Source organism: Glycine max, chromosome 4 (assembly GCF_000004515.6).
Source record: "Glycine max cultivar Williams 82 chromosome 4, Glycine_max_v4.0, whole genome shotgun sequence".
Lineage (NCBI taxonomy): Eukaryota > Viridiplantae > Streptophyta > Magnoliopsida > Fabales > Fabaceae > Glycine > Glycine max.
The window spans coordinates 5572228-5643957 of record NC_016091.4 but is presented as its reverse complement, the minus strand read 5'-3'; the positions used below and the strand labels follow the sequence as shown (position 1 = coordinate 5643957).

Sequence of the window (71730 nt, the reverse complement as noted above, 5' to 3'; positions counted from 1 at the left end):
TTGGAGGTGAGGAGGATTTGGATCATGACGAGGCGGGTGGCCTCGAAGGCGACGGCGCCGAGCTGGAGGAGGACGCCCCAGGCGTCGAAGCGGGCCTCGCCGTAGGCGGCGACGCCGACGCCGAGGGAGATGGAGAGCATATTAAGCATGGTGTCGTTTTTGTAGGATTCTTTTCGGAGCATGACGCCGATGGAGTAAACAGCGACAGGCATGAGGGCCTTGAGCATCTGGATGAAGGAGACGGAGAGGTAGATGTAGGCGGAGTTGGAGAGCCAGAGGGAGAGGGAGTAGAGGGCGCCGATGGGGACGACGGAGGAGAGGTAGACGTCGCGGGACATGGAGACGGGCTCGACGAGGCGGAAGACGCGGACGAGGAGGAGGGCCAGGGTGGCGCAGAAGGACATGTGGATCATGGTGAGGGAGATGGGGAAGGGCCAGTTGTACATCTTCTTGTCCAGGATGTACTTGTTGTAGACGATGACGGTGAAGCTCAGGAAGATCCATATTGCCACGTAGCTGTAGGAGAGAACGATCTTCTTCACCACGCCGTCGCTCAGAGATCCACCTTTTCCCATTCTCACAGATCAGAATTTCGGATGCACTGCCTCAGCCACAGAACAACTTACTCTCACGGAAACAGATCAAATATTATACGCTCCTATAATTATTATATCATTATGTAATTTCCCATTTTTTAAACAGAAATAATCGGTAGTAGCTATTGTATTTTGTAAATTGAATATGTATATGTATATGTATTATCTTATTTTATTTTTGTTTAAGGTATTCTTCGGTTAACAGTGAAACATTTATTGTTTTTTCTAACACACAAAAAACCATTATTTCATCATGAATAATGAATAAGAAAAATTAATTTCTTACAATAGAAAGATTTACCTACCAGAGAAGGTAAATGTCAAATTCATCTCTCAAAAACGTGTGAGATATTAATAAATTGGTTTTTAAAAAATAAAAAATTTTAAATTTAATTTCTGAATATATAAAAGGTATGGTAAATTATTTTTTTAAATAATTTAATAATAAATTGATACTAAATTTTGTAATTCAATGTTAAATTTATTTTTAAAAAATAAAATTTATTGTGAAATTAGTTATTAAATATTACAATTTAATGATAAAAGATCTTACAATTTTAACAAAGTACTCATTTAGCACACTTTTTAGGCATTTGTAACTTAAATTTGTATATTTCATTTTTTTTTTACTAATTTATGACGATATGACAAAATCAAAATTAAGTATTTATTCTTTACTTCAAGAGAATGATTCCTTCGCGTGATGTTCTTTTATTATCTACGGATTATGAATGCCACAATAATATGTTGACTAGGTGAATACTGTGTTGAAGATATGATAAGATGAGAGGATAACATGCTAGGATACTTTTATTGGTTAATTTAAATTAAAATTAATTTTTCTAATATTTTTTATTTTAATTCTCTTATTGATTAAGAGAAATAAATCTATTTCAAGTTGGATTAAAAAATAAATAAAATTTAAACAAAAATTATTTTCACTTGTAATTGAACTCAATTGGATTTTTCTAACATATATGTATATACTTGTGAAAAATATAAAATGAAAAATCATGATGTGGATAAGGATTATTTTTTTTAGTTATACCGAAAGATATGAATTTGGAATTTGTTTTTTAGTTTGCTTTTATAAAAGATACAAGTTTTATTCGTTTGATTTGTGAAGATAAGGAAAAAGATAAGGATTATGGCAATCCTAATTGTGATATTATTATAGAAAAGATATGATAAATTTGGTAGTCGAATTTCATTCTAATAATGACATATGAAAGCGAATCATAATTTTCTCAATAAGATGGTATATTTACGTAAAAAATATTTACTAATAATTAATAAATAAATAATTTGAGTGATAATGAGTTCAATTTTCGTTAAATAAGATTTTAAATTTAAGTCTTATGAATGAAAAAAAAATTAAAAAAATAATATTTTATTAAAAGTGATCAGTTATATCCTCTAATAAAAATTAATTATCAATATATTTTATGAATGCACACGCACCAATAATTTAATGAGCCAAAAGATACTCAAAAAATATTCTTTTGGTCTCTATGCATGTAATTTTAATCCGTTGTAATCTTTATAATATCATTTTAATCTCTTTTTATCATAGCAATCCGTTGTAATCTTTATAATATCATTTTAATCTCTTTTTATCATAGCAGTGAGAATTAAATGGGTTAAAAATATATTAAATGTGAGCATTAAAAGGAAGGAGATGATTTTAAATATAGAGATTTCAAAAAAATGTTTTTTTACAGGAAAAAAGTTTATATAATTATAAAAATTAAATAAGTGATTAAAACCTTTATTCTATTCTTATAAGTGAAAATTAATTTTTATTTATTTATTTATGCAATATGGTAATATGTACTCTTGTGCTTTAGATTATATGTCATTTTAGAAGAAAAAAAATTTAAAATAGATATCATTTTATAAAATTAATATTGCATTAAATATTTTTTCAAAACTATCTTTAATCAATATTTATTGAAAGCAGTGTAGGATAAGAATACAAGAGTAATTAATTAGACAAATAAAAGGTATATTATAAAGTTATCTTAATATTTTATTTGAAATTTAACAAATTAATTATATTTTTTTAATTTTTATGTCAAAATCTTAAATATCATATTACGTCAGTCTGTTTAAAATTATAAAAAAAATAAGATAAACACTTTTTAAAAAATTACATTTTTAATAAACAGATAAGATTTATTTTTAAAATTAAAAAAATATTTTTTAAGTAAAGATGATTTAGACAAATACACTAAAAAATAAAATAAAAATTATTTTATTAAAATAAATAATTTTTTCAACAAATAAAATTAAATAATCTGACCCATGATATGAAATGGAAGAAGTATACGGGAAAAGATAGTTATGGTGCAAAATAAAAGCTAAAGTCAATTCCAAAAGCCAAACTAAGTCAACACCAAACCCATATTTCGTAGGTTTGTGATGTGTCATTTTAGTGTTAGGAAAACCCACTACAGCGACATTTAAAGTCGTTTATCGAGTGCGATATGGGACACGACCATGGATGTTGAATCTCAATATTTTAGGAAGAAAAATATACTTATTAATAAGACTAAAAGACAATGGATTGAAAAACTGAAATTCACTTCTCATAATCCTCGCACCAGGCCAGAAATATCTTTATTATGGTGCGATTTTTTTTTATTAATATGGTAGTAATGCATGTGTTGTTTATTACACGGATTTTGTTTTTGTTTGAATAGTTACAAATCTCTTTTACACATTTTTCTTACAAATTGCACACTTCAATGAGATTTTTTTTTTAATGTCAACGTGATTTAATTGTGTGGCTGTGGCTAGGCTAAATCTGGTGGGCCTCCGCAAACCGTGAAAAACCATGAGATAACCGAGACGGCGCAGTTGGTCACTGAAGGGAAGGGAATAGAACTGTCATTTACAAAACTACAGATATTCTTAATTCTTCATTAAAGTGTTTTAATGCTCTAACTATAGTTAAATTGATAATAATAAATTATTACTTTAATTTTTAATATAATATATTAAATAATATTAAACAGAAGATAATATAATATTTACAAAATTTTCTTAAATTAACAACCACTACACATTATATGAGTGAAATTAATATTTTATTCAATAAATTGTAAGATATTCATAACTTTTAACCCGAGAAAAGAAAACAACAAAAAATTTTCACAAGATTGATTCTTGTAATTAAATGGATTAAGTTGATTTATATTCCTAGCTAAAATGATTTGACCGGTTAGTTCAGTCCACTTCTTACAGTATCATGTCCAAACATGGCAATAAGGTGAGTTAAGATTGTCTTTTGTCCTTTCACACTCACCTTATCCTCAAGAACACGGTGAGTTCTGGAACAATGAAAATAATAAATTATATATTAAATATGTTTTAATTTATATGATATATAATAGTAATAAATAATCAAAATCTTAAAAATTAGAAATTCAACTACAAAAATATATCTTTTAATATTATTTCATTATTATTTAAATTATTTAATTACTATAATATTTATTTATATTTTTAATAATTATAGAAAAAAAGCGTGAGAAGAAAAAGGCCTAACCATGCACATATATAATTTTATGATTATTGTAGGATGGGTTGAGAGACAGGTTCAGATAGTTACATCCCAAATTTGTTCCCACACTTATTTTTATAAAAAAAAAAAATCGGAATCAAATAAAACGATTTTTTTTTTTTTTTGCATATGAAAATTAGACTTTGGACAATAGAACTTGAAACTTTTGTCGAAGTTCAAATATTGTTAACAATGGATAGTTATAGGGGTTCATTGCAAGTCACAATGTATTCCGTTCAAGGTATAGGTAAGTTAGAGCACAGTCAGAATCCAAAAACGAAAAGAAAGAATTATTTTACATATCTATCCATGGCAATATTTTTGTGAAGACTATATTTGGATTTATCTAATTAAAAAATTTAAATTTTTATTTGATCGTATCATACCCAAAATCTTTCCTTAATAATTGTTTGCGTCTTAGGGTTTTCTTTAATCAATGAAATGATTGAAATCTTCATTTTTTATAGCAATTGTTGTTAGTGCATATAATCAAGAAGTGAGCTTGAAACTTATCTTAAATATTGGACAGATGAACAAGAGGTTCCTATTCTACAAAAAAAAAAAAAAAAAGTTGGACTGAACCAATTATTTATTGATTAATTGTATTATTATCTTTAAATTTTGTATAAAATAATTTGGTGGGTATCCATAGGTGTCGGTAGCAACTAGCAACGCATACGCGGGCACAGCTGAATTTTTAAATATTTATGGCGTGTACATAATGGCATAAGCTATTAAACAACTCGCTCAATATATTAGTTAATTTCAAGTTTGAACAAATGATAAAAAGCAATCTATAATATTTGTATAACAGTAAGTCTCTTTATTTTGTTCATCACAGTAATTATTTTATCCTATTTTCATTATATAAATATAAAATATGATACAAATGCAAATTCTCAAGGAAAAAACTGCAAAGTAGCTAACTTAAACTAATGAACCAAAACATAATGAGGTGTAAAAGCACGGGATATGATATGACAAGAATGCACAAACAAACTCAAGTCGTCCAAGTCATAAGTTTGTGGAAAGCCATTGTTGACTGAATGATTTTGTCATCAAAACCCTCAAAGATGGCGAACGTGTTGGCCATTTCGAGTTCTTTGGCGCAAATATTGAGTTCAACTCAAGTGTGACACGTAGCTTCTTAATTGCACTCATTAATTGCAAATTTGCAATGCATCATCATTTACCTCCCTTTAATACCGTTTGGATATAATTTTCTTTCGAATTTACATGTTGGATAAATTATTATTTATTTTAAGATAAGTCATAGTATTATTACTTATGCATCTTTTTTTTATTATTTTTAACTAAAATTATAATAATTATTTTTATTTTTAATTTAACTTTAAAGTTGTAAAGTTTTTTTTTTATATTTATGACTTTGAAGTCGTAAATTTTTTATTTTTTTATATTTACGACCTTAAATTTGTAAATATTTTTCTTCTACATTAATTTTTTTAACCAGATTTTGAAAACTTGCAAAGAGGATCTTTAGTGCTTTTGCATGCAAATGCAAGGCAAGAGCAAGTGCCATTTGATTCCATTGAGGTTCCTTAGATAGAGAAGAAAGGGAGCCGAGCAAGGGCAGCACCTAATGTTTAACTTTTCCCTATCCAGGTCAACCTGTTAACATAGTTGCCAGGGTGATGCCAAGTGACATAGTTTAGACACCTGCACTGTTAAATAACACTTTCCCCCCTAATAACGTGTCTTGGGGTCACAAGGAATCACAGTTCTCAATAACTTATTTCCATAGCTAGGTAAATTTCGAGTAATTAGTCCTTGGCTAAATAGGGATTTTCATCTTTCAATATATATAATATTAATAAATTTGTTCCTGGAAAATAAAATTCAGTTTTTAATTTTTGAAATAAAAAAAATATAATAAATTTATTCATCTGTTAATTTCTGTTCATTATTATTAATAAAAAATCTTATATAACACAAAAGGACAAAAATGTCACAAAAATTATTGTCAATATTTCGTTATTATACTTATTAATCAATATTATGCTTATTATTATGTTTGTTCTAACTTATACCTATTTTCATGTTTTTTAAAGTGTTTATTGTAATTTTATGCTTACAACGATAAAAAAAAAAGAAAAAAAGATTAAAATTAGATTATATTTTATCCTTAAATGAAATGAAATGTGAAGTATGACAAATTAGTCCAATAAAAACTTATTGACATTTTAGTCTAATCTATTCAATAATCATGTTGACAATCATTTTTGTGATATTTTCGTCCATTTATATTACATAAATTTTTATATTAAAAATAATGGACGAAAATTAACGGATAGATGTTACTCTTTTTTTTACTTTTGAAAACTAAAATTTAAATTTTTATTTTTTAAAACAAATTTATCATTCTTCTGCACATTTATGAACATTTATGAAAAGAAATGATTATTTAGCCTCATTTATCTATCAACTAAACTTTGTGATAGTGGGCATCTTTATGCGGATTGTGGAGAGATCAACGTTAATTAGTTTAAGCAATGAGAAATTAAATTTTACCTTGTATACTTAATTTCAATTTTGTTTTATAAATAAAAAAAATAGATCTTAAAACTTAAAAGTATTTTATTTCATGTAATTAGATTAAGTTTAATTCAGATATAAAATGATTACATTGAGGTTCTTAGATTAGAAAAAGATAAAAATTCTTATTTTTATAAGCAAAATTTCAATTTTATTAAAAATGTTTGAGTTAAGCAGAACTCGAGTTCCCAACCTACAAAACATAGTTCGTACATCATAAAAAAAGATTAAAAAAAAGACATTGAACAATAATAGACAACTATTATGATTTATGAATGTATTTCCTTATTTTCAATTTTACGCATAAAATTATATTCTTATTTAAATATAAATAATATTTTTTATATTTCTAAATATCGCACACACTATAGAAACGGTAAAGAAATGTCATAAAGAAGAGGAAGAGATAGCTTGTGAAGGAAAATTAAGAGAATGCTTGATTACAGAGAATTTTGAATTATTATTAAAAAAAAAAAGAATACAAAAACAGAATATAAAGTATACACTCTATAACTAACCACCTCTAACTAACTATAACACAAATTTATTAGGATGACACTACTAACTAAAACTTGGTTAAAACTTGGTTAGGATGGTTAATACAGACAATGGTTCTCTAGTTTTATCATTATATGTTTATAAACTACATACTATACAATTTTTTAATCACACAATACAATATTATAAAAAATGAATTTAGAGTAGTAACAATACTAAGAAAGCTCTAAACGAAGAATGAGATCTCATCTGTTCAACCTGTCCAAGTTCGAATACGAATCAATTGCTTATGTAATTTTCCGCCATTCATTGCTTTATATCTTCTAACAGTTAAATGCTTTATAACACTTTTTAATACTATATATATATATATATATATATATATATATATATTCATAAATATATTAAAGTATAAATCATTAATTTTCTCATCCATAACTAAAATCACTCATTTAATTCTATCTTCTAAAATAAATTGCTTACTCTAAAGAGCGAAATCCTGGTTCAATAACTATATGTAGATTGGCACACGGGAGACAATAGCGACAAAGAAATTAGAAAGCTTGGCAATTAAGAATATCCACAAGAAGATGCTTAGAATGTCTATTCATGGATTCGGAGGATAATTCTAACAGTGTGATTCATATTCACATTTGAATTTTGACATATTATAATATACATTTTGGATTTTGTGATTCGATTGTAATTATTTTATTTGTAATATAGTGGCAAACTATCTGCTCAACTTTGTTAGAACTACTACTACTCATATGACCTCATGGGGTTTAGATTGTTTTATCTTTTTAATTCCGAAGCTAGAGAATAACAAATTCGAATAATCCTCAAAAACAATGCTAAGTTGCTATATAATGTGAAATGCACACACTAACAATTTGTTTAGGAAGCACGAAAACCAAGGATAAAAAATATGATAAGTTTTTTTATGGGCAAAAACAAAAAGATGTTACATTTAAACTTAAATTCTATTTTTTTATATAAAATTGACAAAAAATATTCTTATTAATTCTTATAGATTTTGTCTCAATACAGAAATCTCCATTTATTTGTAAAACATTACACTAAATTTCTACTTTATATAAATACACTACAACTAAATTCCTCTGTTATAGTAAGAATTTAAAATTAATTAATTTTTAAAAGAAAAAAGATTTAGAATAAAATTATAGTGACATAAAAATAAATAATAAAATCATATCCTTCCATCTTCAAAATAAATAATATAATTTATTTTTTGATAAAAAAAAAAGTAATAGAAACTTATTCAAAAGTATAAGATGGAATAAGAATTTATTTTTTAATAATTAAATGTTAAAAGTTAAAATCATATTTTATTGATTTAATATCAATAATTTGCATGATTAAGTTTTTATTGAATAATTTATTATAATAATTTTAAAATAATCCTTGTTATTGAGGACTCGGGGCTTGTGAAAAAATCACATAATAGGACAATCGGAAGAGATCTGCAAAATAAAAAACAACGTAACTTAGTATAAAGTTTTTTGTTAAAGAATTACTTTATAATTCATCTCTCCTTTCCTTGGTGTATCATAATTCATCTATCCGGACACTCCATCTCAGACTGGTTTAATAGAGTGAATGAAAATCAAATAAAATTAAAAAAAAATGAAAAATCTTGTTAACTAATATTTTTAGGTTATTGATTAAGGAATTAAAAAAAATATTTATTATAAAAATCATAAAAAAATCTATAGAAATAGTCATGGACATTTTGTATTCTCTTAATTTTTTAATCAATATCTTTATATTTACCTTAAATTAAAGTAGTGTGACAGAAATATAACACCAGCATATTTTTTTTTTAAAAAAAAAAATTTACCTGTTTCTTCACAATCAAATCCATCGTGAAGTCTGAATTATTACAAGACTTTCTAATGTAAAGTGCTGTTGGACTGTTATATCATATCATGAGTTGGGTCAATCTCACTTGGACGCAGCCCTCGTTAGTCAGAGAAGTGGGAATAGGAAAAAGTTAATGCACTGTTTTTTTTTTCTTTTTCTTTTTAACGTAACATATGCAAATATTTATTAGTTTTATTTTATTGTTAAATAATATGTACGGGAGAATTTAACTTACTATTTTTAATAGGATTTCTCTTACCTGAAATTTTACTTAAAAAAAGAAAAACACAGTTTTTTTGGATGAATGATACTTGAATTTAATGCGCTATATTTAATTACATAAAAATAAATTTCTCCATTGTTAAAACTTAATAATTTTCAATAATTCTTTCTACGTTTTCTTTGTATTTTTTTATTCATTAATGTTATCAATACATATACATATTATGTAAAGTCCGTACACAAAAATATTAAGGCAAAATATGAAGGAAGTTTCTATATATATTCAGATTAATTTAATCTGGACACACATATTATAATGTGCACAATTATGAATTTATAGTAGAGAGACCTTAGATTCTAGTTTTTCTTTATCAGAAACTTAATTTCCTTCCTTATTCTCTGGGGTAGTAATGGCATAAAAGTATCTGGTATATATTTTTGTCTTAAAAAGTCATTCGTTTGAATCTAGACTTCTGAAACCACGTAATATCTTCCTGCAATAGTGCCGTACATCTTTCACAAGATATAGTCTTATAATTATCCTCTAGAATATTTTATGTCTTATAATTATGTAGTAAATTTTGTAAAAGATAATACATTAAAATATTGATCTGTAAAAGATTTATATTACGATTATATGCTGAATATAGTCAAAAATACTAATTGGCAAAAATCTAAAATGGTTCAACTTTTAAAGACAACCTTGAAAATGAATATTAAAAATATTAAGTAGCAACTGCAAATGCAAGATTACGAAGCAACACATAAAAGCTTTCTATGTTTATATGTGTGACTTCATCCATTAAGATAAGATGTAACAAATAATATTATATAATAGTATAAGGGGATTAATTCGATACAAAACTTGGGGTGTATTGAGTCATGCCTTTATTATTCATTGTTTTTCACCTTATATGCATTTTTAATATCAATAAGACAATAATTAATTTAAATTTCTTTAATAATATCTTTAATAATATTAATGTTATGTGATTTACGTGAATTTTTTAGTGGAATTTGCATGTAAAAAAATGAAAAAAAAATTGTAGAATTTTTTTGCTTTAATAATAAGAGATTCACTGGTGATGTTGTTAATTTACTCTTCTATTTTGTTGTATAAGGTACTTATATTACGATTTTGTTTTGCTAATTAAATAATAAGGCCTTCCTCACCTTGAAGTAATGACCAGCATATTTTGGTTTAAAAATGCTGAATCTCACCTCGATCATCCTTTTTCAGGACTATTCTGAGTCAATTCCTTGACTTGGATGCAAATTAAAATTCACTGAACATGTACAAGTTGTAGTTAATAAGCTTGTTCTTGCATTGCTATACACAAGGTAAAACTTATTTCCAAATTTTATTAACAATAATATCTTGGATATTGCTGGCTATCAAAAGCAAATTTTTCCTCTGGATTGAAATATAAGAAGAAAAGATTAACTCATACATATCAAGAAAATTAATCAAGATCATTTCATTTTAATAGTCTCCATAAAAAAAGTTAACTTATTTCTTAAAGTACTATTTACATTAATTGCATAGGAGAGAAAAAGATTGTTAAAAATAAAATTCTAATTAAATGAAAAATATTTTAAAGATATTATCATTAAATAAATAAAAAATTAATTAAAATTTACTTATATTTTAATTCAACATGCATTGATTTTTTTTTTTACTTAGTACTAATTTATTATTTGGACCAATGGTACCGGAAGCAAACGCACGAGCTCAGAAGTTAAGATTTATTTTGGCATGAAAAAATGCGTGATTTTCACAAAATTACATGTCATTTCATCATGTTAGAACTTGATTACTATTCGTGGTGTGACCATGGTTTATTTTACATTTGAAGTTTACACTTTCTAAAAGTCTCATTTATTTATTTCATGTTAACATGGGGATGTAGCTTAGATGGTAGAGCTTAGTTAAAGGATATATGCCTTCATAATGTTTATCCGATTCACGGGAGGCATAAATTATACACGCTAATTCTCTGATAGCGCCATTTCTCATTAGAAGGTTGCTAATAGCATTTTATCAGACATATCTTTTGCTGATACAGCTGTTAAAAAAAAACTTCTGCTGATACAATTTTTCTTATGGAGTCTATCTTGTTGAGCATAATATATACTTAAATTAAGGAATATATAAATACTAATGTCTTCATAATTATGACTGATAATAGTATACCTTTTTTTTTTATCTCTGCTCAACCAACAGAGCAAGATCTAGAATTCTTAGAAGTCAGCTTCTTTTTTTTTGGTTTTTAAATTGCTGCTTGCATTATTATTCTCAAGCATTAAGCATGTCCGGACTTTGGTACGTGAATCATGACTTTTAAGAAGTTACTTTTAGAGAATCTAGAGTAAGCATCATCCTTCTTTGATTCAGGTAGATGCAGTGGTCCACTTGGTTGATGCATGACAAGGAAAGGAAACATTTGTCGAGTCTAAAAGAGTTGGAAGCTGTGTTCAAGTGGCGAACCTAAGACCAGAGTCAGTGGGGACATTTTTTTTTAAATAACATTTATTATCATACATATATGAAAAAAATATAAGGTTAAATATGTTTGAGGTCTTTAATATATATTTAATTTTTATTTTAAGTACATGATAAAATTTTTTATTTTAGATTTTTGGTATATTAAAAGTTTTATTATAAATCTCTACTATTGATATCGGTTGAGTGATGACATGACATTATTTTAATCGATTGGATTCTCACAAGTTATTTAAGCAAAAAATATAAGATAAAATAAAATATCCAACCGAATAAAGCGTAAAAAGAACAAAATATAAAGAAAAACTAGTCAATAAGAGAGAAACGGAAGACAACTAAAAAATTAAAAACAGCAACGTCAAATTATAAAAACTAGGAGATAAAAAAACAATAACACCAATTCAGGGAGTACAAGTGCACACTCAGTGTATGTTGGGTCCGTGCTCTGTTCTCTGGTGAGTCTTTGACTGGTGTCTCTTTCCTTGTCCTTGAAAACAAGATAGGTATTCCAAATGTTGCCTTAGAAGAAGAGTTGCGTGACCAATTTTACAACCGGCAAGGAAAATGTAAATTTGTTAGACTCAAATGTCCGTCCTATGGAGGTTTTCATGTGCAGGATTGTGAAGAAATGGGTTCAAATGGTCCATGTAGTATGACATGACTTGGTATCCTGTTTCTAGACGCTTATTACTATAGTTATGTCGTTGAAGTGTTAAAAATATTTTGTTCTAAATACAAAGAAATTGTTAAAAGAAAAAGGCTCTTCTCCCTTTCTTTCACTAATCCATTATACGTTGTGCAAATGTTAGGTATGTCTGGTGATCGTTTATTTTTGCTCCAGAGAAAGAGGGGACTATAATATATACTTAAGGATTCTTCTCTTTACATCCATGCTAGGAAAAACAAAATTTCATGCTGGCTTTTGGCTTATTAAACAATATTTCACCACTATTTTTAAACATTAGCTTCTCTCTCCTCTCTTTCATATCTTTACACCATTCACCATCGTGTTGTAAATGTAATTAGCAAATTCCCACCATGCACGCATGTAGCTATAGCTGCTAGGCAAAACTGCGGAGTCTATAATTTTATCTATCTAATCGGTATCCCACTAGCTATTGAATTTTGTCCCTTTTTAATCGAATTCTCACCCTTTTTAATAATGTTTAGGTTGCAATTCTTGTGGTGAAAAAGAAAAAGAAAAAAAATATTTTATTTATTAATTTAATAATTGTATTTTTACCTAACATTTGAAACTCTTTCTGAATATAAATTTTAATGTTAAATTCTTAAAATATATTTCTCAAAATTAGTTTATTAGAAATTCATTTTTAATCAAATATCTTTTGTATGCGAATGATGAACTTAGACGTGAGTTACACTATTACAAACTTTGCAGTTGATAGCTCCGTTATAAAAGAGTGAAGTTCTATATAAAAAAAAAACACATCCATGGTATTTTTACCATTTTTTCCTCAAAATTGAATAAGGATAGTTTTGGAAAAGTATCAAATTTTAAGAAATCCTGATTTATTTAATCTTGTAAAATTTTCCCCCGCCCCGAGTTTTAAATCAATAAAAACATTTCATAGATGCTTCTTTAGCCTTTGTATAATAAGAAATACATAATATAATTTTGTTATCTAAAAACAAATAAAAATTCATCAATTCGCTAACATCTTATAACTGCTTCTTTAGCCTTATGCTTTTCCAGCACTCCATTCTTGCTTGGATTTATTTGGCAAACTAAGTGAAGAAGTGCCACTGCTATCAATCAATTATAAGAGGTCAGCGCTTCGCAGTTGTCTTAGCCTACAATGAGATTGATTCTATTGCAAAGAAGTTACAGACAATGCGTACTACTACTACTAGCGACAACCATAATTGAACGCCGGAGTGCCAAGGCTTGTAAATAGAGATCATAGAATAGAACCCATTTAACTATGAATTGATCTAGCTTAGAGTCATTTTTTTTTTCTTCTAATTGGCTGCAAATTGATGGCTTAAATACATTTTTTCATCCCTACATTTTAAGATTTTTTTCATTTTCACCCTTGTATAAATAATACATATTTTGTTTTTCATTTTTAAAGCATTTTCCAAAAACAAATATAAAAAATACTAAATTACAGGAAAAAAATATTTAAGCCAAAATTAATTCATAGCTAAATGAAAGAATAGACTGAGAAGTAAAAACTATGAAATTTAAATCGAAGACCACGTATCGAATTCAACAGAAGTATCAAGTATCAAAGTCGCAGTAAGACTAACTCAAAACATGACGTTCATGAAAACAGCGTAGCTGCCACACAGGATACAGTAAGTGAAACCACATAAATGCATAAGCCATTACACTGCTGCTATCTAATAATACCGATAAATATCCAATGGTAAAATGGCAGTCTGTAGACAGACTCTGGTGTCTATCAGCACCGGTTAATCATCCAGCTGCACCGTTCAAATTACCATGCGTCACTATTACTCATGCCACCAAGCATCTAACATTGCTCCCAAAAAAATCTACGATGGCACTGCACAAAATGTAAAGGAGATGAAGTCAGAAGAATGTTTCGCGTATCAGTAAACTGAATTATATTATAAAAAGAAGAGATAAAAAAACCACTGAGAAGGAAAAGAATCTCACGACAGTAAAAAAAAAACAGAAGATGCAGAAATTGGCATATAGATTCTTTACACAAATTGGTATAGATTTACGACGGCAAAATAGTAAAATTTTAATGGACGAGAAATGTCGGTATTTCATAGTACTAAAAATAAATTATTGTTTTCATATATACATGAAACATACATCACATGCAATTCAGAAATAAATAGTTGCAAAGAAGAACAATGAATCAAGTGCAAACATTGATATAAATTTTTATGCTTAGAAGCCAATTCAAAATAACAATCGTGATGTCACAATAAATATCATAGGAAGCCATTTCAAAACCAGGTTAAGCCTATATGTAACACTCCAAAAAAACTGCTAATTATGCGCTCAACTAATATTATGAGACTCAGCAATAGAAATGCACAAAAATAATTTCTAAACAGTTATTTGATAATTAAATGCATTTTTTAATAAGGACTATAATCAATTTTAATAATGCATCAGTATTCAATCAATTTAAAATTCAATTATATGTCCTAAGCACACAATACAAACATAGAATTTATAGTTCTAATTCAATTTCAATTTTGGAAGAATTGGAAACAAAATTAAAATTCTAAATTATAATTTTCAGTCAACTAATTAAACTCTATATGAACTATAGGTAGAGGTATTAATGGATGAAAAAATACGTACTATAGGTAGAGGTATCAATCTGCTCAGGAAGCTGCTTTATATCCACCTCAAACCTAGACTGAACCTGTGAAATCCATCAAACACAAATTAGAAATGCAAATGGGTATAACATTAAAAAAAAGTTAACAAAATTAATTCCCTACATTGTTGAGAACATCGACATCAGTAGAACAAGAAACAAATGTGATTGCAAGGCCTTTGGTGCCAAATCTTCCAGCTCGACCAACCTGTGCACAATCCCTCCAAAATTAGTCAGCCCACCCTATACTAGGTTTTATTGACAGAAAAAAACTAACTGAGAGGAAACTAATAGCAGACCCTGTGCAAGTATGTGTCTGCGGAATCAGGCATGTCATAGTTTATAACAATGTTGACACGTTCAATATCAATCCCTCTTCCAACCAAATCTGTTGCAACAAGAATCCTTGTATGCCCCTCCTTGAAACCTTTATAGCGCTTTAACCTACAAAATACATAAGTAATGATCATTCGCAAATCACATCACTGCAATATATATAAACGGTGCAATCAGAATAAAAAACAAGTAAGCAGCACCTTGTATGACATTTTAATGGTGATAATTGACAAATTCATCCGGCTACTCCAATAATTCCATTCAGAAAATCACAACTTACAGACTCATCAATCTTTCGTAGTATTACACAAATGTGCTATTTTCTTAATGCATATAAAATCTCATCAAAGAATACACAGGCCCGGGTCCTAACAGAGTCTCCTCCCTCTCTCAATCACTCAAAATACAATCCATACACACTGAATGCAGAAAGTGGCATGTCCTATGCATAAGATTAGGGCAAGGTAACATCAACACTTCTCTGCACACACACGTTACCCTCTTAATGAAAAGAGATGCTGTTCATTGTTACCTTTTATTTAAGGTCCACGGCAAAAAGCAAGACCCATTTCAAGTATCGTTAAAACCACATCATATCCCACATGAAATATACATAATTTTTCCAATAAAAGTTAATATTATTAGATTGGAAGTTTAGACCGAATAACATAACAAAATAAGTCAAGAAAAAAAATTGAATCATCAATAGAAAAAAAGACTGGAAACTGTGTTCCTCATGATCCGTTGACATCTATAAAACAAACCTTTCTTCCTGGGACATGCCAGAGTGAATGCATATAGATGGAAAGTTGCACTCCACAAGTAGTTTGTCCAGCTCAGCTGCTCTGCTAACACTTTTCACGAAGATCACAACTTGATTAAAGTCCAGTGCATCAAGAAGATCATTCAACTTCCGATTCTTTTCCTCCTCTTTCAATTTGATGTAGTGCTGCCATGTCAGTCAACAATGTTAGCCAGCCATACATATCACAAATTATCTTGAAGGAAGGAAACTTTAGTTAAAAAATTGCAAAAAAACCCACCTGCACAAGCCCGTGAAGTGTCAACTTGGCCTCATCATCAACATAAATTTCCATAGGCTGAAAGGAACAAATTTCACAGTAAATCATATTAGGGTCCTTCCTCAAGCTAATGGAATCCACAACGAAATGAATGATGGATGCAGATCCCTTGAACGACAGTTCTTGTCCATCTGTTTTGTCTCCTTGCAGAAACTTTTTTTTAGTCACGCCAAGCAAGTGCCATGACACTTGACACTCACGCCCTAAGAAAAATGGCAGAAACAAACCCAAAATGCCCTCACACCCTTCCCCCTAATTAAAGAAAATGAATACCAAACCTAGCAAAAAGCCCATACCTGACACACACCATGTTATTAGAGATGAAACAAACTTCCAACATCAACCAAAGGAGAACAAAAAAATACATACAGCCACAAACAGGACCAATACTTAAGCATCCCATCCAAAGCTTCTTTCTAGCCCAATCTCTCCAGCCACCAGCCCACCTCACACTCCACCCTACCAGCTGGGTGTTTCAGTAAAAGTATGAATAAAAGGGCACTATACAAGCAAAACCCCAATCAGAAGAAAAAAAATTGATGATACCACAGCATTCTAAATATCTAGATAACTCTCAGAGATTTTGAGCAGTATGAAAAAGAGACTTCTAATTTCAAGTAGTACTGGCCATGAGACATTACATCTTGCATAAATTTCTTGCAGACTGGGCGAATTTCCTTGCTGAGTGTTGCTGAGAACATCATAACTTGCTTATCATGGGGAGTCATCTTGAAAATGTCTTGAACATCTTTCCTCATATCTGCAGAGGCATGATAGGAACAGTTAAAACCATACTATAAAAAAATCAAAAGTAAAATTCAAATCAGTAGTGACTATTTAGCAATGAAACATACCCAATGATTCCAGCATCTTGTCGCATTCATCCAATATGAAATGTCTAACATTCTTTAAAGAAAGGTCCTTATCCCTGGTCAATGCCAGTATTCTTCCCGGTGTTCCAACAACAATATGAGGGCACTCATTTTTCAGCAGATCCTTGTGAACTTTGATGTTGACCCCACCATAAAAGACAGCAACCTTGAGATCTGGCAAGTAGGTGCTAAACCTCTCGAACTCATGGCATATCTGCATGAAAGATGTTGCAAATCTTAAATCAGAACCAACTAGAATACAAATATACATAACTTTAATGTATCAAGTCGCCCATGAGTACCTGGTATGCTAATTCTCTTGTATGACAAAGAACAAGTGCAGAAACTTGGCCAGGAACAGGATCAATCTGCTGCAGAGTCGACAGAACAAAAACAGCAGTCTTTCCCATCCCAGATTTTGCTTGACAAATTACATCCATCCCGAGAATTGCTTGAGGTATGCACTCATGTTGCACTGGTGATGAAGCAAATAAAACAGGGCCCAAGGAACCGAGTGTAAGTAAAATAAACCTTTTTCTGACGCTTTCAAGCGTTACCAAAGCAATTTAGTTCTCCAAAACAAGATTGTGATACAAGTATTACCTGAAAAATAAAAATTAGAAAATCACATAAGGATGATACGATAGACAGACATGTAACATGTATCAAACTCTTCTGTTGAAAGTTGAAACCCCACAAAATCCAAAATTTTCAAAGTATGGTAACGGAAAACAAAGGGCGTCAAACAATTTCACTACAGATGAAAAAACCCAGTAAATATTTCAAAACAATAATTACAATAACCATTACAAATCTAAAATCCTCAAAATCATCACAAACAGCAACCACGGCCAAGAGCAACAACTGCAAATTAAATAAAAGATTCAGATAAATAGATAGTTTGCCTTCAGATGGATGCTCAAATCCCGAGTCCACAATAGCCCGAAGAAGCTCTGGCTTCAGAAGGAAGTCCCTAAATCCCGAACTGTGAATTCCAACATAGCCCCTGCAAGATAAAAACAAAAAAAAATTAGTAACATTACAAAATCGTAGATTTATTATGTCTTGACACAACAACACATCGTGCACATACTTCTTGGTAGCTTCGCCGTTGACTTTAGCTCCGGCGGAGTCGGGGGCCTTGTCGTCTTCCTCCTCGTAATCGAGAAGCTCTTCCTCGTATGCTTCGTCCTTAGTTTCACCCATTGTCTGCAAATCACCGAATCAACTAAATCAGAACATGAAACAAAGTATTATGGAAACAGAGCCGATAAATTGAGCTAGGGTTTTGCCCTAGAGAGAGAATGAGAGGAAGGGAATCTAGGGTTTTGGAAGATGGAAATACCTGCGAGATGAAGGATCGAAAGGAAGGTTACAAGGTAGGCGAAGGGGCTAGGGTTAGGGTTCTGCAAAGTAAATTGTTAGATGAAAAACAATTTGGGGAAAAGAAACTGAGAGAGCGAAACCTCCAGTGGATGAGCGAGTGACGATAGGGTTCAAGGGCACGAGGCCATTTTATAGAAAGCCGCCACCGCCTTGTTTTTTTTCATATTAAATGTTTATAAATTTGTATATTATTATTTGGTAGAATGTATATTTATTGTTTATGGTGTATATTGTAAAGTTTTGTGTTAATTCATTTGATTATGGAAGGATTAAACTTATTTTGTGATTTAATTTTTAGGCCCTTTCTTATAGGTTTAATAATTGGGTTCATCTCTTAAGTTTTTCTTAAGCGTCTATAATTATGAAAAATGATGGTCAAACATGTCGCATAATTAAAAATAATAGAAGAAAAGTCAACATAACATAAAAATACTTAAATTAAGCATCAATACAATGACTAAGCCTCTATCATAAAATGAAGAGATTATACTTGTAATCATAAAAGCAAACAAAAAATAAAAGAAAGCATAACAACTTTAAAAAAAGTTGAAGATGACTCTCAAATATGTCTTCAAGGTGTATGCTAATCAAAGCTAAAATGCTTAGTCCTAAGTGTAAAATGTTATTGAAAAACACAATATGATAAAAAGTTTCGGGCCTAAATTACAATTAAAATGCAAAATGATAAGATAACAATGTCTGGTATCATTTATGAGTGTAATCTTTACTATCAAGAAAATTATGGGCGAGTTAAAAGAAATCTTCCCGTACACAAAATATCATGGTTGTGACCATTTTTGCTAGGCACTACTTTTCTTCTATTCTTCATGTGTCTTTATGCTTCTAGTTTCAATCTTTGAGGTCATTATACTTCTTTCTTCTATGTGGCTAGTTCCACAATGAAATAAAATAATGCAAATACAAGGTTATTGAATCCCAAATGTCAGAAAATGCAATTTTATCTTAAGTAAAATGCTATTCATGAATGATATTATTGACTCCTTTGCAAGCATATCAATTCGTACAAATAGAAATAAAATGATAAGACTAAGTATTGAGTCCACAAAAATTTTGCTTGTACTAAACGTTATATATACCTAATGTTTAAGTAATTTGTGGATCAAATTGAATCTTATTCATTGATTAATTATAAATATGAATTAATGTAAATTAACTACAAAGCAAGGAACATGAAAGAGTAAGAAAACAAACGCTTAGAGTTGTGAGATGACGTTGATGATGAGTTATCCAACGTATTGGAGGCTCAACTTACTATAACTACTCTTGATAGAATCATAATTGATTTTTCTCTATTTAACATGAATATGATTATTACTTACATCTACTAACCTACTCTAACCATGATCCTTCAAGTGAAAGAGTCTAAATAACTTAATATCACTCTTAATCCCTTAAAAATTATATTAAATAATTTGCATTACAATAGAGATGCATAAAAAGATTAAATAATATAACTCTATCCCTAGACATATATCACCTAGATGTCTTTCCTAAGTTTTTAGCATATAAACATTTTCCAATGCCTAAATCCTAAAACTTTACATGAAAATGGATGATCAAACCACAAACATGTAAATAAGCATAGAAAAGAATAATAATATCAATATCATATTAAATAGATAGTTTAGAATCATTACATCAAAAAGAGTTTGGTTTGCAGAGTTTCCAACAAATAGGTGGTTTTAGCCTCTTACTGTCATGAAAAGCTTACAAGTATAAAAGGTGGAATGAAATAGAAGAAAATGGAAGAGAATTTGAGTGAAATGGATCAGCTAAAGCTTCGAAAATTGAATTTCCTTCAACAATGACTATGGCTTCTTTACTTTCCTCAACTTCCTTATTTGTTTTGTGGTTTCTTCAGAATGAATTAATGTTTCGTTATTTTTAAATATCTTCACCACTTGATTGGCCAATCAAAACTTTTTTGTATGCTTAGCACGATGCTTGCGTTGAGTGCACATGTCCAACTAGATTAAGTGGCCACACACTAAATTGCAGGATGCACACTTAGCACGCTTGCACGTGACAACTATTTTCCAATGTAGCTTATTGCACTGAGTGGACTTGCTTGGGTTGAGCGGTTCTGACTCGCTAAGCAAGGATGCCGCATTGAGCATGTTACTTCAATTCTTCAATCCTCTTCTATACCTCTGTTACATCTCTACAAAAATACAACCAAACTTAGTATAAAATCATTAACTTTAGCATATTCTAGATAAAAACTAAGAAGAAGTTAAGTTTTGTTGTTTTAACACAAAATAAGCAATAAAAGAGAAGAAAGTTAAATAATTCCTATGTGATTTCAATATACAAATAACGTATGCATGCATAACACTTATCAGATATGAAATACAACTAGGCATGATAACATGACGAGTTAGGGATGGATTTGACCATACCCCTTATTGTCCCACAAAAAGATGGGGCAGATTCATAATTAAAGAACTAACTTTAAAATTTTATTACTCATCGCCATACTTATTGAGTAGTGTAGGGAAACCTATAGACAACCCACCACGTCTTTTTTTAGAATTTTTATTTACTTATATATTTTTAAAGAAATTATATATTAAGTTATTTTTTATCCATAGAAATTAAAAACAAATACCAAAAAAATTACAATAATTCATACATTTTTCTTAACCGACTGAGTTAGATATTTTTATTGAGTTACTAATTATATTATAGTTCAAATAATACATGAAAACAATAAATAACAAAGAAATTAAAAATAAAATTAAGAATTAAATTAAAATTTTAGGCAAATATATAATATTAAGTCTGTTATTTTATTATTATTTCAATTATTTAATTTATATTTTTAAAATTATAACAACAAAATTATATAAAAATGTAAGAGGAGTTATGGATGCGCGCACTAACAGAAAGAGCATTTGGATCAAATAGATATATTTGAAGTGACGAACTAAAAAAAATTAATCTTTAAAATCATATTAAACCAAAATATAGAATAAAAAATACATTTCATCTATTGTTTATGTTGAAATAAATTTGCACAAGACATCATAGACAGGTGACAAAATGAGCCGAATTAGTTAGGTCAATCTAAATTCGTCCGATAAAATATAAGATTTGAACTTATATTTTTTTAGCTCAAATTAAATGCAGTTAGTTTTTTTAGTCTAACCTAATCATCATCTAATGAAAGCCTACAAAAACCAGATTTTTACTAGATTTAAACTTCATTTAGGTACAAATTAGGTTTGGGCTTTTTTGACTGGGTTCATTATAGCATCCAACTCATATCGGGTCGGCTCACATTGGTCCAGATAATCCGTTTTGCCTTCTATATCCAGGGCACTGTAATGCGGCAAATTTTCCATTTTACCCTTTCATAAAATGATACGAATTAACGCAACACTCTAACCAACTAAGCTAATAGGCCAATTATGTTATAAATAAATAATATTGTTATACATAACACTAAAATTTCTAATGTATATCTAATGCACATGTAAATTTAAATAATAAATTTTGTGACAATTAATTTTGATATAACTCATAGAAATTATTTAATCTGTATATTTTTTTATAAATAAAAAATATTTACTATTAAAAACATATTTTTGAAAAAAAATTAAAAAAACAACACTTACAGATCATGTAATCCGTATGAGTTATACAAATTAACTTATACAGATTACATAATTCGTATGCCTCTTACGAATTATGTAATCCATACATAATTCGTATGACTTGTACGGATTACGTAATTCGTATGAGTTAATTCATATGACTCATACGGATCATGCAATCCGTAAGTGTTTTTTTTAATTTTTTTTTCAAAAATATGTTTTTTTTTAATTTATTAACATATTAAAATTTTTAATAGTAAATATTTTTTATTTATAAAAAATTAACAGATTAAATAATTCGTATGAGTTATATCAAAACTAATTGTCACAAAATTTATTATTTAAATTTACATGTGCATTAAATATATATAAGAAAGTTTACTGTTATATATAACAATATTATTTATTTTATAACATAATTGATCTATTAGCTTAATTCGTTAGAGCGTTGTGCTACTAACTTGAAAGTTTTAGATTGGACTTATACGGATCACCTGATCTTGATCTGTAAGCCTTATACGGACGGATCAGAGTTCATACGGATAAGTTGATCTTTAAGTCTCATATGGATCCTTTTATGAAAGGACAAAATGGAAAATTTGCAAAATTGGTGGGTGCGCGTAGCAGTGCCCCTATATTCATAGGGAAATTAAACAGTTTATTGGTTAGTTTCCGTCGAATGCCCTTGTAAATTTAAAGGTAACTGGGCTTCAAATTTTAAAGCTTGATACCATATCGCATTCAAAGCGGGCCCTATGGGACAGAAAATGATGCCAGATAACAAAATGCCTTGGACATAATTTTTTTTAAAAAATGACCCTCGTTCTTACCATAGAAAAAAATCTGATTAATATCTCAATCCATTATTCCGTCCCTCAATTTGAGTGTGGAACACCACACCAGATTATCTAATCCTCACCACTTCAATTTCTCATTACTCAGCCAACTTATACAAATTATAGTCTAATTATACTTTAAATCTTCCAATGTTCCCTGTCCTGTGCCTAAGTTCTCCCAGAACTACACCAGCACCAGGTTGACGTGCTGCCTTGTGTGTGCCTGTGTTTGTATGTTGTGCTATCTTATTATATTCGTGGTTTGGTGCTAAGCTATCTTTGTTTTCAAACTTTATAATGCTTAGGTATTGGTAAAGAAAGTAATACAAACCCAAAGCATATTGGAGTCAATTATGTGTTTCAAGGCCCTATTGCTACCAAATATCGCTTTGTCATTGCAAAGGTACATTTTTACATGCTCATAACTAGTTTAAAATGTGTCTTCCTTATCCTAAAAAAAAAGTCTTTCTTGAGGTAGGTAGTTGTGTTTGTATTAGCTAACGTAGTTATCTGTTTCTATTCATGTAGGCTGCAAAAGGCAACCAAAACACCAACCGAAATACAAAACCGAATAGTGTGATTTGTGCTGATTGTGATGGAAATGATAATTGTCTTCTGATTTTACGTGGCTAGTAGATGCAAAGTAATTTTTCTTGTTCCTTTTTCGGCAACTGTATAAGCAAATTATTGATTTTGGACTATGCCTTTTGTATTTGTGTTAATCACGAGGTTTTGTTCTTCATCACTTTTAGATACGTTAAGGTTGTGTTTGGAGGTTTTACAGAAAGGAGGTTGATTTGACGTTGAACGGAGGTTTTAAACTTTTCAATGCACAAAAATAAAATTAAAAGCAATGTGAATTTCAAACTGGTGTTGAACACATGCTGATCTAACCAAAACACATAAGTGTCATGCTTTGTCAAGTTGAAGTAGGCAGTGGTTATATACTTATATGAGAAGTGAATGTCTCTTATTCAAACACCTTCTACATCGTACGATGAAGAAGACAAAAACGACAGAAAGTATCTACAATTTGAAATTTTGGTTTTGTTGTGTCATGTTTGATTAACAGGAGCTGTTCTATGCTCTCAATGCAAAGGCAGTGGGGTGAACTCTGTTGATATTTTCAATGGACAGTTTAAAGCCGGTGACACGTGCTGGCTTTGCGGGTACCTAAACAAACCATTCCATTCTATTGTATAATTTTATTTATGTGTTCTATCTGATACAGAAAACCCTACTTTCTATTCTAGTTGTATTCTAAAAAAATTACACTTCTTGAATTCATACTACAAGTCTACAACCACCTAGTGGGATAATCGGATAAGATAAAACTTTTTTTGTTATTTCAATTCTTAATGCAAGACTTCTTGAAAGAGGGAATTTTGGCAACGGTGTAATAAAAACCTTTGTTTTCTATATTGGATTTCATGACTTATACAATCTTTTTTGCCCCCTCTTTATAGAGGCAGGAAGGAGATGTTATGCGGGAATTGCAATGGAACAGGCTTTGTTGGTGGCTTCTTGAGCACTTATGATCAGTAGGATAAAAAGTCCTTGTAGCCATATGGAGGCTCACACACACATGTATATTGTGTCTCTTTAAATACTTTCACTATGTTGATTTTATATTTGGAAATTCTTAGTTCACTTGTAGACATAGTGCCATAGTGGTTGTTTAAAAATGAATAAATCAACAAACAGAAATATGTAGTAACATATTTGCCCCCATTCTGAACTGTGGTTAGCTGTCACAACACTCAACTTTTTGTTGTTCCCTTGAGAATTTGATAGAGGGGATTAGTGAGATGACAATAGCAGCCGATAGATAAGGAAGCTTGGAAACAAAGTCTGCAGAGAAAACCAAATAGGGAAAGAAAGATACAAGAAAATACTTGGACAAAGAAGGAAAGTTGATTCGGGTCAAAGCAACGAATAACAAGAAGGATGAAAACAAAAAACAAAAATAGAATAAACAAACGTAGTTATCCCAATAGATACGGGGATACCTAAGAAACTAAACAATACTAGTAAGAAATAGCCATATATGAAGGTAATATAGATTAGTATGCATTGATATCCTTCTTTTGATTCATATGAAAATCTACCATTGAGACAGGGAAATGGATCCTCTTGTATAAATGACAAATCATGTCTAAATTCTATGTTTATTTCTTTTCTAATAAACATTAAGTACACGAGATTTGAAGATAAACACGAGAAGATCTATGTTATTCTGGTTGCATTGGCTAGTGCAGTTATTTTATTTTTCAATCCTCTTGCAATCGCAAAGCCTAGTTATGCAAAGGAGGCAATGAGAAAATGCTAACAGTTGAGCTTCTACCCCTAATTTCTTCCAAGCTACGCAGTGCTGATAAAGTTAGTTTGGTGAACGTGTTCTCCATGTTTTCAATTTCATCAAGTTCTTTTGGAACGTGCATCAGCGTCTCTTTGTTTTCATTTCCAGACATGGAGCCACACTCGTCTTCCTCAAAATCCTCACTAATTGAAGACCAGTCGTTGGTGAAAAGAATACTCAGTATCACCTCGCACTCCTTTACAAGCTTGTTAAGCACATCAATTTTGAAGAAGGGCTGGTTCAGCACCTCTTGGATAAAAGGCAAGCGAAGCAGTGCACCGGTTCGCTTATCATATTTCTTTATTATCTTCACTAGACCTGCACAAACATTCATCATCAAACCCCCCCCTCATAATCTCATAACTCTATCTCTCTGTGTGTAAATATATTTAAAGGAAAGAAAACATGACAGATGCTAGTAATACATTCACGATATTCTCTTTTTAACTCACTCTCTACTATTGTTGGATTAAATTCATATAGGTTGCATTAAATGAAACTTTAACTAAGAAATGCTAATGACACATTTTGATACACGCTTTTTGAATACATTCTTTGTTATTGGTTGAAATTTATTGAAAATCATTACTTATTTAATTTGTTTCATTTATGATTTTGTATTTGTTAGAAGATTTTATTCATTAGTAAGAAGTATATTAGAGAGTGTGTTGTTAACACTCTTTTTTCTACTAAGAGAAACTGAGAAAGTGTGATAGAAAGACAGTGTTAAAAAGTATGATCTACCACTCCTCAAGAAAACACACTAGTCAACAATTATCATTAGTGCATGAGCTCTTAGAACATGCCTGTGTAGTTGAGTGCGGTATAGTTCTCTAACAAAACCATCTCCCCGTGAAAATCCACTATTTCCCTCCCTAGTGACATCAACTCCGCGTTTGAATCAATGGCTCTAGCAACCCTGTCTTGCAACTCCTGCAACACAAATACAAACCACTGCTCTTAAATTCATAAAACCAGAAAAAAGAAAGGGAAGGAAATTGTGATATATATATATAGTTACCTTCCATTTGATGATGTATTCTTCTTCCTTGTCCACAAAGAAACCGTTAAACTTATCTATCTCAAGCTCCAAGAGGCCAAGGAAGTGGTTAAGCTCGTCAGCATCCAAACAGGGTGGAGTTAGAGCATCTTTGGGACACATAACCTTCAACTGTTTCTTTAAGTCTTTGTAGGACAAGAACTGGTCACGCCACTCGGGCAGGGTCTGCTCGATCTGGCTCTTCAGGATCTTCCAGAACTTCATGGCAACAACACTAATGATCGATCTGTTACTCAGTTTTGCACAAGGATATTAGTGGAGTTGAGTGGATTAGATTAAAAGTAAATAAAGGGAAAGAAATGCTATTCTTCAGGTTCTGGAATTAGAATATTAATGCTGAAGTAAGAATATACTTAATGTTCTACACGCAATATGCATAGGTTTCACCGGTTTTATGTAAGTGATAGCAGTATAATTCTATTCTGTTCCTTTAGTTGCCTTGTTAGAATATTCTCTTGGTCCAACTTACCATTACTACACGATGCTTAGGATTGATCAAAATTCACTTGATGCCCAAGTCATAAAGTGCACTTTAGTGAATGGACCAGAATGTTGTGGGTTTGTAATTGACGGATCACATAGCATCCAATAATTCTATGCTAATCCATTAAACAATAATCTCGATGCTAATAACTTGATGGCTTAGCGCAGAGCAGTAAACCCAACTCAACCTTGATTCAATGAAGTTTATGTGATGCAAAAAGGAATTCTAAATATAATTGAAAATTTTCTGGCACAATTTTGCTACCTTCTAGTGACTAAGGATTTTCATTTATAGAACCGTGTTTACATTTCAAAGCGACAACAAGCAAGAAATTGAAATGAAAGGAAAACACACACAATTGGGCTCATGGATTTGAGCCAAGTTATTGCAAAATTCTGAAGCACAATAAAATGAACCTTGATTTGCACCCATAAATTGGATCATGTTTAACTTTGATTCCCAAGAGGTTGGAGCAGGTGGTATAATGAAATAAGTGTTGTCTATCAAGTCTTAAGCAGTGGGTGGTAATAGGCGGTGTGGGGATTTATGTTATAGTCCCACATCGAACGATATTACAAAGGAGCTAAATTAGCTTCTATAAGAGGAAAAAGCTTTGGCTCTTAAAAGTCATGATCCTTCAGGCAGTTAATGGGATATGAGGAGTGGTAAAAATCTCGCACGAAATATGCGAGTGGGGTGTCCGCCCCAGCCTGGTTACGACAACTGGGCACTCTCCCTTGAACCAATCTGATCCCTAACCTGAAGTACGATTATTTTTAGTAACTAAAATCTATAAACAACAAACTATAAAAACTTTTGTTGTTTATAAAAATGGGTAAAAACAATTTAAAAATTATATAACAAAGCAAATCAGTCCACCCCTTTCTTGTTTCCAGAATGCATTTTAAAATGGAAATTGAAAACTGACAACCATTTGCTCCTTGATGGGTTGTTTGAGAAAAAATAGAGCTGAAATTATTTTTATACTTATTTTTAAGTTTTTTTTTGTGAATTTTGTTTTTAGTTTAAAAAAGAATACATATTTGCTATGATCACTATATTGTTATCAACTTCTGTTATTAGCACCTATCACTGTGCTATATACATTATCATCATTATTATTGCGTTACAATCACCCAAAATATTTTTAAACTAATTTTAATATAATATGAATCTAATTATATTTTAAAAATTAATTTGAAATTTTATTGAAACTAAAATTAAAAACTAATTGTTATTTTTAAAAATTTCAAAACTCAAAGAAAAAATCATCCAAAAGAAGACCTATGGTTCAATATTTTGTTTTAGAGTAGTTTAGTTTATAGGAAAGAAAAATAACGAATTTTACCACATGAATTATTTAAAATTATAAAATTATGAATAAGACATTAAATAAGAACTTCATGTGGATAAATTTTAATTTCTATTAAACGAAAAATATTTTAGAGATAACATCATTAATATAATAAAATTAGTTAAAGTTTACTTATATTTAAAATTAAAATATATAAAAAGAAATGTTATTTTATTTTAGATTTGTGTGGATAAATTTTAATTTCAATTAGACGAAAAGTATTTTAGAGATAATATTATTAATATAATAAAATTAGTTAAAGTTTACTTATATTTAAAATTAAAATATATAAAAAAATGTTACCTTATTTAGACCAAAATAGTATAATTTTACTTTTTAAACATGTCATCATAAATTTAATTTTTGATTCGTATGTATGAAAAGTATCTATTAAAAGAGATCAACCCATGTTCTTAATATTTTGAGGATTAGTCTTTAACTTTTATTGAATACCTAGGTTAAAAAAAAGACCAAAATAATATATAAAATTATGTCAATAAAAATTTAATTATTTAGTTCAATAAATTAGATTGGGTGTGAAGGGGTCTAATTTTGTAAATCTCATTCTCACTTTAGCAAGTCTAATCAAACTAAGCCACCAATTGTCTTATTATTTTTTTCTTTTTGGATCTAATGATTTTTCCTTTTTTTTTTACTCAAAACCAATCCAAACCTACATGCGATTTTTTTTTTTGAACCCAAAGATAATGACTAATTTATCGAAATAGGAAGATTATTTTAAGGAACGAAAATCTGCCAACAGATATTTTTCGTACACACATGAAACAAATGATTTAAAACTGTTTAATTTTTGTTTTCCAGCCCTAACAAATGAAAATGGCGAAACTGATTACAGAGCGACTTGATAGCAAATAGCGACAAGACAAAGGACACGCACACTCATTCACTCAGTCACACTATCTTTGTGTATTGTAAAATGTAAACTTCGTGGAGAAGGCATCGCAAACCGAATCAATCAGACTTGACTTGACTCGTCATGCTGCAACTCTCTCTCACTTTATCTTCCACTCTTCAATCGCAATTCCTCCACACTCTCATACACAGCTACATCACTTTCTATTACTCTTTTCTAATTCTTATATGCTTATAATGTAATGTGAACCTTAAGTTTTCAACCATTTCTTATCAAAGGGTATTGCGAGCGAGACTCTGCGGTTGCTGATACTTTCATGATTTGATCACAACGCTATCCTGCGTTTTTAGTTTGGTTACTGGGTAAGCTTTTCGCATTTAGTGGGTTCTGCTTCTTCTTCTTTTGCCCCAAGATTTTTATTTTTCGACATTGGATTTAGTACTTGGTTGTGTTTTGGATCGTGGGTATTCTAAAATGCTTGGAAGCCATTGTTGTCAAATTTTTGAGTTAACTCGTACGCTCTCTGGACTTTATGATTCTAGGTAGTAAAAACGAATTAACTAGCTGTTTAACTCCTTTTTTTTTTGGGATGAACTCAGGTAAACTCGATAAACTCGTGTAAATTCGCATGAACTCTTGAGTCAAGAAAGTGAGTCAACCAGTTTGAAATCAAATGATAAATTTCTGTTTTGTTAGGAGTTTTTATTTATTTTTGGTTTCCGTTTTGAAATTAGTTCTCGTAGTTTCCTTGTTCTTATGAATTCTACTTAAATTCCAGCCGCAGTGACTCCAAAAACCTTGATGTTGGACTGTTTTTTAAAACCTTGCATTCAAAAAGTGTAGACGCTCACCCAAACACATACTTAAAGCCTCTGATTTGTATTTGTTTTGCAGCAATCTTAATCTGAATAATATTTCTCTGATTTATTATCATATTCTTCTTGATTTGTGTGTCAAATTGTTTCATTCTTCGGCTGCTCCATAAATTGATATGTGGGAAATTTGTCTCATGTTTTAGTGAAGCCTTGGGGTCTGTTCTTGGTGCATTTTGTTTCTGTATCGTTAGTTTTCTTAGTGCACATATTTTTGGAGCAACGAAAAAATGAAGGGGCAGGGTAGGATATGTTCTGTCTGTCTCTGAAGAAGAAGGTTCTTATTGATAGAATTCTTTGAAAAAAAACAATTAGTTTGTGGAAATTCTCTCATAATTTACTAAATATAAAAACCATGCTCAGAGTTCAAATCTGTCTCTCTATGTGCAGCTGTCTCTCCCTGTATCTCGTTCTTTCTATACTCATTGAATTTGCTGTTTTTGATGACTGATTTATTGAGTTATCTTTAATTATATTTTTGTAACCAAAGTTAATCTAGAGCTGATGATACCTTGGGCTAGCTTTCTCTTTATGCTCATAAACCCCCCACTCTGAATCTTCATTAGATGGGTATTTTTTTGGCTAATATTGAAGGCTTCCCTTTCCCACACTGTACTTTATTTTTTTTCTCTATTCTCAAATATTGATTTATGTTGTCAATTTCAAAAGGTTAATGTTGCAAATTTGTGTGGTTTAGAATTTACAGACTACTAAGAACATGGACTTAGAAGGAAGTGAAAAGGGTTCAGTGGTTACTCAGATTAGCATTGGTGGATTTGGCAGTGAGGTCAAAGCAAGTGATCTCCTGAATTACTTGGAGGATAAAATTGGACTTGTGTACAGGTGTAGGTTGAAGACTTCTTGGACCCCTCCAGAGTCATATCCAGAATTTAAAATCATTGATACTGCAAAGATTAGAAGAACGGAAGACTACAAGAAGGTGGAGCCCCATGCCTTTGTGCATTTTGCATCTCCGGAATCTGTGACTGCAGCCCTGAATGCTTCAGGTTGTTGTGATCTATTTTTGAAGAATCAACCGTTAAAGGTCAGCTGTGGGCCCAAAAATCCATACTTCCTGAACCAAAGGAGGAGAACTACAACTCCTTTTAAGATGTCTGATGTACTTGTTGAAATTGGGACTTTGGTTAGTCCAGGGGAGTTTTTCGTTTCTTGGAGAGGACCTGATAAAGGTGTAAAATTTCTTGTGGATCCCTTTGATGGCATGTGCAGGTTTTGTTTCAGTAGAGATACTGCATTCTCATTCAAAGGGATAGACAAAAAAGCAGTTATAAAGTGTGATTTTCAGGTGGGATTCCTGGTTAGAGACATTAATGAGATCAGGAGATATAATGATACATCATATCTCGTTGTTTTATTACACCTAGCTTCTTCGCCTTGGGTTTGGTACAGAACTGCCGATGATGACATTGAAGAATCAGTACCATTTGATTTGCTGGATGATGATGATCCTTGGATCAGAACCACTGATTTTACTCCTAGTGGGGCAATTGGTCGATGCAATTTTTATAGAATTTCAATCCCACCTCGCCATGGTGCGAAATTGATGAAGGCCATGCTTTATCTAAAAGGTCAAAGAGTGCAAATACAAGAACTTCCACTCAAACAGACACTTAGGACACAGAATGAACCTGATTTTGGCATGCCAATGTCAGATGCTTTCTTCTATGTACATTTTCAGAAGGACATTGCTTTTGACATAATGTTTTTGGTCAATGCTATTGTACATAAAGGCATATTCAATCAGCACAGGTTGTCGGATAGGTTTTTTGAATTGCTGAGAAATCAACCTAAGGAGCTTAATGTGGCTGCCCTGAAGCATTTATGTTCGTACAAGCGCCCAGTATTTGATGCAACTAAGAGGCTAAAAATAGTCCAAGAATGGTTGCTCAGAAATCCAAAACTGTATCAGATCTCTAAACAGTTGGATGATATTGTTGAGGTTAGAAGATTGGTTGTTACTCCATCAAAAGCCTATTGTATACCACCTGAAGTTGAATTGTCCAACAGGGTTCTCAGAAAATTCAGAGAAGTTTCAGATTGTTTCTTGAGAGTCACCTTTATGGATGAAGGCATGCAGACAATTAATGTGAATGCTCTTAACTATTATGTTGCTCCTATAGTGAAGGAAATCACATCAAACTCTTTCTCTCAAAAGACAAAAATATATAAAAGGGTGAAAACTATCTTGGAAGAGGGATTTTACTTTTGTGGCCGAAAATATTCATTTTTAGCCTTTTCATCCAATCAACTTAGAGATAGATCTGCTTGGTTTTTTGCTGAGGACAAAATAAGATGTGATGATATACGAAATTGGATGGGCAAGTTTAATCAGAGGAATGTTGCAAAATGTGCTGCTAGGATGGGACAATGCTTCTCATCTACTTATGCAACAGTTGAAGTTGCTGCAAATGAAGTTAACTCCATGCTACCCGATGTTGAGAGGAACAATTACATTTTCTCTGATGGTATTGGTGTTATCACTCATGATCTTGCAAGGGAAGTTGCAGAAAAGTTGAAATTGGACAATGTACCCTCTGCTTACCAGATCAGATATGCTGGTTTTAAAGGGGTCGTGGCCTCTTGGCCGGCTAAAGGGGATGGGGTCAGACTTTCTTTGAGGCCTAGTATGAACAAGTTTCAATCTACTCATAATATCTTGGAGATCTGTGCGTGGACCAGGTTTCAGCCTGGTTTTCTTAATCGGCAGATTATAACATTGCTTTCGGCACTGGGTGTGCCTGATGAAATATTTTGGCAAATGCAGGAGGCAATGCTTTTGAAGTTAAATCAAATGCTTGTGGATGCAGATATCGCTTTTGATGTTCTGACCAAATCATGTGCTGAGCATGGGAATGCTGCAGCAATAATGTTAAGTTGTGGCTTCAGTCCCCTAACAGAACCTCATCTTAGAGGTATGTTAACTTCTACACGTGCTGCGCAGCTTTGGGGACTTAGAGAAAAGTCCAGGATTTTTGTATCATCTGGGCGATGGTTGATGGGTGTCTTAGATGAGTTGGGTGTGCTTGAACAAGGGCAGTGCTTTGTTCAAGTGTCTACACCTTCTCTTGAAAATTGTTTCTCAAAGCATGGGTCAAGATTTTCAGAGACAAAGAACCTGCATGTAGTTAAAGGTTTTGTGGTTATAGCCAAAAATCCTTGCCTTCATCCAGGAGATGTAAGAGTTTTGGAGGCAGTTGATGCCCCCGATTTACATCATTTAAACGATTGTCTTGTTTTCCCTCAAAAGGGTGACAGACCCCATACAAATGAAGCTTCTGGAAGTGACCTTGATGGGGATCTATATTTTGTCACATGGGATGAAAATCTCATTCCACCAAGTAAGAGGAGCTGGATACCTATGGAGTATGCCCCTCAAGAAAGCAAACTTCTGACACGTCAAGTGATGACCCGAGTATGTGCTTTTTGAATTTCATTCTATGAAGTTCCATAGTTAGCTAGCTGTGTGCTTTGTGCTATACATGGGAACATTAAAATATGATTGTTGTTTTTCACATGAATTATTCATAGCCTCATGCATTTGATTAGTAATTCAAATGACATATTCACTACAGGGACTTGTGTATAGTAATAACATTTCATATTTGGGAAATATTTCATCTGATCTCTAACATAAAATTTTGAGTGTGCTGGAACTAATTCTACAGTCACATTCAATCATAGGGACTTGCACATTGTCCTCTAATTTGTCTTGTTGTACATATGGTGTGATTTTTCTTGTTGACTATATATTGCGAAAATGAGTCAGCAATTTAAAGTTGTTTTGTCTTCCACACTGCAGGACATCATAGAATTTTTTGTCAGAAACATGGTAAATGAACATTTGGGTGCAATCTGCAATGCACATGTGGTACATGCTGATTCCAGTGACTATGGTGCCTTGGATGAAAAATGCATACACTTGGCCGAGCTAGCAGCCACTGCTGTCGATTTTCCAAAGACCGGGAAGCTTGTCACTATGCCTCCTCATCTGAAGCCAAAATTGTACCCTGATTTCATGGGGAAAGAGCGGCACCAGTCTTACAGGTCAAATAAAATCCTGGGTAGACTTTACCGGCATATCAAAGATGCTTATGATGAAGATATTGAAGCTCCGTATTTGAACTTTGTGACTGGCGATATACCATATGATAAAGATCTTGAGGTTCCAGGATCTGCTGATTTTATTGCTGATGCGTGGGAGCAAAAATGCTCATATGATGGCCAGTTGAGTGGGCTAATTGGTCAATACAAAGTGAAAAGAGAAGAGGAAGTTGTTACTGGACAGATTTGGTCCATGCCAAAATACAACAGTAGGAAGCAAGGGGAGCTTAAGGAGAGGCTGAAGCACTCTTACAGTGCCCTGAAAAAAGAATTTAGATACACTTTCGAGAAGTTGAATTCGGATGTTGGAGAATTAAGCGAGGAAGAAAAAAATTTGTTGTATGAGCAGAAAGCTTCGGCCTGGTATCAAGTGACATATCATCCTGAATGGGTGAAAAAATCCCTTGATCTGCAAGATAAATCCTCAGAGAACCAAGAGGCTGATAGTTTGGGAAGTACGGTGATGTTGAGTTTTCCTTGGATTGCAGTTGATTACCTAGCTCGCACAAAGATAAGGCAACGACATCAGAGGAGTGGAAATTTTGACTCAACTAAGCCAGTTGATTATCTGGCAAAGTATCTATCTGAAAGGTTATAATTCCATTGAGAGCTTGCTCTTGGCTACAAGGCCACTCTGCCATTCTATAATATTACAGTGAACCTGTGTTGTATACGCCTTATAATGTGTCTTCACTTTAGCTGCTTTGATTGTAACTAGGTTTGTTCCCAAGCCAGGGAATTCCTTTGCCTTTGGGGCTTAAGACTGTATCTAGTCTAGTTACATTTGATACATTGACCGTATGTTATAGTAGTAGTCTTGTTGTGCTGCGGTTATTTGTATATGATTGTGATTGTGATTAGATTATGTTTTTTTGAGCTTTCTAAGCATACTTTGAACAAAGGTGAAACTATTGTTGAGATCTTTGTGTGCAGCATTCATAAGTTATTTCAAACAATAGTGAAGTTATTATTGAGATCTTCGGCTTATAGTACTGTTAAAGCTCGTGGAATTAAATGTCTTGGCGAAGTAGATATTGTCAACTTATAAGAAGTGGGCTCTTTTTGGGTGTGGCAATAAGTTGAAGCAGATGATGAGTTCGCAGCTGAGGTGCCTGTGGTATGTCGGTGGAAGAGGCATACAAATTAAAAAGTCATTTATATTTGACAAGGGTACATATATGTTTCAATTTGCGTTTTACTGCAGTTCATAATAAGGATAAAAAAATAATTTTACCATTCAACATTTTCATTTTTCAACTTTTGAATTTTGGATTAAAGTGATAGGTAGATTACACTTTTGGGATTTGAATTTTCTTATTTTCAGAAATTAATTTGATAATATTATATACTTTCAGGGACCTGAATGATGTTTTATTCTAATTTTTGAACTATAAAATTGTATATTTGTGGATGTTTGATTTATCTAAAATTTAACATCATGATCACCAAGATATCACATAACTCAATTGTTGGATTTATCAAATTCTAGTAAAAGGTTATGCGATAGTTGTATCTAATTAGATGATGGCAACATTGATATTATCCATTATATTTGATATCTAATTTTGTGATTTTTTTTTGTAATTATCCATTAAATTTAGGTCTAATTTTATCTCTAATTAGGTGATGGCTACATTGATTTTACATGTTTGATTTAGTTAGAATTTGTTTCTTAGTCTTTACAATAATACTTTAATTTAATATATGTTAATAATTTTTATGCATTTTATGGAGAAAAAAAAGGTTAAAAGAGGAAACTTTTAACAAAATTGAGGTACGTAAGTTGATTTTAATTTATGAGAGAAGTTTGACTTATTTTACTACTTTCATTTTTTTCTCACAAATATTTGTTAACAAAAATTATCCAAACTAAATAAATTAATATACACAAGTCAATTTATTGTTTTGGGCTCTAAGCCTCAAACATAAATAAAAGTTATAGACAGTGCTCGTTGAACTGAAAAGATGGTTCATAGTTGGTGCAATATGGTTTAGATTTTCTGGCAAAGGCAAAAAAGGTTAGTTCTCATTAATACAACATTTTTACATCGAAAATTTAAGAATTCTTTGATTTAAGAAAATATTTTTATTTTAACTCTAAGCCTCAAACATAATTAGAAGATTGTGGACAGAGCACATAGAAGGACTGAAAAGATGACCTATAGTTGGTACCATGCGGTTTAGATTTTCTGGCAACGTCAAAAGGTTGGTTGTCATGAATACATTTTTTACATTGAAAATTTTGGGATTTCTTGATTTGATAAAAAAAATATTTTTTTGTTTGTTTTTTATTTTAACTATAAGCTTCAAACATAAATAAAAGATTATGAACAATGCACATTGAAGGATTGAAAAGATGGCTTGTAGCCGGTGCCAAGTGGTTTAGATTTTGAATTCTTTTTTCTATTTTAGCTAATGGTATTCATGGTACAGGTTATCTTATATGTGAATTTAAATTAATCCAAATCCATATAAATAATTTAGGTTTGATCATTTATATATTTGGATCAGAATCGAATGAAACTGATCAAAATTATTCATGTGTGGGTTGGGTCATGGGTTTAGATTAATATGTCTGATCAAAATTGAACCAAATCGGTCAAAACTAGTCAAATTTTTTAGAGTTGTTTGGTTTGACTTTAAATGCGGCTAATATTGAAATTCTAAGTGTTAGGACTATTCATGTTGAAACTTCTTAAGATTACTTTCAGATACATTGTTATTTGTTTCACTTTTTTTTCATATTTATTTTTTATGTTATGTTTATGATATTAATAGATCATGTTTTGTTCATTTGTTTCAGCAAATTTAATTGTAACAAATCTGGTTGTAGCAAATATGGTTACAACAAAACTTACGGCAATAAATTAACTTATAGGAAATAATTGTGATTCAGACTATTATAATAAATCTCGTTGAAGAATATTTTGTTTTAATTTGTATTAGTTTATTTTAGAATATTATGTTGATGGTATTAAATGAATCAATTTTACTACTTTCATTTGATAATATTGTGTTAATTGTATTGGATATTTGAATTAATCATGATATAAAATAGTAGTTTTAAGAAAAAAAAAATCAAATTTAAATGGGTAATGCGTTAGTCTGGACCGAACCAAATCGTTCATGAATAAATTGGGTTGGATTTCAAAAAATTCTGAAAATCTAACCGAACCAAACCAATCAAATTTGATTGGGTTGGATCTTGAATTTGATCAAAATTGATCCGAATCAGCCCACAAACACCCCTAGTTTTAGCCTTTTCTATACAATTTTTTTTTCTTCAAAAAATAAAAAGATAAAGTGACACTTTTGTAATTAAAAATAAAATTAGGAAACAAAGCTAAAAAATATTTTCTTGAATCGTTAAGGCTCAAAAGTTTTTAGACTAAGTTTAAGATAGAATAATAGATTAGTTGGAAATGACATCAATTAGTGTATGTTTATTTGTTGGTTGAGGTGTTCTTAGACGGCCTTTGATGCAAAAACTTCAAATAGAAATTTCTCACAAAATGTACATTAGAATGCGTGTCCATTCAAAACAACCATAATATGTGTTCCTATGTTTACGTGCAAAACCTTTGTAGGGCTGTGGAAAGATAGTAGACCAAATGTAAAGCTTGGCAAGAAATACAAGCCATAGATCCTTAAGTTATCTTTCTCTGACAGATCTCTAATCAACATAAACATCAGAAAAAGCCAATTAGTATCATCTAATGTTTTTAACAGTTAGTTTTCAAGAACTTAATTACAAAGTTTTAAAAGATTTTTTTATAAGCAATTTTTTTTATTGAAAGATGCCTCTACTAGCACAAGGAGTGCCTAAGATCGAATTTAAAAAATTAATAATAATAATTTTGATGCATTGTAGTGTAAATTTTTCTATACAACTAATCAAATAAAAATCAACATAAATATGATTTTTTAAAGTAAATCCTACCAAAGCTAATAATCTTTCTTTTTATGATAATGTATGATTGAATGATGGAGTAAAAAAAAATTATACTGTTAGTATGTTATAATTAAGTTTATTTTAAAAATACAAGAACTTACATAAATATTTTAAATTAGAGGGACCTATTTAAAAGTTTGATGAGATAGATTATAGAAACTTACACATTAATTTAACCTTAATAAAATTCATACACTATCTAATTATTATGTTAAAAAATGTCTCCAATAATCGTTGGGTAACATTAGCGTTTACAGAGGTAGGCACTTTGAATCAAAACACAGACACACGTTGTAGCTGAATCAGAGGTGTTTGATTCTTGCTCTGTAGTTCAGAAACACTCTAGAATCTAGAGCCCTTCATCCGGAGGAAAATTTACTTGAGAAATTTTTAGTTTAACTTGCTCCTTCTATATTTCGACTTGACTTTAATATTGTGTCCGACCATATTTGAATGTATCTGCACAAATATTGATACAAATATAAGAACTTTACATTTTATCTATAAAAATATATATCATAGTACAACTGGTTGCTGCGGAACCTCCTTCTATTTGTAGATTCATTTATCTTGGAAATTAACTGTGTGATATGATTGACATTCATGCACATGGTCAGAAATCTTATCTTTAGATTCGTATATTTGAAAGATATATGTTTAGATAAATTAATTTCTTAAATGAACTATGACATGCCAAAAGATTAATCTTCAACTTTTGATTAAAGAAATATTCCAGATTAAACAAAACTATTGGAAATTAATTTATTAATACTGAACAATGGGTGACAAAGCCTACTATAAAGTTATATGAGCACATATTAGAGAACGGTATTGATTAGTCTCTTATTTATGGGAAAATAGATTAATTAGCGAAAGCCTATGTGTGGTTTTGGCAGCTTGTGTTCTTGAGAAGAAAAGCCACCACTTTCAGTTGACAAACATCATCCCTGTTCAATTTGCAAATTGAAAGGGGCCTCCAAAACTGTGTTGTACGGTCACCTACTAAACTTGTGCGAAATTAATTCTTCAAGAGTTCCCCCACAAAAGTACATGAACACATTGTTGAGGTGACGTGTATCTTCATTTCCACAACCATAAATTAAGGACATTACTATACACTATAGCATGATGACTATTCAAGGCGTCTTCAACTCTTTTTCTTTCTTTTGTTTTTCCTATTTTTTTTAGCATCTTCATAATCGGTGTTTTCAAGATATTTCCCCACAAAAGTGCATGAACACATTGTTGAGGTGAGGTGTATCTTCATTTCCACAACCATAAATTAAGGACATTACTATACACTGTAGCATGATGACTATTCAAGCCATCTTCAACTCTTTCTTTCTATTTTTTAGCATCTTCATAATCGGTATTTTTAAGTTATTAGTTAAATTTTTTTTAACAAAATTAATTGCAAATCATAGAAAAATATAAAAAAATATTATAAATAATGTAATTTTTTTATATTCTAATAAAAATATTTCTACTTTTAATTTTTTTACTAATACCATCAGAACACTTATTAGTATTTATTTATTTTTATTTGTCGTGTTGAACGCATTTGTGCCTTGGAATTTAACCCCAAATAATAAAAAAGGTTCTTATATCCTACTAATGACAACAGTACGCTTGCTACTTTGCTCCTTGATGCATGGAGCATTTATTAATCAACCAGCAACTTGTGTCATCTCTTCCTTTATGTCAATTTCTTCTTTATGACATAGTAGAATTCGTGTCATCTATCGTTGCTAACTTCTACCAGATGTAGGCCACAGAAATTAGATGCTGGCTAGCCAGTAGCTTCCATTCATGTTACTTAAAAAAGTGATATAATATATCAAATCAAATTAGTGTTCAACAAAATGATGAACATCGATTAATTTAATCTTTGAAAATATAAAAATCGTTTTGATACGTGAAGTTATTAAATAACTGTCATGTTAACTATTGGCATTATTAAATAATATTTATTTTAGTTTCTAAAATTATAAGTATAGATTAAAATGATAAAGGTTTGATCATTTTAAAAATTAAATGACAATTTTATATAAGTTGTTGTAACAATAATTTATGGTAAACCGAAAAAATTACTGGCTGAGTCACGGACAATGTCGCTTTCTTTAAGACGTTTCGTGGCACTGCCAAAAAAATTGTGCAAGCAGACTATCAACCACGACATCCCCAAGATAAAACAGTCCAGATCACTGTATAAGATTCCCACTGAACTGAGGGGACCTTTTCTAAAATTACACCCTCTTGTATGACTTGAAAAGTCACTCTAAAGCCACCCGAAAATATGACTTGAAAAGTCACTCTAACAGCCAACCGAAAATATGACTTGAAAAGTCACTCTAATAGTCAACCGAAAAGTATGACTTGAAAAGTCACTATTACCGAAATTATGACTTAAAAAGTCACTCTTATAGTCAACCAAAATTTTTAGAGCGACAGAAAGAAAGAGGGAGAAGTTTGCCGGAAATGCATCGGGTGAAATAAATATGAGAGGGAGAAAGTAAAGTTGAGGAAATGCTTTTCAACTGGGGCAAAGAAAAATGAAGAAAAAAACTCTCTATATATAGGGAGTGAAATAATATTCAAGTGTTTATCCTGAACGATGTGGGATTTAAAGTCTTTTTTTTTTTTTCTTTTTTTTAAACTTTCATCCACATTCTCCTTTGTTCTAACATAAGTTGAGTGACCAATACTCATAATTTGCAAAGCTCCACAGCCATTCCATTATAGCTCAACTTGGAAGTTAAGATACAATAATGTAATCGGTCTCACAGTTACTTTAGACAAAAATGGAGTCTGGCATGCGATTTTATAGTTGAAAAGTTTTCTATTATTTTCATAGTCGAATTTTTATTGTTGTCGTACGAACTTTCATTCATAAACATGTACAATCTATGCATGTGATTACAGATCAAGTATAGGTGAATGACTTAATCTTTTTTCTTCTAAATCTAGTGACATGAGGACAGGTTTGCAAATGGAAAATATTTACCATTCAACCTATTTTTACCTTAACTTTTTTTTTTATTTCACTTTTCTTTTTTGATCACATCATCTATATCCTATCTCAATGCAAATTTGATAATGTGATCATTGATTTCAAGTTAAATTAGTAAAATCCCTAATGTTGTTTGTGGAAATTTTCATTTAATTGTCATATTTTGAGATCAGATGAGGCCGTAGCTTAGTCCTCACAGAATATCAAGTCCTTAATTTTTTTTTTCATACTAGCATATACACGGTTAATTAAAGAGTAGATATTTTTGCGGCAATAATCTTCTTCACTCTACATTAGAGCTATATATGTATGATAAAATACATCAGCATGCCTATGCTTAGGGTATCCAATTGTGTTCAACATTCCTTATCTCCGAGGTTTGGTTTAGCAATTTTGAGGGAAGTTTATCTACCATGGATGAAGAAAAAGGCAATAGTTATTATTTGAAAGGGCTGGACAGGGGAAAGTAACATGCAAAACGACCAAACTATACCAAGTTTTAAAGTACATTGAGATTGAGAACTGATTGTCCTGGTGTGTATATTTCCGCTTGGTGAGTTCTATGTGTGTAAGTTTTTTATTATTAACTTTATTTTCATAATAAGTTAATAAAATATAAACTTGAAAATATTTGTAGCCTTAGATTATGGACCATCATACCTTGCTATTATATATATATATATATATATGATTTGTATGCAGTTCTGCCTCGCTTCCCTTTTTGGCCTTTCCCCCCTCCTCATATTCAATGGTGCATATAGTGTGTGCAAAATTTCCCTTCAACAAGCACTTCTTAAAGAAAAAGAAGGAAAAAGTTAATTTTTTATATCAATAAATAAATTGAAATACTTTTTTTTTACTAAAATAATAATAATTTTCTAATGGAGGGAGTATTTATTTATCTGAGTTTTAGTTAATATAGTTTATGACTCTTCTATAAATTTTAGAATGAAGGAAAATTAATTGATGGCAATATAAAATACAAAATTTAAGTAAGGTGCAGATGAAATCAATCAAGGAGGGTACGTTCCTAGTGTTATATGTGCAAAAGTGGTACCACTCAAGGAAGGAAATAAATTTTCTGTACAAATGTGTTGTATAAAACTATGTGTTAGTACGTAGGTAAAAAATCAACAAGAGAATAAATTTAAAGTATACTTTTTTGGTGAAGTAAATTTAATGTATTTGATATATATGAGAATGTTACATGGGATAATTAGATATATTTGATAACATTAGAAATAAATGTGTTTGAAAGAAAGTTGACATAACATCTATTGTAGAAAAAAAAAATCTAGGTTTAGATAGTTCGTGTACCTGTAGGGAACACATAGAGAACCTCAAGAAGGAATAGATAACATGGAGGGCGACTTTATAGCTTAAAGTAGAAGAATATAGAAAAAATTATAGTCTATAGACCAAATTAAAAATAATTTAGATGCCAATAATTTATCTATATGGTGAAAATTATATTAGAATATTTTAACAATTTATAATATATTAGAAATTATTTAAATTTATTTTTATTACTTTTTTATGAAAAATAGGTATTAAGTTTCTATAATAATCAAGTCTATTTTTTTCAACTTGATAATATACATTTTTGATGTCAATAAAACAAATTTACATTATCATAAAAAATTATCATTGATATAGTTTTTAAAATAATTATTATAAAAATCAATAAATTTATTGTATGTATCTAAAAGGATAAACAATCACACTTTAATCTTCAATATATAATTCATTGTCATTTAGGTTCTTGAAAATATTAAAAAAAAAATTGAAAGTGCAATTCATATGTCACTTTAGTTCTTGTTAAAAGAATTTTATTAAAATTAATGTTTATACTTATATGAAACACCTATCTAACAGTTAACATTATACAAGTGATAGTTGGCTTAAGGATCAAAATGACAATAATTAAACATTACATGTCATCTATGTGTACATCATTAGTTATAGTATGTCATGTGTCATGTGTGGATCGTTACGACTATACACGTAACTAAATAGCATCCCGTATTGGCACAAATGTTAATTCTAACGAGAGTCTTTCAATGACAATACTAAAGTAATAAATAAAATATACTTTCTGAGCCTTTTTGAAATTTTATTAATATTTTCAAAAACTTTAATTAGTGACAACGAATTTCATTTTTGAAGACGAAAATCACTTATTATCATTTCTAAAAATATGTTCAACACCCAAAAGTTCGTTCAAAACGAATATCCAATCGGACAGTACTATTTCATCACTTCTTAAAATAACTTCGTAGAAGAAACCACGCTAATTGTCTATTTATCTACATTCAGGGTACACTAAACATTAAACCCGAAGTATAATGAGTGATGATATAAAAAATACTTCTATATATAAAAGCTTTATTAACACTTAAATAGTTAAATCATGAAAAAAAATTGATGAACACTGAATTCTGTTCGAAAACTTAGAGAAGAAAAGAAAAAGAATAAAGATGGTAAGTGTAAATAATTTTTTTTTTTTGCTGAATAGATAATATAATAGATGAATATATGAGACGATGTGAACTGTGATAGAAAGAAAAAAGATAAAAAGAAATATTACATATTAATGTCTGATAATACAGCTGTATCTATATTTCATCACTTAGTATAAACACCTACAGATAATATAAGATACAGGGTACAGTAACATGATGGGTTTAGGAAAGAGGCAGACATATATATCTACTAAGCTCAAAGAGGAAAAAACATAGGCGGTGCTGAAGGATCAGGACTCAGAAGAGAGATATATATGTTGCGGTTTTGAAAGTAGAATTCTTACAATAATTGCTTCAATTATGAATGGGAAGTAACCTGTTAAGCCATGCATGTCTACAGGAATATATATATATATATATATATGGTTTGGAAGTAACCTGTGGCTGATTCTTTCCCCGGCGTTGCTTTACTTGGAAGGAATAATAAAAGTTGACATACAAATTTCCTTTTCCTTGTTCCTAGTTTGATCCAACTTCTGATGCTTAATTACCACCAATCACAATATTTTTAAAAAAGTGTATTATATAAGTAACTATCAAACTGGCCATCATCACATATATAGATATCAGCACTTTGACAAACATATATTTTTACAGAAAACACAAAAGTAAACGAATTGAAAAGGATATATATATATAGCATGAAAAAGGGATTACTATTCAAGAACTATATATGACAGGGATTAAGATTCGCCTTTTTAATTTCTTCTTCTAGTTCCAATTGAGTAGTTCTTCAATCATCTGCAAAGCCACTCTATCCTCTTCTTCTTCTTCTTCTACTTCTACTTCTACTTCTACTTCATTATTTTCAACAGCACCAATATTAGTACTTTGGGGTGACCCCGTTGACTCACCCTCGGTTATAATTTGTTTCTTTCCAAGCTCTACCCTCATGACCCAGTTGGAGCCAGAATGTGGTCCTGCCCCTTTTTGCCACACTCCAATGTGGGAATTATCAGCATCTAGCCTCAGGCAAGTGAGGGAAGGAGCAGGGTCTTTGCAGTACTTTCTCAGCTTTGTGCTGAGTAGTTCTGAAAGAGCTTTTGGAGATAAGAAAGTGTTGTTGTTGTCATGATCAGCTTCAGCTTGGTTCTTTGAGGTGGGGAAATTGGTCTTTGCATTCTGACCATTCATCAAAATGGCTGCTTGGTCATATGCCCTTGCTGCTGCCTCAGCTGTCTCAAATGTCCCTAGCCACACCCTTCTCTTCCTGCATGTACCCAACAAAAGTAAATAAAAAAAAAAAGGAAAAGTTAATTTATATATATGTGTATGTAATGCAACAATGATGTATGAAAGAAGCAGCATTGTGTGAGTTGCATTAGTTAATGAGATGATTACAGTAAAGGGTGGCGAATTTCTGACACCCAGGAGCCCCACTGGCGTTGCCTGACTCCTCTGAACTTCTTTGCTTGTACCATATCTTTGTTAATGGCGCGTGAGAAATTAGTGAATAATGTTGATTAGAGAGAGAGAGAGAGAAGTGTGTAAAATAAAAAAGAAGAGAGTTGGAGAAGTACGAGGGGGAGGGTGAAGGGAATTAATAGGGGGTATTTGAGGTACAAACGTCAAGTGTGTGCAAGTGAAAGTGTTTGCATAACGAAATTTATATGGGTTGTCGGTGAGGAATGGACGGAAAGTGGAAGTGAAAACAGTACACATGCAATAAAAGTTTCTACCTGCACAAGTTTGATAAATCAATCCATGGCTTCTTAACAACTGAAATAAATGATGAGAAGCGGGTAGGGCTCCTTCTGCCCACAAATATTACAGCATCACAAGCTGTGCTCCATTCTTTTTCTCTACAATTTTCTTTCCATCCACACGTTGAAAAACTTGGAGAGAGTGGTTAGCTTCTTTTGCAACACGGAATGTGAAAAAAATAAACCCAAAAAAAGACTGTAATTTCACCTTTTCAGCTAAGACTAACCTGCGGACATCTTCCATATTAAGTCTAGAGCTAGCAAGGGGAGCGGTTTACGTGAAACTGTGAAAGCGATCAAAAGTCCCTACTCATCACGTGAATTCTATCTAAGTGGAAAATGTTTTTAATCATCACAAATTATTATTTATTTAAATTATTTTAAAATAATTATTTTATAAATCAATAAATTTATTATATAAATTATAATAAAATAATTATGTAAATTTTTATGCTGTTCATACATAATTATTTTTTCTTTATAGAATAAGTTTGTTTTGATTTTAGACTTCATAATTTATTTATTTATTGTTTTTCATCCTTTAACATTTAAAATGATTAGTTTTAATTCTTTTAAAATATTTTTCTTTCAATTTGATCTCTTCATTCTCTAAAAAAGGCTAATTTTGGTTCTTAAAGTTTTTTTTTAATATCTATATTCATATTCGTACTTGATGAAAATAAATATTTCACATCATTGGAGATGTGACTTCTTTGTCATGTCTAAGACAAAGTAACACGGTCAAATTCATTATAAATAATATATTTATATTTATCTATATCATGTTTAAAGCTTTTATGCTTTAACAAATAACTTTTATTGTTTTTTTAACATTTATCCCCGCCACAGTGCTTAAACGATTAAACTAAACTTCTTATATTCTATTTACTACTTTTATTACTATAAGAATAAGAATAAATAGAAAGTTTAGCTAGTTAATTGCTACGTATAGTTTCATGATGATAAGTTTTCCCGGTCAACCAATTTACCATTTTTTCACCTTCTTAACAAGTCTCTGTTTGGATAGTCGTTTGTATCACGTTTGACAGACATTTCATGCGTTCCAAGGCAAAAATGTGAAAGCAATGTGAGGGAAACTTTCATTTGAATACTAGTTGCGTTAAATACATTCTATAGTGTTTACACTACTGAATAATATTTTATTTATATGCATAGTAATGTATACATACATATATATATATATATATATATATATATATATATATATATATATATATATATATATATATATATATATAATGATAAAACTAAAAAAACTAATTAAGCTGTATAAATTGTGTTAAAAAAAATTAATATACTAATGTGCCTGGTTCTGTGGCAGTGAGTAAAATATATTATTATTTATATAAACAAATACTAATATTTTATTTAAAAGTATGCATTGTGAAATTAAATGTAACTATTTTTTTAATAATTCCATAAATAAAAAGAGTTTACATATCTATTAATTTATGTACTAGAAGAGTAATATCTTGTTTCTATTTTTAATAATTTAATATAAAATAATTCTATTAATTTATATGAAATTTAAAAAAGTATACATAAATACATAATAAATATATTTTTATTGGAAAATAATTTTAAATTATTTCTTCAATATCATCATAAATAAACTAGTTTTTAATCCCTAATTTTTACAACTATGTCTTACAGAAATTAATATGGATTTATTGTCTTTTTAATCCCAAAATTTTTTTAGGATTTTTATTTTTAGTTCTTAAACTTTTTTTTATACTAATTTTAGTTCCTTAGTTTTTTTATTATCTTAAACATGTATTTTATCTTGAAAATTACTTATCTTTTAATTTTTTTTCTTACTTTAGTATTTTGCATAAAAACTATCCAATATTTTATATTAAACTATTCGGTTGTTTTATTATTATATATAGAATAATTATGTTTAGCCAAAATAATATTACAAAACATTTATAAAAATGTAATAATATTCCTTTTGAATTATATTATATAAATAAATAATTTTAAAATTTATATAAAAATCAATGCAGCCTTGTGCAATAGCACGAGTACCATACTAGTTTCATATATACAACTTTTACAACATAAATGCTTAATTTTCTCTCTATTTTTATATTATAGTACTCGTCTTATGACATGTTTCTTTCTCACTCTTTTTCTATCACTTTCAACTTCTGTATAATATATTATAAAAAAAAAATTAGAAAAATTGGCATCTGGCTTCTAAATATTAACAATAGAATTAAACTTTCTGAACCATGGGATTGGAGGATTCACATTTAAGATGAAAGTTATATATACTTTGAAGACAATTGATTATTGTAAAAAAATGAGTTATAAATCAATATAAACCAGTAAATTATAATTGAATGGTTAAAATTAATAAAAAGAAATGCTCTCGTAACTTTCTTAACCGGCCATGTCTTTAGGAAATATATTTGAGTTATACTTTTTGTTTTATGTTATATCGGTCGATCAAATTCAAACTCAATCTCTTATAAGATATGTCTTATGACAATTATCATAGGATACAAAAATGTTAATTATTTGAGTTATATAATTATGTATAAGTAGTTAAAATTAAAAGTGAGTTATTAATCACGTTAATGTGATCACTTAAAAAAACATGTATTTTATTCTTGACAATTTAAATATGTGCATTTATTATTTTGATTTCTTACAATAATTAAGAGTTTTCACATTATATGCTCTCATTTTTTTTATTTCTTCAATTTTAATTCTAAAAGTAAAAAAACCGAGTTATATAAAAGCCAATCTTTATTTATAAACCATGTGGTATGAACCTTTGAATTTAATAGCTTTTGTAGACAAATCAAATCGTCAATTAGCTAGCAACGACACTTTAACAAATGCTTTATAAAAAAAAATGCTGATTTTTCACATAATTTTGTTTTGTCACAATCAATTTTTTTTGCTACAATATTCCTTAATTACATGATTAAAGATTCATTTTGTTTAAATTATAAAAAAAAAAGTTATGATTTATTATTTTAAAGATATTATTCTTTAACTTATGAAGAAAAGTAGGGAAAACAGTTTTTTTCTTGAGTTTTTTAACTTAAAAAAATACATTATTATTATAGCTTTTAAAAAAGACCTTTCGATAAAAGCATAGATTTTTAAGGTAAAAAAAAGGAACCCTAAAACAATTAGCTGATTATTTTTTCAAAGTCGTTAAGACTGGAGTACTGTCAAAGGACATAAATTAATTGTACGAGTTTATTTGCTTTTCCCTTTTTACCCTCCTCTATACGTGTGGCTTAAGGCATAATGAACCATTTATGGGTATAATCATGTGCAACGGAAGCGTGAGTGAGGGTAGTGTGATTAATATGGAAATTGAATTCGTCATTTTCATTTTTTGGCGTTAGTTAGCAAAGGAATAGGTCTAGTCTAAGGTTATTGATGATTGTTGACTATTTATTTACACAAAACCAAATGTCTCTTTATCATTGGAGCTATTGGTCAGTCAATTTATTGGTGGGCCAAAATTTTGGACTTTTCCTCAATGCCCGGCCCTTTTTTCCCCTATGTTATTAAAAAATGGAAATTTAATTCCATTAGTTTTTTTATTTATTTTAAATTTATAAAAAAAAATATATCTTGTCTCAACCTCTATTAATGTGAAGTCCATTTCACTTACTGTTGTTGAAATAATGTGATAATGACGGTAGAGACGTACAAAATGCATATGGGCCAAGAATAATAAATTTGGAGTAGGATGTTATCATTTTAATATTCGAGAAAAGTCCCAGTTCGTTATTGGTCATTTAAAATTTTTAGCCATCAATCAAATTCATAAAAAAAAAATTATTGTTTTTGTGAACAGTTATGCTAAACTTATCTTTTAAAAAAATAATTTGTTACTAAATTAATTTTTCAATTTTTTTAATCACAGCTTTAATTTTTTACAAGGAAGAATAATAACAGTTTAAAATTTTTAGATATTGAAATAGTTTATTTGAAGAGTTTAATGACATGGTTAGTGTAGTAAAGTCACAAAAAATTATTGTTGATATAATTTTTAAAATAATTAGAATAGAAATTATCATATATAATAATTTATGATTAAATGATAATATAAAATTATTTTACATTAAAAATTGATAACCATCTTCTATGCTTACCTTTTTAGGGACATCTTTTTTAAAGTGAAAAAAAAGTTTAGTCTATTTTCATGAACATATAGAAGTGATCATCTTAATTTTCTTTTATTTAAAGCCATTTTTAGATAGAAATCTAAAAATGGAATTAGGATAATTTGCTAGTTTTGGATTTCATTTTGATGTTTTAAGCTTTTTGGTGTAGGAATCGAAGAATGAAAGGAACAATTTTGGAAGCTTATAAGGCCCAAGCAAAACTTCCTAGATTTGCTCAGTTGACTGTTGACCGCTAGAAATAAAATTAAATTTTTTCTTTTCTTTTACTTTTCCTCTAATTCACATTTCAAACTTTTTTTTACTCCCTCATTTTTTTTCATTGTTCCAAACAGGTCATAAAAGACAAGGGTCTAAAGCCAATAAAAAAATTGTTGTTGAAGAATTAAAAGTGAATTTCATGAAAAGATAAAAGCCCTAAAATGGTAGTTAAAAAAAAAAGCAAAACTTTACACTTGATTGCTACATCAAGCTAGCTAATGACGTGATAAGTTATGCTATTTTTTAATGATCATATTTCAATAATGTTAACGAAGAAAAATGTAAGAACAAAAATACTATTTTTTTAAAAAGATAATAAGTAAATTTTGCGAAATTTTTAAAGAACAAAAAACATATTTAATCCTTATTAATTTTATAATAACATGTTCAAAAGCACATTAAATAATTTCTAATTAATTAACAAAAATCTTTCCACTCAAATTACATATAAATTAAGCTCTTTTACTTAGAAGGGTTAATTTCATATATATGTTTGTAGAGATATTTGTGAAACAGGTAACCCACTAAATACAAATATTACTTTTTTAAAAAAATTAAGTTGAGTAAGACCGTATATTATTGAAAGAAATTGCAATTAATCGCAAATAACTGCATTCTTCCGTACGCAAAAAATGGTTACTTGGGTCGTGGACAAGCCACCTACCTTGGCAAAACGGACTCTCCGTTTCAAGTAGGCAAGTGCTCCTTAGAAGCCAAGAAGGGAACTGATTCTGGATTTTGTTTTATGTTCTGAAAACACATTTCTCTTTCTTGAAACAGAACCCTCCCTAGATTCTCTTTCCATGTCTCCCTATGCATCATTATCAACTTAAATGTGACCCTTTATTATTTTCATCACATTTAACAAAGCCATCCCTGCTTTATTTAGCCATTCCTCAAAAGTTTCCTACAATTTGTGAAAATTCGAATTTTAATTTATTTCACTCAATTTGATTACCCTGTGTGATTATTATGATACAGATCATAGCATAAAAACAAAAGGCCTCAGCTGCTACACGGGACTCTTAAGGTAGCTATATTTGAAGTTGATAAACTAAATATTAGTGATATTATAAATAGACCTTAAACACATTTGTAAGGAACTTTTGATTAATTTTGAAGTTAGTTTGTGTTAAGTGAGAAAAGTTCTCTTTTGGTTCTTGATTTGAATATTTTGATTCTTATCAAATAAATCTTTCCTCCTTGACTTATCACTTGGGCTTTGATAGTGGCAACATATTCCATTTTATATTTTTTTTTCACCTTTTCGTATTCCTAAATTTTGAAAGATGCCAAAAATTGATCCATAATTTGGGGGTTTCATCAGAAACTTACTTGTAATACCAGGAATTTGAGTCTTAAAACTACACATTAGAATGTTCTTGGCCTTAGCTAATGGGATGGGGGTTTGATTTTGGGTGCAGGAAGGAGGGGCCTCATCTAAGATCTGAGAAACAGTTTCAATATTCTAGGGCTTGCACTTACCTTTTTTAAGCCCATCTTACTCGATCATGTTGAGAATTGTCGATACGTACTTCTTGGGACAACAATGAATTGGTAAAAAATAAAAACTAACAAGTTGTTTTCACAAAAAAAATATTTAAAAACTAATAATTAATTTATCAAAGTCTTTAATGATTGATTACAAAATTGAGCATCAATTTTTTCTATGCCATGCTCGTCTTTTGTTCACTCTGTATAAATTAAAAGTATATACTAGAAACTTAAAGGCACTTATAATTATAAATTAACTATTTACCGATTATAAAATATTTCCATTATTGTGATTTTAACAACGTGGTTTTAGTTGGATTTTTAACCAATAACAAATTATTTGTATTTTTATTTTTAAATTTTATGTTCAAATTCAATCAAACCAAACAAAATGTCGTAAATAAAAAAGAAATATGAAGATGATAAAACTGTGAAGTATTATAAGGTCATTATAAAAGCTCTCACATGGCATGCTCTTACAAGTTACACATAGCTTTCTTATTTTTTGGTTCTTACTTTTTAATTACTGGTAAGTTATTATTTCCGTGAGAATTCAGGGTGGTTCTTCTTTTTTTTTTTTTTTTAATGGAAAGCAATCATGTCCAAGTTCATGAGACTATTACAAATAACAAAATTTTCCCTCCAAATATTTAATATAATTAAATAAAAAACTACTAATTAAGTTAAAATAATTACAAGTCAATTAATATGATTCAAACATTAGTTGCCATTTGTAAATACTAACATCGTTTTGCTGCAGATGCTCCCCATTCTCACGCAGGACACTGCCTAGATTTTGTGTGATCTTTTCGTGACTGTGACTCCTTTCGAGTTTCAATACGTTAGACGCATGGCAAAATCACAGCCTGTTATGCTCTGTTGTCAACTTTTTGCTACAATGCTTGAAATACTTTTTGACTTAGGAATATATATTTCCAACACATCCATCCAAATCCAACGTTTGAGACATTCTAAGTTTCCAACCCATCCAGGTCCCATTAGAATAGTGTATCATAGTCCAATGGAAACCTAAGCCTCCTTCATTCCTTGGATGTTAAGGCGGGAACTAATTCCAAGTTGAGAAATCGCAAAAGAATATCTCTATTCTTCAAAGTTATGTTTATACACAGTATATATCTCTTGCTTGAGAATTAAGACACAATATGTATCATATCCTCCTTTTCAGTACCCATCATCTCCAATACTCTGCATATAAATGCATTATATTAAGAGCCCTTCATTATGATTAAGGACCGTACCATCGTCTACATTTTCCACTCCTTAACCTCCATTTCCATGTAAGAACATTTTTAATTTCTCTTTTGCATTGTTGCGTGTCATTGATTTTAGCTATTTCATAAAATCTGTAACATGCATGTATTCTGTTGATATGGTCGCATCCTTCTTCTCTTGGCTTATTATATATTGCACTCCTTTTTTCCCACAAAACAGAAAGGGAGATCAAACTTAATAGTAAATAACATAATGCGGCATTTGCTGCACGGGAGGCTCGATGTGATCATACGTGAGATCGACACATTACCAAGTCTTAACGAGTGGAATTTCAATCTCTGCTGCAAGGTGCCTCAATTGAAAAACTCCCTCTCCTGTTCAATTCTTTTATCAATATAGTTACAGACTAGTATATATATTAATGCTCTGCTTAGATTAGAAGTGAAAAGGAAAAATTAAATAAGGAGGATAAAAATAAAATAAAATCTGTAATTTCAATGTATGAAAATAATTAAGAAAGAAAAAAGTACAAAATTTTCCCTAATAGAAGTAGTAAGAAAAATGGCATGAATTTTTTTTATACTAATTTTAAAAAATTAAATTTAGTCTAAAAAATAAAAATTTTACTTCAATATTTTTTCTTAACATTAAATTATTTATTACTGTATTTTTGAATTCTTTATATGATATATTACAAAAATCTATTATTTTTTATGAAACTAGAAAAAAAATGAAAAAGAGAGAGATCTTCTACCACTCAATTTCATGTCACTTTGGAGGTAAGTTTTTTTCTTGTAGGTCTTAAAAAAATTCTTTTTCCTATTTTTTTCTCACAAATAAAAAATGAAAATTTAGTATTTTTATTGTATATATTCGTCATTTTCCTTTCCTTCCTCTTTACTTACACTCAATAACAATCTGTAACAGAAATTACGGGTTATATTCCTCCTTTGTGGAATTTAGTCTGTAAAAAATTTAGAGTTAATTTCAACCATTAAAAAAAAGTTTAATGTCTATGTGCTAATAAAATAATTTTACATTATTATTCAATCATAAATTAACATTTAAATTATTTTAAAATTCAATAAATTTTAAATTTTTTTTGAAAAAAAAAAACTCAACTAGTTATATGCTTATATGCTTGTATATACAATAACTCAACTTAATTATTTCCGGTTTAATTAATGTAGATGGATTAAAGCTTCTTTAGCAATAAGCTTTGCATTCCAAGTACGTGCATAGTTGTTTGATATTTATTAATTTGTTGTTACAATTCATTTCTAAAAAATTCGTCATCATAATATGAACTACTTCAGTATGTGTCAAATATATAGTCTAGTATCTGTTCTAGTGAAGAGGATTATCTGAAGTTTTATTTGCGTTTTTGATCATGTCTGGTTTCAAATTTTGTAAACAAGGGTACAAGTAGAAGCGTGAGGAAGAGATTTCTTTCCCAACTCAAGAGTTGTTTGCTCTGTCAATGCTAATGCCAGCCCGAGGTATCTTCATATTCTGGACATACTTTGCTTTAAGCTATTTGACATTTTATTTTAAGCACCATACTTAATTACATTTCCTTCTAGCTAATTAGTCTAAATCTCAATTTGTAATAATGTTTCACAGTTTGTCGAGACGGGTCTCTATGCAACAGTTGATTTAGATGAGGCAAGGGTTGGAAGGACTAAACTGTTAAATGATCAATCCTCCAATCCCACATGGAATGAGACCTTTCACATATATTGTGCCCATTTGATCTCCTATGTTATATTCACTGTCAAACAAAAAGATCCAATTGATGCAACTCTAATTGGAAGAGCTTATGTCCCAGTTGAGCAAGTTTTGCGTGCCCTAGTGGACAGATGGTTCCAGATTTTAGACGAGAATCTTAGATGGTTTTGTGCCATGGATCTCCTTGTCAAGTGGAAAACCTTGTAATATAGGAAATGTTGGGAGGATATTTACAATGCCATTATGGGTGCTAGGAACTTTATTTACATATAACTGGTTGGTCTGTGTACACTGAAATAACCTTGATTAGGGACCCAATGAAGCCTAGAACAAGAATCACCCTTGGGGAACTGCCCAAGATGAAAGCTGAGGAAGGTGTTAAGGTTCTTATGCTTGTTTGGGATGACAGAACCTCTGTGCTAGATTTCAAGAAAAATGGCTTGATGGCAGCTCATGATCAAGAAACTGCTGATTACTTCAAAAACAAAAAGGTGAATTGTGTTTTGTGTCCACGGAACCCGGATGATGGGAAAAGCATAGTGCAAGGTTTTGAAACTTCAACAATGTTCACTCATCACCAAAAGACTAGTTGTTGACAGCCAAGTTGCTGGTGCTGCTACGGGACAACAAGGACAAAAGAGAACAATATTAAGTTTTGTAGGTGGCATTGATCTTTGTGATGGGAGATATGATATTCAGGAACATCCTCTATTTTCAACTTTGGATACAGTGCATAAAGATGATTTCCATCAGCCAAATTTCTCTGGTGCTTCCATCAAGAAAGGTAGTCCAAGAGAGCCATGACATGACATTCATTGCATGTTAGAAGGGTCTGTTGCTTGGGATGTTTTGCTCAATTTTCAACAAAGGTGGGAGAAGCAGGTTGGGAATCAGCTCCTATTCTCTTCAAGCAAGCTTGATGAGTACTTTGTCCCTCGATCCACGGTGGCAACAACAAATGAAAATGAGACATGGAATGTTCAGTTGTTCAGATCCATTGATGGTGGTGCTGCTTCTGGCTTCCCCCAAGATCCCGAAGACGCGGCTGAATTAGGCCTTGTTAGTGGGAAAGATAACATCACTGATAGAAGCATTCATGATGCTTATATAAATGCTATTCGACGTGCCAAAAACTTTATCTACACTGAAAACCATTTCGTAAGGAGTTCACATGGTTGGCAAGCATATGAAATTGGGATTGATATTCGAAAAAACCCAAACCCCACTTTGATTAAAGATAAAATCAAGATAGAATATATAAGTGAGAGATTAGTTAGTTTTTAGAATTGAGTTAGGTCCAAATGCACATCCATAAGATGATATCAGAACTTATTTAAAAGGATCCTTACCATTGGTACAATAATAAATGTAACGTCTTATGTTTTTTAAACATAAAATGCAAACTCGATTTATACTGGTTCAGCCACTTCTCATGTCTATGTCTAGTCCTCAAACAACTCACTTGAGATTTTTCACTATCTCTTTAAATCCCCTTTACAGACTTTGAATTCTCTCAATTCAAAAGACAACCAATCTCTTGATTATAACTCACTTTGTGAGATGAACAGAAAGATTTCACCCCTTTAGAGTGCATGATACAAATTGAAGATCCTAATTGATTACACGATTATATTTTGAAGGGTCATGACTTTTCAAAGTGTTTTTCTGAAGTGTTGTTGCTGGTAATCAATTACAAACATCTGGTAATCGATTACATGATTCAAAATTCAAATTTAAAATTCTTTTAAAAAATTGTTTTTCAAAATTGTCTTTTAGTAATCGATTACCAAAACCTTGTATCTTGGAAACACTTTATTTTGAGGCAAAAGTTTGATCTTGAATTAATCTTGAAATAATGTTTGTTTGTTGAAACAACTTGTATTAATCTTGAAGTAATGCTTAACCTTTAAATGTTTGTTAAGTAATATTGAAAGTAACTTTGTTTGATTATTTTTTGACATCATCAAAACCATGTATTCATATATTGAGAGAGTTCTCTTTTTCTTTTATTTATTTTAAATATTTTACTAACATTTATTTTTTTAATTTCTCTCTTAACGAAAACTTCAAATACTTTACAATGAGAATGTATTCTTTTTAGATCATAGATATGTTTTATCATATATAGTTTTTTAGTGAATTTTTTATATATAATACTCAAATTTTAAACGAAACTTAAATAAAAATTAAACATATACCATTTAAACTTTCCTCCTTAATTTCTTTCATTTTAAAGCTTGACTACCTATGAGTAGGAAGCGTTATTTTACATTTTTTATTTTTTATTTATATAATATCATAATCAAGTAGATTTTGGTCTAATAGGGGTACACAGAATTGTCTCATGAAAATGAATTGAAAAGTAAAACGCAAAATTTCTTATTAAAAATATTTTAATGAATATTTTAAGATAGTAGTTAAGAAGTCGATAAATAAATTTAAAAAATATATAAAAATTTATGATTTTCATAACTTTTTATATAAAAAAATGCCTTTAACTAATTAATTATGGATTTAAAGATTCTCGTAAACATTCTGAAAGAAAAATTGAAGAAAAGAAAAGAATGTTGTTGGCTTACCGTCTCTATTTCCCATTCTAGAGCACAAAATTCCATTCATCTTATCTAAGCATTTGAAAATAAACCCTTGATTTCAGGAAGGGGCACTGAAATTTCCCTTCGTGCATGTCATTGTCATCTTTGAGGCTTCTTTTCTGAATCACTCCATGGTTCGCTTGTGTAACCAAACTGGCAGAATTTGAGGTTTCTTACTGAATTTGTTGATTCTGTTCCAATATTTATCTTTTACTATTGATTTATTATCTTAATTCAAAGAACCAAACAACTAGAATAAAGGCTTTTGTCCCCCCGTTTATTATTTGTTAGTACTATTTTGCTTTATTAAATTCTGATAAGAGATTCTCTGCTTTTTCAATTTTCATTTTAAAAAAGAAGAAAGAATGAAATTGTGCATGCAGGTTCCTGAGTGATCTTCGTCCTGGATTCAGAATTTTAGGTGACAGATCTCTGCTCGGACTTCCATAAATGCATATCTGTGGATATGTTCCACCTTGGTTCTGTCAGATTCTCGCTTGCATGGGGTAACTTATTTGTTCTCTCTCTCCTTGTTTCATTGGTCCCAGAAAAGAAAAATTATAAAAGATTGAATTTTTCACATCAATATACTTGTATGTTCTTCCCAATTTGACTAAACCGTGAGGAGATCCCTTCAATAAATATGTAGTTTGCTCAGATTCCTCGGTGAGTTTTGGGTCTTTGGTTTTGGAACAATTTAAGGGAAGAAAATGAACTTAGAAATTGGGATGTAAGATCACTTGCCTTTGCCTCAAAGGAAAGCATTGAAATGGTTGCTTCACTTGGTTGATGGGGTGTTGCTGATTTTATACTTCTCTAATTATATGAAACTGAAAGTTTGATGTTTTTATACTGTTTTGCCTCTTCTGGGTAATTTAGTTTTAGATCTTTCTCTCTAGTTTTTAGTAATTATTTAAATTATATATGGGAATCTTTGTTTGTACTTGCTTGCTTTCTAAGCAAGTGTGAGATCTGGAGATCAGGGAAACTTGATGGGGCTTTACAGTTTGTTACTCTTGTATTCCTCTGATGCTGGTAATATGAAGCATAGAATTTCTCTGTCCCTATAGGGTTTCATAGTATTCTAGGTGCTGCTTGTTAACTCAATCGAGAAGATGCTCCACGAAGAAATTTGTTGTTCATTTTTACTGTTTTGCCATGCTTGCTTTTGTTCTTCTGCTTTCTGCCATGGAACAGATAAGGCCCCAATTACTGGGACCTTTTCAGTATTAGGAGAAATTAGTTTCAGGAAATTTATTGTTGCTCAAATTGAAGACATCTTCTTACCATTTTATAAGATGTATCTTTCTGCTAAATATCATGGATTTTGGTGGATAAAATAGAAATAAAAGACAAAGAAGTTGTTTCTGAGCATCTCTGAAGGTTTTAAAGGTGAACCTGATGTTATATTCCTGGCCTCTTATCATAAGCCTGGGTTGGCTTTTTGTTCTATCTTTGCTTATTGATTCTATCTTAATTGATAACCCCTTGATTATTCTCTCTTGCTGCCCATGTGAACTTTTTGTTCATTCCAATATATAGCAGGTCCCTTTATCATTTTCCATATTTCTTACCCTAAAATTCTGTAGGGAGAGGTTGTTTCTTTTTATCTATATGTGCAGGAAATAGTTATCATAGAGAGTTTATAATTTAAAAACAAACTTATAAAAGAACTGCTGGTTCCTGCAATTCTTTGTCACAACATCGTCTTCTTTTAATCCAAGCTCATAGGCTAATTATAGTTAATAATTTGTGTTAATCAAGCTTGTGGTTAAACCTGCTTTGCAACAGAGCAGAGGTTGTCTGGGATGCTTCCCAAATCCAAAAGGCCATGCAACAAATAAAGACAACAGATCAGAAGATTTTTGGAGCAGCAGCGCATTTGAAATAGATCAGAGTGCACTTCAGTCCCAGAAAAGCATCTCATCAATTGGCATACCTTCTGATCCTCAAAGTAGTGCTGACATTCAGATTGATTCTTCTGAATATGTCAATCATGGCAAGTATTCTGTTATAGTCTGCTTATCTATTATCTCTGTTGGCTTATTAGTTAGTCTCATACGTTATCAAAGGGTGCTTGTAATCTTGTATCATCCTGGTAGCCATTTTCTCTGATGTGGAAACAATCTTGCTCAAACTGTTAATAGAATCATGCCAGACTTATTTGCTAACTGTCAGGTATCTTAATATTGTCATAGATTTTTCATATTCAACATCTTGACCCTGGAGGGACAGTTACAATCCCACTGCCCTGAAATAGCTTGAATTCCACACTTTTAACACTGGTTCTGCAATGCAGCAGCCACTTTATGCTTTTCTTTTTCCTTTCATTCTCTTGTCTCTCCCTCAGGCAAGTTGGTTACACAGACACTGATTGTCATATTGTCTTGTTATATTACTCCTTTCTCTTTGTACCTTGTAAACTGTGTTTTCTTTCATCTTGATGTAATCTCTTTAATTACATGTGTAATTTCCATTTATGGAACTTGAAGTTAAAAACTACTTTCCAGTATTTTCCTTGATCTGCATCTATTCTAGAATATTTCTTTCATTCTTGCATTTTTTACATTTTCTTGCATATCTCCAGCTGATTATTATTGCAATGTATGCAGGTCTTCTTCTCTGGAACCAGATGAGACGACAGTGGGTTGGAAACAGAAGGCATGAGAATAAGAAACAAGTTGGAGAACCTATAATAAGGTAAATAAATATATAAGCTTTCTTCGGGGAGTCTTAACTATTGAGCTGTAGAATCTAAAATGAACATTTCGCAAGGCAGATTGATAGTATTGCATGATTTTTTCCTTTGGTCAGTTGTTCCTTGGTCTGTGCTTGTTATTTCATTGATTAGTGGGAATTTTATTGTTTTGACCATAAAAATCTTCCACAGTAAGTAAGATATGCACGGATCAGGTGCAAGAGCATTTTCAAATTTCAATACAAATAGGGAATTGGTCTATAGCTATAGCATTCAATCCAGGGATCAAAGTCACTTTTCAAAATGTTTGTCAAGTTCTAATTCTATAGTTTTTGCTTTACAGTTGGAATGCCACCTATGAGAGTCTAATGGGGACCAACAAGCCTTTTCCCCGGCCAATTCCTCTTGGAGTAAGTTCTTGCATTCATTGGAATGTCTCCTCTCGTGTCCATGTACATGACAGGTCATGTACAAGTTTTGCATCTATTTCTCTCTTTAATAATTTTTATAAAGCCCCACTCATTTAATGTTTATCAAGAAAGAAATATTAGAGACAAACACATGACTTTGTTTTATAAAATTTGAACATGAGAAGATTTATTCTCTTTCTTGCATTATAACTTGGTTATTTTTTGTTGATATTCATGTACAAGGGAATCAGTAAATGCATGCCCCCTAAGCCCTAACTGATTATAATATCATACCTGACAGGAAATGGTTGATTTTCTTGTTGATATTTGGGAGATGGAAGGCCTATATGACTAAGCAGACAAATCAGGTTTTTTTCTTCTTAGATTTCTTAGGGGAGAGGGAGAGGGAGGTAGAATTTGTTCTTCCTACTATATCCCCACTGGATAGTTGTACATACATGGGGAAACTTTATTTTATTTTTAAAGCTAAATGGGGAAACTCTTAACTAATTTGTTTTATTTATTCTTTCTGGGGCGTCATTTCTACGTTAAGTATATTACACCAATTTGTGTTTTGATAAAAAATATATTCCTGGGGAGTAATCAATTGTGTAATTCTCTGATTAAGGTGATTCATGGACATATGAATATGTTTATAGTTATTGTAAATATATTTAAGCGTAGTTCTAGTTCTCCAATTTGTTTTATTGAGTTAGGTCCTCATATTTTTTATAAAAAAAAAGGTCCTTATCATCACCTAATGATGAAGTGGTATGTATCTAATTGTGTCGTGTCAATAACCATTTTAAGGTGACGTGTTTGGATACATGTCACGTCATTAATAAATGGTAAGTAGAACTATTTAAAAAAAAATTATGAAAATTAAAACCAATAAAAAAAAATAGATGACTAAAATCATTACGGAAATTAAAAATATATGTCATGTTAATTTCATGCTTCACCTGATGCAAGCTTCTGTCCTAAGTGCTGATATTGAGAACTAACACGAGAGGTTTTATCAGCAGAAGGACTTGTTTATGTTCTTGAGCCATTTGTTATTTCTTATCCGATTTGAGTGGAATTAGAGAATGCTGCAAAAACAGTACTCTCAATTGTACATTAACTAAAAACATTAAGTAATAGCAGTTTGTATTATGGTTTCAGCTTTTGTCATGAAAGGAGCTTGCAACAATTCAATAAATAAAAACTTATAATAACAGACGAGAAAATGAATTTATTAGCATGAAAGTAAAATTCTACCATAAAAAACATGCGAACACGGATCTGTTTCTTGCCTCAGTAGAAGACTACCATCTCTTTTCTAATTTTGTATAGATTTCAGAAAACAAAGTTCCAAGGAATAAGGATACTGTCAAATTCCACCTCAAGCAGAAGCAGAATCTATATGCGTTCTAACTTAGGACTAGGAGTGTCACTTTTAAATTCTGACGTTTCATCTTGTTTTAATTTGATTTAGTTGTTAAAGTGGCGTAGTCATAGTTTCACGCAAGAGGAGATTAATTTCCACATAAAAAGATCGTGATGGACAACCTGCCCAAATTAAATAGAATTTAGGGGAAAACAAACACAAGCACTGTCAGTTGACAAAATGAAGAAAATAAACTTCAGGAACTGCATCAAATTCTAAAAGCTCCCAGGATGGTAAATTCAAACTTTGCCAAGACGAAGTCTATAACATCTGGGGTTAATGACGATTTTTAAATTAAAAATGTTTTACATAGAAAATCAGTTTAAATAATAAAATCAAATGGCATAAATATAATAAATTTTGTCATGCATGTTAATAATATTTTATTGGTGGTGCGATAAATATTAAGAGTTTGTGTTCTATCATTCTATTAAATGAAAATGTGTATATTAATTGAAAAATAAAGTACAGTGTTACACTTATAATTATTTATTAGAAAAAATTAATATCTGAAATTATAATAAAAATATACACATATAAATTAAAATGTGAAGCCAAAATCTTATTCATTAATAAATTATAATGTATGGTTTTAAAGAAATGAAATGCTAACTTCTGCAAAACTTTTTTATTTGTTATAGCAGTTTTGAAAGAAGAAATTCTGTGTGCTTCCGATAGTGACTTATAGTGGCATGATGTTGTGAATGTGATGGCATGAGAAATAAGAAGAAACGGCACGCTTCTTTATTTTATTTTGTGTGTCACAGACGTACAGCACCATGGTGATGTTGCTTCATAGGCAGCATTTGTAACATTGAGTCAAAGATAATAAGGAGAGTGAGACAAAATATACGGCAGCGAGTGACAAAACACCTAAAGGGTTTTATAACATGCATGTGAATAGATTAAGACCAAGTTATTATAACTTCATTAATAGTCTTGAATTTCAGTTTTTAGCATGTAGTTACGTTGCATGTGATTTTGTAAAACAAGAAGAAAAAAAATCAGCAAGAGGGGTGTGAAAGAGAGAACTGCAGAATAAATAATCGTGAGCCTGTAGCCTCCAAATTGGACCTAAAGGCTGGTTAACATGTTTCTTGATTCTTGATTTAAACGTGTCTTAATAATTACTAGTATGGTAATATAAGTGCTCAAGAACTAAAGTTGATATATAGTAATGGGGATTTGACTTCTTTGTTGTCCCTTTGTATATTGTTCTCGTGTTGCCTCATCAATTTGACTGCATAACAACTGTATTAATATTTAATGGTGACATTTAATTTTAAAAATCATGAAAATTATATAATTTTAAAGGGACAGCTGAGAAGCCAAATCCATTACTATGTAATCAACACTCTTTTGTATACATAAGATGTATCCTTCGCAACAATGTAATCATGATAGAAAAAAATGTCACAGTAAGAACAGTAAAAATGACAACAACAACAACAACGATATAGTTGATCATGAGAATACTGACAATGTGAGACAGTCATGATGAAATTGTTAAATTTAAAATTAAAAAACACAAATACTATTAAATAATTATAAAATCATGTGTAAAAAAATTAAACAGAAAATAGCCCATGTTTAAGAACAAAATCTCAGAATCGCAATATAAAAATAAATAAATTAGTTAATTATTTTCTCAGAAATTAACTTTTATAAATTTTTAAATTAATTTTTATTTATTCACTATTCAAATATACAATCATCAGCGTAAATAAACTTCTATTCCAAGTTGACTGTTTTAATCATTATTATCATTAACCTAAAAGGGGGGAAACGTAACAAATTAAAAGAAAAATATGGAGGATAAAAAAAGCATTGCAAAGAAGCAAGGGATGATACCTTAGAATAGTCAAATACAGCAGGTACGCAGCACCACACTTGCGAATCTTGGATGAGTTGGCAACATCATATCGCACGAAAGATATTGGAATATTGATTTTTCAGCCCTAGCTAGGTCCAAGGTTGCGATTTCAAGAAGGGAATTGACTTGCAAACTATCACTATATATTAACCCAAGTGGACGACAATATTCGAGAATAAGGGCAAAGGCGATCACTTTCTGTTTATATTATGTTATGCTATGTTAATAATAATAATCCAAGTACATTGCATGTTTGTGGGGTGAAAGAGCATGATTGGTATTATAATTACAGGAAAGTCCCTAGTTTGGGTCAAAATTAGTTGGCAGGCAAAAGACTCGTATATAAACAAAGGATGGTGTGGTGATATTTACCTCCAAGCAACGAACCTGGAATTTGGACATACTAAAGAATACGTGCGAACCCGAGAGAGAACAATCAATGAATAACTTATATTACAAGTACTGTAAGCACTAGTATTTTCTCTCTTAGATTTACAACTAACTACAAGGAAACTTTACAAGGTCTATAGAGCTTAAAAAAGCAATCACTGAGACTCTTCAACAATGCCAACTCTTTTATGTATATCTTGTACAAATTAATATTCTTTTGTATTTATAGGAACTTCTTGAAATATATTTCTTATGAGCTTTTTCAGAGAGTTTCCTTCATCTTTTTTGTCTGTCTTTAAAAAGATGAGAAAAATGGTGGTTAAAGCATTTAACATAGCATTTAATGTTATTTTTTTACCAATTAGTTATTTTAATAAGATAAGGCATCATGTGTTATCTCTTATTTCTCATCCACGAAATCTTGTGGTAGAGACGATGTTTCCTTTTGAATAAGAAAGTATATTGACATTCTCTTTCTTATTCATAAGCAAGCCTTTTGATATGTAATATACTTTGTTGACCTTCCTATTTACAGTTTTGCACTTTCTCGTATAAGATACTCGATCAGAATACAACTAATTGTGTGCTTCAAAAAAATCATGCATCTAAGACAGACGATATACATACATACAATAAAAGACATGGATATGTAATGATCATAGTACTTCATCTAAATTATGAGTCTTATTTCATAACTCCTTATAAAAGACATTTTGATTTTAGGTATATTAATCAAAACACTTGATTTGTTGATCATAGAATATATCTTATTACATAAGGCATTTTATTTGTTAAATCAAAACAATTAAGAATACATCATTTATCTTTTGTCCTAACAGATATTATGATATAATCTTTCACAAATATCACCATGAACATGGAGGAGAAAAACTACAGTAGCTTGCAGTGTAAAGAAGAGGACAGAAGATGAGTTAGCAGAATCGATCAACTTGCTATTATTGATTAATTGTGAGAGAAGTTGATACAAGAGTTTATATACTATAGCTCAACTAACCAACCAACTCTAACTAACTTGGTATAACTAACTAAACTGAGTTTAGTAACTCTAATTAGCTAAACTATACTAATTAAGTTAAGTTGGCTAATAATCTTAAACTTTAAATTTGTGTCTAACTTAACCCTAAAAATTAACCTATAGAAAATAAGAGTTGTCCCCTAATTTGCGATACATTGCATTCTAATTTTTTAATTAAATTATTTTTTAAACGAAACTTTTAAATTAATAGGTATACCAAGAATTTAATTTAAATATATTGAAAACAGTAATTTTTTTTACTCTTGTCTAATCATAAATTGACATGTATAAAAAATAATTTTATAATAGTTACTTTTAAAAAAATTATATAATTTCATGAAATCTCATTAATGCTTAATGTAATTTACTAAAAATAAGATGTTCATGATTTCATTCATTTTTACCGGTATTTATTTACAAGGTAGGTTCAATGAACATGGAGACATAAAGGAAAAATTTAAAATGATATCTTTTAATAAAATAGATTAATGAAGTTAACTAAATCATTCGTTGTTGTAATATTTTTTAAACAATTAAGATGAATTAGTATAATATATAAGGAGTGTTGGAATAATTAGTGTTTTCACAAAATTTCAAGAGATGTTAGTATATTTACTTTATTTTTGTTTTTTTTTATATAGAATCCATACCATTATTTAACTTCAGTATCAAAACTTATTTTGTATGGCAAGAAATCCAAAGTTCACATGTTTTGGAATTAAGTAAGGTTATGTTTGACAAGCTATCTAATTAGTTTTTAGCTTTTTTTTAGTCGAAAAGGTTTTTTATTGTTCATTAAATAAATTTATTTAGTAATTTATAATATTTTTAAAATACTAACTTCTAATTTAAGTATCTTTTATATTTTTTTATTCTTAAAATATTTATTAAATAAATGAATTAATTAATTAATTAATTAACTTCGTTAAAACTAGAATAAATAATAAATTCATTTCATTAAATTTATATTAAAACTATAAATCATATCTCATTTCTAAATTTTCCTTTATGTCTCCATGTTCGTTGAACCTACTCTGTAAATAAAAACTTGTAAAAATGAATGAATTAACTTCATTAATTTATTTCATTAAAATATATAATTTTAATATTTCCTTTATGTCTCCATGTTCATTGGACCTGCCTTGTAAATAAATACCGCTAAAAATGAATGAAATCATGAACTTATAACATGCATATTGAAGGATTTTTTAGTAAATTACATTAAATATTCATGAGATTTAGTGAATTTATATAAATTTGTTCTGCTTTTTTTTACCCTCACACTGATTCCTTTAACTGGTTGAAAAACATTACACAAGCACTCCTTATATATTACTATAATCCATCTTAATTGTTTAATAAAACATTATAGCATGTTTCCAGGGAATTGTAAATATTAAAAAAATAAGAAAAATTGTGTAATTTCACAAAATTTTAGGAAGTCCAAGTATAATTTACTTTATTTTTTTAACATTTTTATTTATTGTTTTCTGGTATAGAATCCATACCATTATGTAATTTCAGTATCAAAACTTATTTTGGAAGGCATGAAATCCAAAGTTTTTATGTTTTGGCCTTTTGGGATTAAATTTGAAAGTCACGGAGGAAATATTAGGGTGGATTAACACAATAAATTTGTAATCAAAATTATAATAATGTTTTCTTCTCTGGTTTTACTTTTTTTTATAAAAAAAGTCCTCTCTTTTGATAGTTTTTAAATCCAAAAAAATAAATTTTGAATGAATATCATTTTGATTCAACCGATAACTCAGGGATCATGTTGAACTAATTAAGTTAAACCTCTCTTACAAACTTAATGCGTACCAATTATGATATATAAAAACACAGTACACCTTTCAAGCAAACATAGTTAATTTTGCAATGATTAAGCATATTAGTTAAATTTGTTTAATTTTCTTAATCTCACGTGAAAAAAATATATTTTATAAACTATCCTTAATCATATCTATTGGAGATAGCCTCACCACACATTTGAATTAACTTAAAGGATAAAAAAGTTTAGTTCAGTTGGTTGAACAAAATATATAAATTTAATACAAATTCCTACTTATATAAAAAAATTAACTCTTAAAGGTATTTTTAGAATAATGAAATTAAATAAAATTAAATTAGTTAAAAAATTGCTTATATTTTACTCCACTAAATTCAGACATTTTTATATATATAAGTTTAGAAAAAGTAATATAGCAATATTAAGTGTGTATTTTGGTTAATTTTTCTTTTAGAAAAACATGAATACAAATTAAATGCATAACTAGTTTTGAAAAAAAAATTGAATAAAATAAATAAACATTTACCTAAAATTATATTAATGGATAAACAAGAATTCAAATATTAAGTGTGTGTTTGGATTGCAGTAAAAAAAAAAAGTATTTTGATTGACTTTAAAATCAAGGTGAAACAAGATCAAATGGGTCGAACTTAATTTTGGCCAAAATTTTACATGTGTTTGATTATCTTGGTAGAATTAATTTTGATGAAAAAAATCAATGATAAAATTGAAGCAATAAGGAGAAATAATAAAAAAAAAATTACATGTGTTTGATTATCATGCATATGTTTATTATTTTTCTTATTTATACTTTTTAATTTAGATACATTTATATTTAATGTTTGTTCTAATTTAATACTTTTATTATCTATTCTATTCAATTTTAATGTTTTGTAAAAAGGAGTGGTTCTATTTCAAAAAGCATATTATACACATATTTTTATTAATTTTAATCATGCTTATTTAATTTTAAGTGTATATAAACATAAAACACATTGATCATGACACTTCAAATCAATTTTAATTCAAAGTATTTAAATCATATATTTTTTTAAAAAAATAACTTTTTCTAATAACTGGTATCAAAACAAAAATTATGTTACTTCATAATTAATTATAATCATAATTAATTTTATAAAATTAATTTCATTCAAAATCAATTTTATTATAATGTAATTCAAACGCACACTAAATATGTGCTATAGAGAGATTATACTGATTCAGTAAATTATCATACCTTTCCAAAATAATAGCTTGTGCAACATTCGTTCACCCAAACATCCCCTACCAGACAAGATATGAAAATAAGGGGAAAAGAAAACCACTATGTATGTGGTATCTGGTATTCATTTTGTGGGAGAATAATACAAAGAAACCCCACTTTGTATGTTCAGATACATTGCACTTGGGAACGTTCCCATTCAGTGCACTCGAATCTGTTTGCAATAAAACGACCTCTCTTTCACTACCCCAAGACCTTCATTTCTCTTTCCACCACTTTCTCTCTCTCTCTCTGTTTTTTTTTTGCCCTATCTCATAGGGTTTCCTCCTTCTCTCCCTCTCTTCCATGCATTTTTGCTCTCACGAGTTCTTCTTCTTCGTTGCCCTCTTCTTCGCTGTCTTTGAAGCCTTCTTTTGTGTGGAACAGAGCAGATTTCACCTCCCGGGGTTTTTTGAACTGTGCCCATGTCTAAAGTCTTCAGCTTTACCGGTAAGCTTTTTGTTTGATCGCATGTTTTTGCCGATTCATAGGTCTGGCTGTTGTATATGTATTTCTGTGAATTTTTTTGATTGGTTGTGGTTGTTATTTGGAGGCTGCCTTAGATATGAAATTGAAGTTTGGGTTATTTATGTTTATTTTGTTGTTTGGTTGGCCAAAAATTATTATTTGGGTTTTGAGTGATGAATTCTTTGAATTTTTGTTTTTCACGGTGGATCTGATGAGAGATGGGGAGAGATTCAAGGTCTGTCATTTGTGTGTGTGTGTGTGTGTAGTCTTTACTGGAAATTGGATCTTGTTTTTGAGATCACTTAACAGAAGGTTCAACTTTTGAGTGAGATCAGCAATTTTGTTCATAGTTGACCTGAGCCAGCTGTTGCCTTTAAAGGCTTCATGAAAATATCTGGTTTCTATTGTTTGTTGAAGCCTGTCACTTATTGAATAGATCCGTTCTGTGGTTTTACTTGTGTGAATTCACATTTATTTATTTATTTATGTGTAGTTTTGTCGCCATCTTGACCTTCGACATGTTTGGTTTTTCAGGAAATGATGATTTTTATCATGGGGGTCCTATTTATCCTAACCCGAAGGAACCGTGTCTCTTCTTGTCTCTTGGCCGTCAAGTTGATGTTTACCTTCCTCTTCAGAAGAGGTCTCGCTTCAGTGTTCCATTTGATATCAGTGGAGAATGGTTTGAGCAGAAGCCTAAGACATCTATTGAATCTTTGCCAGATGAATGCCTCTTTGAGATCCTTAGAAGGTTGCCTGCAGGCCAAGATAGGAGTGTCTGCGCTTCTGTATCCAAGCGCTGGCTTATGCTTCTGAGCAGTATTTGTAAGAATGAAACTTACAGCAACGAAAGTACTGGAAATGAAAATCAGGAAATTAGTGATGAAGGATACCTATCCCGAAGCTTGGAGGGAAAGAAGGCAACAGATGTAAGACTTGCTGCCATTGCCATTGGGACAGCCTCTCGAGGAGGGTTGGGGAAGCTTACAATTCGTGGATGCAATTCAGATCGTGGGGTGACTAGTGTAGGTCTCAAGGCAATTGCTCATGGGTGCCCTTCTCTAAAGGTTTGCTCTCTATGGGATGTTGCTACTGTTGATGATGAAGGCTTGATTGAGATTGCTAGCGGGTGTCACCGGTTAGAGAAGCTTGACCTATGCAAGTGTCCTAATATTTCTGACAAGACTTTAATTGCAGTTGCAAAGAACTGTCCAAAGCTGGCTGAGTTATCAATAGAGTCGTGTCCTAACATTGGCAATGAAGGTCTACAAGCTATTGGGAAGTGTCCCAATCTAAGGTCTATCTCAATCAAGGATTGCTCTGGAGTTGGTGATCAGGGAGTTGCTGGTGTGTTGTCTTCAGCTTCTTTTGCTCTAACAAAGGTGAAGCTTGAGTCGCTGAATGTTTCTGATCTCTCTCTAGCAGTGATTGGGCATTACGGCATTGCAGTTACCGATCTTGTCCTAAGTTGCCTCCCAAATGTCAGTGAGAAAGGGTTCTGGGTTATGGGTAATGGCCATGGACTGCAGAAACTAACTTCAATCACAATTGATTGCTGCCGAGGAGTAACAGATGTTGGGCTTGAAGCTATTGGAAGGGGTTGTCCAAATGTGCAAAACTTCAAGCTTCGGAAGTGTGCTTTTCTGTCAGACAAGGGATTGGTATCGTTTGCCAGGGCTGCTCCATCAGTTGAGAGCCTACAATTGCAAGAGTGCCACAGAATTACCCAAATTGGGCTCTTTGGTGTCTTTTTTAACTGTGGTGCAAAATTGAAGGTTCTTACTCTGATTAGCTGCTATGGGATCAAAGATCTCAATATGGAATTGCCTGCAATATCTCCTTCTGAATCAATTTGGTCATTAACAATCCGTGACTGCCCTGGATTTGGCGATGCTAACCTTGCTTTACTTGGAAAGCTGTGTCCTCGGATTCAGCATGTTGAATTGAGTGGACTTCAGGGAGTAACAGATGCAGGGTTTCTTCCACTGCTGGAGAGCTCTGAGGCTGGTCTGGTTAAAGTTAATCTAAGTGGTTGTGTAAATCTGACGGACAGAGTAGTTTTGTCCATGGTTAACTCACATGGATGGACTCTCGAGGTGCTAAGCCTTGATGGTTGTAAAAGAGTCAGTGATGCTAGCTTGATGGCTATTGCAGGTAGTTGCCCAGTGCTCGCTGATCTCGATGTTTCCAGGTGTGCAATCACTGATACTGGTATCGCAGCCCTTGCCCGAGGAAAACAGTTCAACCTGGAGGTACTTTCTTTGGCAGGTTGCGCATTGGTTTCAGACAAGAGCGTGCCTGCATTGAAAAAATTGGGCCGTTCCCTTGCTGGATTAAATATCAAGCTTTGCAATGCAATCAGCAGCCGCTCAGTTGACAAGCTTCTGGGACATCTCTGCATGTGTGACATCCTCTACTGAACAGGAAAATGCCTCAGCTTTTATAGTTAGTGTTGATCGTTAGTGTTTTTGGGTTCATTCGCGATGGATCTTGGTCATCATCCAGTACTCGGTTCTCTTTTTTCCAGAGCATACAGTTATATTTAAACCTCTTTTTTGCAGGTTTCCTTTAATTGGAAATCTGTTACGAGTTTTTTGGCACTCCGTTGATGGGATGCCACTTTCAAAATGGCTGTTTATCTCTGCCAGCATAGTTACCGAGTTCTGGAGTTAGGTATTTTTCTTTCCAGTGTTGGCACCCGATGTTTTTAGCACTGTTTTGTATCGGTTTTGCCACCATGTGTGTCCTTGTCCTTGTTTCTTTGCAGCAGTACATGTATCGAGTCTTTCCAGTGGTGTTTACCCAATTTTTAACGTATTTGAGCTTATGCTCTGTACGCGATTTTTGGGTCTAAGTTTTAGTCAAGGGGCATGTTGAAGTTCCAGTTTATGTGGTGATGTTGTCCTGGTTACTTTGGCAGTTCTTCAGAGTTTTATGAAGCCTTTGTCATCGGGAGCTTTGGTCATGGCAGCAAGTTATTATACAGGTCTGTCGTCACAATCTTTTCCCTTTGGGGGATGGGTTGTTTTTTTTACTACCAAAGCCCTTGTTTTTTAGGCTTCATTTTTTTTGGAACTTGTCATTGTAACCTCTATATCATGTAATGATACTTACTGAGATATGCCCCTTGTACTGTTATGTTTATTTTATGAAAAATAATGAATGAAAATTTGTAAGCCCGTCCAAAAACTCGCCTTGAAACTAAACTTTTCCATGTTTGGATAAATTTATAGGACAAGAAAATGGGAGAAGAAACTGAAATAAGTTTATCTTGTAAGCTAAAACTAGTTTGTGCTA

General features: G+C 30.7%; 7 protein-coding genes, 1 non-coding gene and 3 pseudogenes across 13 annotated transcripts in view; 7 read left to right on the top strand and 4 right to left on the bottom strand.

The window, feature by feature from the left end:
- The window catches only part of LOC100809504 (probable sugar phosphate/phosphate translocator At5g25400), a 1659-nt gene extending 889 nt beyond the window's left edge, over positions 1-770 (bottom strand). Inside the window, exon 1 of the mRNA XM_006578087.4 lies at positions 1-770. This exon is cut by the window's left edge and continues 889 nt beyond it. Coding sequence (XP_006578150.1) covers positions 1-575 — 575 coding nt within the window. The 5' untranslated portion in view covers positions 576-770.
- A 13255-nt stretch (positions 771-14025) lies between these two features.
- LOC100808957 (DEAD-box ATP-dependent RNA helicase 15) lies at positions 14026-18968 on the bottom strand. Its single transcript, XM_003522572.4, has 12 exons — positions 18786-18968; positions 18534-18649; positions 18346-18446; positions 17743-17915; positions 17423-17654; positions 17210-17328; positions 16530-16586; positions 16251-16435; positions 15450-15594; positions 15275-15358; positions 15132-15195; positions 14026-14352 (listed from the first exon to the last, which is right to left on the bottom strand). The coding sequence occupies exons 2-12, from the start codon at positions 18644-18646 to the stop codon at positions 14342-14344; spliced, it is 1284 nt and encodes a 427-aa protein (XP_003522620.1). The 5' UTR covers positions 18647-18649; positions 18786-18968; the 3' UTR covers positions 14026-14341.
- Positions 18969-23302: 4334 nt separating this feature from the next.
- On the top strand, positions 23303-25335 carry LOC100808423 (protein BUNDLE SHEATH DEFECTIVE 2, chloroplastic-like; annotated as a pseudogene).
- Positions 25324-28158, bottom strand: SPX2 (SPX domain-containing protein 2). 2 transcript variants are annotated; one of them, XM_014774329.3, is made up of 4 exons: positions 27599-28158; positions 26660-26924; positions 26445-26571; positions 25324-25956 (listed from the first exon to the last, which is right to left on the bottom strand). In XM_014774329.3, the coding sequence occupies exons 2-4, from the start codon at positions 26900-26902 to the stop codon at positions 25574-25576; spliced, it is 753 nt and encodes a 250-aa protein (XP_014629815.1). In that variant the 5' UTR covers positions 26903-26924; positions 27599-28158; the 3' UTR covers positions 25324-25573. The 2 variants fall into 2 exon arrangements, with proteins under 2 accessions (XP_014629815.1, NP_001235083.2); NM_001248154.2 differs by lacking the exon at positions 27599-28158 and having other exon boundaries at positions 25474-25956; positions 26660-26911.
- LOC113001550 (small nucleolar RNA Z279/snoR105/snoR108) lies at positions 27833-27937 on the top strand. The gene has a single exon (XR_003266944.1). It is a non-coding gene; the product is annotated as a small nucleolar RNA Z279/snoR105/snoR108 (small nucleolar RNA).
- Positions 28159-29349: 1191 nt separating the features above from the next.
- LOC100807347 (RNA-dependent RNA polymerase 6) lies at positions 29350-35360 on the top strand. Of its 2 annotated transcripts, none has more exons than XM_003522570.5 (3): positions 29350-29772; positions 30989-33715; positions 34103-35360. In XM_003522570.5, exons 2-3 carry the CDS (start codon positions 31001-31003, stop codon positions 35000-35002), a joined length of 3615 nt encoding a protein of 1204 aa, XP_003522618.1. In that variant the 5' UTR covers positions 29350-29772; positions 30989-31000; the 3' UTR covers positions 35003-35360. The 2 variants fall into 2 exon arrangements, with proteins under 2 accessions (XP_003522618.1, XP_006578148.1); XM_006578085.4 differs by having other exon boundaries at positions 30980-33715.
- Positions 35361-43853: 8493 nt separating this feature from the next.
- On the bottom strand, positions 43854-45568 carry LOC100806821 (ethylene-responsive transcription factor SHINE 2). Its single transcript, XM_003522569.5, has 2 exons — positions 45230-45568; positions 43854-45098 (listed from the first exon to the last, which is right to left on the bottom strand). Exons 1-2 carry the CDS (start codon positions 45307-45309, stop codon positions 44600-44602), a joined length of 579 nt encoding a protein of 192 aa, XP_003522617.1. The 5' UTR covers positions 45310-45568; the 3' UTR covers positions 43854-44599.
- Positions 45569-52559: 6991 nt separating this feature from the next.
- Positions 52560-55879, top strand: LOC106798378 (phospholipase D alpha 1-like; annotated as a pseudogene).
- Positions 54699-55879, top strand: LOC100783325 (phospholipase D alpha 1-like; annotated as a pseudogene).
- Positions 55880-57026: 1147 nt separating this feature from the next.
- On the top strand, positions 57027-60882 carry LOC100806290 (uncharacterized). Of its 4 annotated transcripts, none has more exons than XM_006577786.4 (6): positions 57027-57244; positions 57460-57582; positions 58873-59075; positions 59689-59776; positions 60118-60184; positions 60486-60867. In XM_006577786.4, the coding sequence occupies exons 2-6, from the start codon at positions 57527-57529 to the stop codon at positions 60537-60539; spliced, it is 468 nt and encodes a 155-aa protein (XP_006577849.2). In that variant the 5' UTR covers positions 57027-57244; positions 57460-57526; the 3' UTR covers positions 60540-60867.
- A 7154-nt stretch (positions 60883-68036) lies between these two features.
- LOC100805418 (EIN3-binding F-box protein 1) lies at positions 68037-71552 on the top strand. Its single transcript, XM_003522566.5, has 2 exons — positions 68037-68415; positions 68968-71552. The coding sequence occupies exons 1-2, from the start codon at positions 68391-68393 to the stop codon at positions 70851-70853; spliced, it is 1911 nt and encodes a 636-aa protein (XP_003522614.1). The 5' UTR covers positions 68037-68390; the 3' UTR covers positions 70854-71552.
- The last annotated feature ends 178 nt before the right edge of the window (positions 71553-71730 follow it).

Coding starts and splice junctions, on each gene's coding strand:
- LOC100808957 (XM_003522572.4), bottom strand. CDS start 18,646: ATGGGTGAAACTAAGGACGAAGCATACGAGGAAGAGCTTCTCGATTAC. Junction 17,329..17,422: donor CAAGATGCTGGAATCATTGG/GTATGTTTCATT, acceptor ATGCCTCTGCAG/ATATGAGGAAAGATGTTCAA. Junction 16,436..16,529: donor CACTTCACGGGCTTGTGCAG/GTGGGTTTTTTT, acceptor CTGACATGGCAG/CACTACATCAAATTGAAAGA.
- SPX2 (XM_014774329.3), bottom strand. CDS start 26,902: ATGAAGTTCTGGAAGATCCTGAAGAGCCAGATCGAGCAGACCCTGCCC. Junction 26,572..26,659: donor AATACATCATCAAATGGAAG/GTAACTATATAT, acceptor TTTGTGTTGCAG/GAGTTGCAAGACAGGGTTGC. Junction 25,957..26,444: donor TACCGCACTCAACTACACAG/GCATGTTCTAAG, acceptor ATGTTTGTGCAG/GTCTAGTGAAGATAATAAAG.
- LOC100807347 (XM_003522570.5), top strand. CDS start 31,001: ATGGACTTAGAAGGAAGTGAAAAGGGTTCAGTGGTTACTCAGATTAGC. Junction 33,716..34,102: donor CACGTCAAGTGATGACCCGA/GTATGTGCTTTT, acceptor TCCACACTGCAG/GACATCATAGAATTTTTTGT.
- LOC100806821 (XM_003522569.5), bottom strand. CDS start 45,309: ATGGTACAAGCAAAGAAGTTCAGAGGAGTCAGGCAACGCCAGTGGGGC. Junction 45,099..45,229: donor GAAATTCGCCACCCTTTACT/GTAATCATCTCA, acceptor GGGTACATGCAG/GAAGAGAAGGGTGTGGCTAG.
- LOC100806290 (XM_006577786.4), top strand. CDS start 57,527: ATGCATATCTGTGGATATGTTCCACCTTGGTTCTGTCAGATTCTCGCT. Junction 57,583..58,872: donor CAGATTCTCGCTTGCATGGG/GTAACTTATTTG, acceptor GCAACAGAGCAG/AGGTTGTCTGGGATGCTTCC. Junction 59,777..60,117: donor GTTGGAGAACCTATAATAAG/GTAAATAAATAT, acceptor TTTGCTTTACAG/TTGGAATGCCACCTATGAGA.
- LOC100805418 (XM_003522566.5), top strand. CDS start 68,391: ATGTCTAAAGTCTTCAGCTTTACCG. Junction 68,416..68,967: donor TAAAGTCTTCAGCTTTACCG/GTAAGCTTTTTG, acceptor TTGGTTTTTCAG/GAAATGATGATTTTTATCAT.